Source organism: Elaeis guineensis, chromosome 1 (genome assembly GCF_000442705.2).
Source record: "Elaeis guineensis isolate ETL-2024a chromosome 1, EG11, whole genome shotgun sequence".
Taxonomy (NCBI): Eukaryota; Viridiplantae; Streptophyta; class Magnoliopsida; order Arecales; family Arecaceae; genus Elaeis; species Elaeis guineensis.
This window is the reverse complement of record NC_025993.2, coordinates 182,133,144-182,205,232: the sequence shown is the minus strand read 5'-3', so window position 1 is coordinate 182,205,232 and position 72,089 is coordinate 182,133,144. Positions and strand designations below refer to the sequence as shown.

Here is a 72,089-nt window from a genome sequence, read left to right as displayed (position 1 = left end):
CCCGGCCCCGTATTATTGGGCCCACCATTAGATTAGCGTTTTAAGCTTCGACAGTAATGTAGGTAGGGATGGCAAAATTGATCCGATCCGATGGGTATACATCCTACCCGAACTCGATCAAACCCGAAAAATAGGATTTGATCGGATTTGGGTTCGGATTTGGGTAAAACCCGAAAACTATAGTACGGGTATGGGTAGGATATGGGTAGTGCTATTTTCTATCCGAACCTGAACCCGATCCAAACCTATGGGTATGGGTAATACCCGAACTCATATCCGAATATATATATATATATATATATATATATATATATATATACATACATACATACATATATACACACACACATATATATGATCTCTCTCTCTTTCTCTCTCTCTCTCTATATATATATATATAATTATATGTATGTATGTATGTATATGTATGCATGCATATATGTATGCATGTATGTATGTGTGTGTGTGTTAGAAGTGTGTATGTGCGTATGTATGTATATATATATAATTGGTAATTCTATTTTTGATTGATAATATACATAAAATTATTTTACTTTTTTTTTGGGTATAGAATGCACGGGTATGGGTTGAGTATGGGACAGATATGGATTGGATATGGAAAAATGGGTTACCCACGGGTATCCCCGAACCCGTTGGGTATGGGGATGGGTATCTCTTTTCTTACCCGATTGGGTATCGGGTAGGATTTGGATATAAGATATTAAGTTTGAGTTTGGGGATGGGTAGTATACAATCCGATCCAAACCCTATCCATTGCCATCCCTAAATGTAGGGCCACTCAGTTAAGCCCTTCAAATGGCAGACAGCTATACGTACGATGTTATGATGTCCCTAAGAAAATGTGAGACGCCTCCTTATCTGCACAATATTGACGTAAGCATCAAATGAAATTCCCTATAGACCACGGGCATACCACAATTATTTATTATGATAATATACGGGCAATATTATTAAGGCAACAGTGAACACAACATTCCTCCAAAGATAAAATAATCCGAAGCACCTCTAGAATAAGCTGCTAACTAGAGGATAAGGTGGATCGAGGAGGAGAATATAAGATAACCCAATCCCCACTTCACCCTTAATTATTCCAACCAAAGATAAACTAGAGAAAATACCAAACCGAGCCAAACTCTTATTCGAAGCGTACCGTGCATACCTAGGCATGTAAGACTGACTCTTTAAAGTTCATCGTGGTCACGGTGTGAGCGAGCATCAGGAATAGTGTGATCATGAACGTCAAGACCACGATTTTTGCGAGGCAAGATGCTACGCAAAGAGGGCCAATGGGAACTGATTTTCTTCACGCCACCAATGATGTAGTCATCTGTGGTGGCGGGAGCAAAGTTGATGAGGGCGTAGGAATCTCCTTTGAATAGGTACGCCTCATTATACCTGTGCGAAGCAAACGCTGCATCGATTCCACTTTCAAAGATGGTGTTTTTCAAACTAGGAAAGCCTTGAGTGATGAGACGGATGGCGATGAGGTGGGAATCAGAACCGTAGTTTATGAGAGCATACTGGTTGCCTTTGAAGAGGTAAGCTTCATAACTTGTCGTTGACTCAAACGCGGCGTCTACGCCGCTTTCGAACACCGTCCTTTTGAAGAAGGGGAACATCGCAGCGATGGTCATCGGGCCTTTGCTTATCTTGTCATTGGTGGTGCCCGGTGTGTAGCTTATCTGTGCACAGAGATTCATAGAGAAGACGAACGCTTCAGACCCATCATGTGACCCAAAAGCACAGTCTATTCCATATTCTGCAAATGCTGCGTCCGTGAGGGTTGGAAACCCATTGCAGATAAGAAGCGGTCCATTCACCACCCAGTCGCCTGTCGTACCTGGAGCATAGTTCACTCGCACGTACTCGTTCTTCATGAATAGATAGGCTTCACTTTGACGAGACGAACGGAATGCAGCATTGATGTAGCTCTTAAAGTCAGCCACTTTGCCAGCGTACCACTCGGCGGAGTTAGGGTCGGTGGACGCCTCTCGTTTGTCTCGCTGAGGTCGGTAGACGTTAATGACTAGATTCGCCGCCGTACCATTTTCAGCCCGGTAATCAAACACTGGCCTCCGAATGTTGAGCAACCTCGATGGATGCGATTGTGGATTGAAGCGCCCATTTACTTTTATTGTGTTATCCACTCTCGCCGCTCTTGTAAACCTGCATGCATGCATCGCACAGGAAGCCCAGTCTCAATTTTGATCACTTTGCTTGTCTCACCAATATATTAAACTTATCTAAATTAAGAAAACAATTTGTACGTAGTCAATTAAAATGGATACGAAGAAATAATATTATCGCATGCGTGGGGTCACGACCTCCCGTCAACTGTAAGCCTGAAGAGTTGGGCAGAGCGAATGTACTGAGGGGCGATGCCAGCAACAAAGCAGACCTCGTCTTGGGAAGGGTATCGGTAACGATCACCAAGAGTCTCGGCCACCCAAATGCCGCCGGGAGCAAATATCTCATATCGATATACTTCTCTCGGTGGATCCCCGGGCTGGAGGCTGGGATGCCAAGCGCTGCTAAGCGTGGTGCTAACGAAGGCATAGTTTGCGGGCCGCGTGGAATCAAGAGGCCTACCGCCATGATGGACGTAGCGATCCAGATCGTAATAGACCTCGTCGGGAGTGCCTTGTTGACGCCTTGCTTGGAATCCATTCTCAAAGACCTGCTGATAGGGGGTAACATCCCAGCGAAAGACATGGCGGACGATGTCTTCTTCTCCGCTGCTGCTTCTGTACTCGATGTCAGGCAGAGGGGGATACGCAATACGGCAGTTAAAGTAGTAAACAGTTTCTACCAAAAATTGAGCTGCACGCTCGTCGGTTTCATTGACAGGTTGAGGGAAGTTTGCTGCACATCCTCTCCATAGTGAATTTGGCGTGATCGACATTTTCTTCTCTCACCTGTAAATTGATCTAAACGTGATATATATCATTGCCGACATCAATCCTTTTCAGTTGAATCAATGAAAATGCGCTCATTATTCATGCATGCATGGCAACAAACATCGATCCTCAAAAATACCCGAGTGTTATTATACGGATCATGCATGGCAAAACTCATACAAGGTGATCAGTTTAATTAAGACACAAATAGCTATATAGGTACCTGCACTGCATATTTTTTTCTAGGAATTAATCATTCAAATTACTAGGATAACACGAAAGCAAAAACAAACATAATGGCAAATCCATCTAGAGGTTAAGAGATCATCAGAAATTACTAGCCAGCACAACGAAAACCTTAACACAGGCTGAGCGCATGTTCCCAGAAAGCCCCTATTAATAAATCAGAACATAAACTAATTAAGACCAGAATCTCAGAAACGTTAGCAGGCTCCAACCCCCCCCCTTTTTCTTTACAGAATCTCTCAGAATCATGCAAATTTTCAAAATGTGCTTACCTTCCATTGAGAGAGAAAAACCGAAAATGAAAATTGTCCGACCTATTAATGCGATCTTGATCTATTGGCAATTGATGTGTACGGCCTTGGCCGGTCATTGAATTGCAACTTGACTAACAACAATGTAATGTGCCTTTTTTGCAGGAGTGGTGGGTGCCATGGGGAGTACCAATGCAGCGGGCTAGGTGCTAATTCGACGGGGAGGATCCATTGGACTCGTCCGTTAACCGTTGAGGAGGCCCAACCTTTTCGGGGCACCTACTACATCTACATGAATTCCTGGTTATTGGGCCCACCATTAGATTAGCGTTTTGAGCTTCAACAGTGATGTTGGGCCACTCAGTTAAGCCATTCAAATAGCAGAGAGCAATACGTACGATGTTATGATTCCCTAAGAAAATGTAAGAGGCTTCCTTATGTGCACAATATTGATGTAAGCATCAAATGAAATTCTCCATAGACCACAGGCATACCACAATTATTTATTATGATAATATACGAACAATAATAGTATGGCAACAGTGAACACAACATTCATCCAAAGATAAAATAATCCGAAGCACCTCTAGCATAAGCTACTAACTATAGGATAAGGTGGTTCGAGGAGGAGAACATAAGATAACCCAATCCCCACTACACCCTTAATTATTCCAACCAAAGACTGAAAGACAAACTAGAGAAAATACCAAACCGAGCCAAACTCTTATTCGAAGCGTACCATGCATATATACTTGGGCATGTAAGGTTCACTCTTTAAAGTTCATCGTGGTCACGGTCGGGATCAGGTTTAGTGTGATGATGAACATCAAGACCACGATTTTTGCGAGGCAAGATGCTACGTAAAGAGGGCCAATTGGGAAGGATTTTCTTCACGCCACCAATGATGTAGTCATCTGTGGTGCCGGGAGCAAAGTTGATGAGTGCATAGGAATCTCCTTTGAATAGATACGCCTCATCAGTCCTGTGCGAAGCAAACGCTGCTTCGATTCCACTTTCAAAGATGGTGCCTTTCAAACTAGCAAACCCTTGAGTGATGAGACGGATGGCGATGAGATGGGGATCAGAACCGTAGTTTATAAGAGCATACTGGTTGCCTTTGAAGAGGTAAGCTTCATATCTTGTCGTTGCCTCAAACGCGGCGTCTACGCCGCTTTCAAACACCGTCCCTTTGAAGAAGGGAAACATCGCAGCGATGGTCATCGGGCCTTTGATTATCTTGTCATCTGTGGTGCCCGGTGCGTAGTTTATCTGCGCACAGAGATTCGCAGAGAAGATGAACGCTTCATCCCCATAATGAGACCCAAAGGCACAGTCTATTCCATGTTCTCCAAAGGCTGTGTCTGTGAGGGATGGATACCCATCGCAGATAAGAAGCGGTCCATTCACCACCCTGTCGTCTGTCGTGCCCGGAGCATAGTTCATTAGCACATACTCGTTCTTCATGAATATATAGGCTTCATTTTTATGAGACGAACGGAATGCAGCATTTATGTAGCTCTCAAAGTCAGCCACGTCGCCAGCATACCAATCGGTGGGGCCATCAGAGTCGATGGACACCTCTCGTTTCTCTCGCGGAGCCTGAGGTCGGTAAATGCTGATGATTAGATTCGCCCTCGTACCATTTTCAGCCTGGTAATCAAATATTGGCCTCCGAATGTTGAGCAACCTTGATGGATGCGATTGCGGATTGAAGTACCCATTTACTCTAATTCTGTTATCTACTCTCGCCGCTCTTGTAAACCTGCATGCATCGCACAAACCAGTGTCGTAACGCAAGGTCTCAATTTTCACTTAGCAATATATATATATATATATATATATATATATATATATATATATATATATATATATTTAAACTTATCTAAACAAAAAAAAAGAAAAAAATCCTGTAGTCAATTAAATTAGATTGGATACACGAAGAAATATTGAAGTTCGATCTGATGTGTGGGGTCACCTCCCGTCACGTGTAAGCCTGAAGAGTTGGGCAGACCGAATGTATTGGGGGGCGATGCCAGCAACAAAGGTGACCTCCTCTTGGGAACTGAATCCATAACGATCACCAAGAGTCTCCGCAACCCAAATGCCACCGGGAGCATATATCTCATATCGATATACTTCTCTCGGTGGATCCCCGGGCTGGAGGCTAGGATGCCAAGTGCTGCTAAGCGTGGTGCTAACGAAGGCATGGGTGGCGGGCCGCCTGGAATCAAGAGGCCTACCGCCATGATGGATGTAGTGATCCAGATTGTAATAGACCTCGTCCGGAGTGTCTTCTTGACGCCTTGCTTGGAATCCATTCTGAAAGACCTCCTGATAGGGGGTAAGATCCCAGCGAAAGACATGGCGGACGATGTCTTCTTCTCTGCTGCTGCTTCTGTACTCGATGTCAGGCAGAGGGGGAGTTGCAAGACGGCAATTGAAGTCGTAAACAGTTTCTACCAAAAATTGAGCTGCACGCTCGTCGTCTTCATCGACAGGTTGGGGGAAGTTTGCTGCACATCCTCTCCATGGTGAATTCGGCGGGATCGACATTTTCTTTTCTCCCCTATAAATTAATTTAAACGTGCTATTATTGCCAACATTTCTTTTCAGTTTAATCAATGGAAATGCGCTCATTATTCATGCATGGCAGCAAACATCGATCACCAAAAATCCGAGTGTTATTACTGATCATGGCAAACTCATACAAGGTCAGTTTAAGACACAAATAGCTATAGGTACGTACCTGCGCTGCATATTTTTTCTTGGAATTAATCATTCATATTGCTGGGATAACACGAAAGCAAAACAAACATAATTGCAAATCCATCTAGAGATTAAGAGATTTTTAGAACTTACTATCCAGCACAACGAAAACCTAAACACAGGCTGAGCGCATGTTCCCAGAAAGCCCTTATTGATAATTAAGGACATAAATTAACTAATACCAGAACAGACTCTTGCACTAGAATTGCATATCACCATATATAAGATATTGCACCTAGTGTTGGGCCAAACATCATACTAAAACCATGCTATGATCTTGCATATCCAATTATGTAACATGATAAAACTTCAACCCAGAGTCAACACAGGAGCTTAAAACTAACATCAACACGAGACAAAAACATAAAACTACACCACCTTAATCCGAATAAAACCCAACAAACTTTGATGATCAATGAAAGGAGGGGCCTCTAGGATAGAATCGGTAGACTGAGACTTGTCTTGACAAGATGAGGGAACCTGAGGGACGAGGGGGGTATATATAGTGGTTAAGCCTTATCCACACAAACCACATGGACGTCGCGAGACAAGATTTTCGAGGGTCGGCATATCAGCAAGCATACAGAGGGAAATGTGCAAAACGTGTGGAGGAGGAGACAGATCGAGAAAGTGGTCCTCTGCGGTGGAATAAATGTGTGAAATAAATGAGATATTCGAAAGGTACAGAAAAATCCACAAAAAAATGTCTACAAATTGGGCCCCCTCGAAAAGGACTTCTTGTATTCCTCCTCACGTATAAACGGATTTTTTTTTAATATTTTTTTATTTCATATTTTCAAAACTATCCCCTCCCTCAATTTTTTTTCAAAACTACCACCCATCTCGAAATCACCGATTCACGAACACCTTAACACTGGGATGCCCGAAGGAGAAAAAATCACCGGCTGCACCAACGATTTCAGAGACTGCTGGCTCAATCGAGGATTTCTTTTCATTTTTTTTTTTTGGTAGGGGCAGACGAAGGGGGAGGAGGTGGGGTTTGGGGGTCGGCAGGGGGTGGCACGAGCAGAAGAGATGGGGGTGGCAGGGGTTGTGGGGGGTGAGGATACACGATCGGAGACGGCATGGATAGCACAGAGTATCGGGGAGGGGGATGTGCGGCCTGAGGAAGGCGGAGGGGGTTGCGCAGGATGGGGGTGTGCAACCAGAGGCGACACGAGCGGCATGGGGGGCCGGGCGTAGAGGCGGGTCGGTCGGGGGTTTAGGAGGGAAGGAAGGGAGGAACGAAAGGAAAAAAAAAAGAAAAAAAATTAATTTTAAAAATAAAAAATATTAATTTTAAAATAAAATTTAAAATTCTAAGAAAATTTCAATTAAAAAAATAATTTTAATCTTTTTAATAATAAAAAAATAATATTAATTTTTAAAATAAATTTTTAAATAATAAGAAGATATTAATGTTTAAAAATAAGAAAATATTAATTTTAAAATAAATTTTAAATATTAACAAAATTTTAATTTTAAAAAATAATCTGAATTACATTAGATTGGATAATTAGTAATTAAATATTATTATTTTATTAATAAAAAATATTATTGTATGATTAATAAAAATATTAATTTTATTTAGTGATAAATTTGCAATGAGTCGACCTTTCAAATGACGACTTTTTGAAAAAATATTTTTTTATATTTTATTTATTTATTTATATTTTTATTAATAAATAATTTTTTTAAAAATAATTTAAAAAATAATCTTTAAATAATAATTTAAAAAATATTTTATTTATTTATATTCTTTATTTTATTCTTTTCGATTTCTTTCTTCTCCTCCCGCAGCTCCACGCCGAGCACACACCGTCACCCTCTTGACGTAAATTAGAAAGTTGATTCAGAACCATGGTTGCCATTGTACCTTGATGACGTCAAATTATTATTAATCAAATTATAATAACTTATTATTAATCAAATTGCTGGTTTGATACTGCTTCAATATTATTTTTTGGTTCTATACCAATGCCCCTCTTAGTTGCAGCTAAAGCAAACATTTTTCTGATAAAAGGTGAGATAATTGGATCAGATTATAAGTTTCTCTTGTTGGTATAGCCGTCGAGGCATCTCCGACTTTTTCTTAAAGTATCTGAACCAATGGCAACCATTTTTTCTGTTGGTAGCTTGAGAAAAAAAAATGTAAGACCTGAAAATCTGATACTTTGAATGGAAATATTGTATTCACATTATATCCATTTTAAAAATATTATATTCACAACAAATACTTTATATTTTTATTTTTTTTTAGATTTTAAAGATACGACATAGCTTTTATAATTAAGTTACTGTCGTATTTTTTTTTCATGCATCAAAATCTGTAAGCAGGTACCCTGCGTAGTCTTCAAAAAAATTATGATTTCTATTTTCAAAAACTTCAAAATATTCTTAATTTTTTTGTGTAGGTTCTTGATTTGACTGGTAAGTGAGATTTTAAATTTTATAGGAATTTGAAACCATTTGACTCCCACAAACTCATCTGGAAGACATTACACGTCTTGACTATCTGCATCAAAATTTATAAATAGGTACCTTGCACAGTCCTCATAAAAACTACGATTTCTATTTTTAAAGACTTTAAAAAATTTTTAAATTTTTTGTATAGATTTTTTGCTTTCCTTGTAAGTGGGGTTTTAAATTTCATAGAAATCTGAAACCATTTGACTCCCGAACATCCATCTAAAAAAATCTTACACATCTTGACTTCTATATCTGAAAATAGAACGGTATCAAACCATCAATTTGATTAATAATAGATTATTATTATTTGATTAATAATAATTTGACGTCGTCAAAATAAAGCGACAACCATGGTTCTAAGTCAATTTTTTAATATGCGCCAAGGGGATGGCAGTGCGTGCTCGAAGGAGAAGAAAAAAATTAAAAAAATAAAATAAAAAATAAATATAAATAAATAACTAAAATATATTTTTTAAAAAATATTTTTTACAATTATTTTTTTAAAAATTATTTATTAATAAAAAAATATAAATAAATAAATAAAATATAAAAAATATTTTTTTTTCAAAAAGCCATCCGACTCACTACAAATATTTTAAAAATATAAATAAATAAATATTTATTATTTTTATTTAAATTTATTATTATTTAAATATTTTATTATAAATATATATATATATATATATTTCTTCTTTTTCTTTTTCTTTTTTCCCCTTGTTTACTCCCTTCCCTTCCTCTCACCCTCTCGACCGACCCGCCTCACCCCCCCGACCCTCGGCCCCTGCGTCGCCCCCGATCAGGCACGCCCACTCCTCGCAACCCCTCCTGCCCTCCCCCGACTGCGCTCCACCCTCCAACACCTCCCACCACCCATGTCGTCTCAGACCGTATACCCCCACCTCCCGCAACCTCCGCCGCCCCCCATCTCCCCCACCCATCCCACCCCACCATCGGCCCCGAGCTATCGCCCGCCAACCCTTAAATCCTCCCCCCTCCCTCTCGAAGAGAAATCATCGGTTGATTTTTGAAATCGTCGGTGCAATCGATGGTTTCTCCTCCCTCAGCTATCTCAGCGCCAAAATGAACCGGCGATTTCGTGGTAGATGATGGTTTTGGAAATAAGTTGGAGGAGAGAGTGATTTTAGAAATATGAAATAAAAAAAATATTAAAAAAACCCTGAACGGGTGGTGGATGCGGCTTTTGGGCAGAGAGACGAGGGGAGATCAGGGGAGACAGCGGAGAGAGAAGAGACAGACACGAGAGTTATGTGGCGCGTTATCTACCGTGGGATTTGGCGTTGTCGCTTGGTCCTGGCCCCAGTAATTTTTACACCAGTCTTCGAGCTCTGTGGAGGCCTCCGAATTATATGCACCATATGAAATTGGACCATATTAAATCTCACAGTAGATAACACGTCACGCTATCTCTTGTGTTTCATCAATTTTCGATTGCGTTCTATTCACCGTACATATATTTCAGCATTTGCCCTGATTCACTTGCACTCGGACATGCAATAATTTCTCCCGAGGGAGCTATGGCACAGATACGCGTACGCATGCCAAAAAAGTCCTGTCCTCCTAAAATTTTCCCATTAGAATTTTGAATCCAACCTCCATCGTGTATCATGACAGATAGAGACCGACTTGACGAGCATTGAATCCAACCTCCATCGTGTATCATGACAGATAGAGACCGACTTGACGAGCATTGAATCCAACCTCCATCGTGTATCACGACAGATAAAGACCGACTTGACGAGCATTGACCGCACCAACAATACTAACGTAAGTGCACATATGCGTGTGCTAACAGTATTCCTTTTTTTGGTAAAAGCAACAGCATTCTTTTCGATGGGAAGAAGGCAGAGATCTAATTGTAGAAATTTATATGCTCCTTGAGATTTCTGTTGAGAAGGATACGGACACAGAAATCACACCCCTATTATTGGGATTCCTTTTGAATTTCTAGAGACGTCCGCACGGCATCAAAAAACATAAACAGTTTTCTAAAAATATAAAAAAGTTATTAGATAAAATTAGGCTACAATAAATATGATAAATTTATAAAAATTTGTATAGATGCATATCTAATTTTACATTAATTATTTATTAAAAATATTTTATATATTTATATAGAATCAAAAAATTTAAATAATATTTTAAACTAATTTTATTTAGATAAAATTATAAATTGTGATGAATAATTTTTGAATCAATTTAGTTTATAATCTATATAGATTAGGAGGTATTACAGTATAAATTTTTAATTAAATTATATCTATGCTTTAGAATTTTGAATCCAACCTCCGTCGAGTGTCACGACAGATAAAGGTCGTCTTGACGGGCATTGATTGCACCAAGAATCTGAAAGTAGGGGCTTGTACGTGCTAACGGTATTCTCTTTGGTGGGAAGAAGGTGAAGATGTGGCATTAAATGTTTATAAAAAACCACACCAACATTATTGAGATTTCTACGGGAAAGGAGACGAAGATGTGACACAGAAACTACACCCCCATTCTTAAGATTCCTTTTGGATTTCTAGAGGTGTCCGCATAGCATCAATAACCATGTATAGTTTTATAAAATAATAAAAAAATTATTAGATGGAATTAGCAACAACAAATACATTGAATTTACAGGGACTCACATAGATGTATATCTAATTTTAAATTAGTTATTCATTAAAATACCTTATATATTTATATAGAATCAAAAAATTTAAATAATATTTTTTATTAATTTTTTAAAATAAAATTATAAATTATAACAAATGATACCAAAATCGATCTATCTCATAATCTATATATATTAAAAAAAATTATAACATATATTCTTAATTAAATTATTCTTATATATTAAAATTGTGAGTCCATCCTTCACCAGGTGTCGCGACAGATAAATGATATCTTAGACGAGCATTGCACCAAGAATGCGAACGTAGGAGCAGTATTCTCTGTGATGGGAAGAAGATGGCAAAGATGTGGCATTAAATGTTTGTAGAAAACTACACCCTCACCGTTGAGATTTCTATTGGGGAGAAGGAGGCGAAGACGTGACATAGACACCACACCCCCATTATCTAGATTCCTCTTGGATATCCAGAGGCATCGAGAAGGAGACGAAGATGTGACATAGACACCACACCCCCATTATTTGAGATTCCTCTTGGATATGGAGGGGCATCAGCACAGCATCAAGAAACACGTGCAGTTTTATAAAAAAAAAAAAGGAAAAAAAAAGAAAAAAAAAAGAAAAAAAAGAAGAAGATAAAATTAACCTACAATAAATATAGTTGATTTATAAGTACCATATATATATATATCTGTGTGTGTGCGCGCGCGCATGTGCATCATTAATTATTTGTTAGAAATATCTTATATATTTATATAGAATTAAAAAATTTAAATAATATTTTTTAGTTGAGATCATAGATTATGACAAATGATATCAGAGCCGATCCAATCCATAGTCTATATAAACTACGAAATATCGTAGCATGAGTTAATTAGGCTTAGCTACCAACCGATCATGGCATTTACCATTAGATTAGCATAGATTTGGACCCTCAGCGTGGCAGAGATGTCAAGACTTAAACTAAGGAGTATATGAGGATTTGTATAGATGTGTATTTAGTCTTTTATCAGTTATTAATTGAAAATATTTTGAATATTTATCAGAATCAAGAAATTCAAATAATATCTTCTAGCTAGTCTTTTAAATAAGATCCTATGTTGTGATATGACTAAATCAATGAAATAATGGTTAAGCATATATATTGAGATAATTGCAGCTATCGTGATATTTTTCATTAGCCTAACAAAAAAATTCTTATTAAAAACTTGACTTCTATAATGTCATATCTTTGATTCTGCTATCAAGTGGGCTCCCATTATATTTTATCTCTTTTTCTTTTTTGTGTACATATTTTACTCTTTTTTGATGAACTCTTTCTCCATGTAACTTCTTTTTATTAACTCAATGAAATCTAAATGTGCCCCATCATCTTTTCTTTTTTCTAGATAAATTATAGAAATACTTTCTTAATTTTAGCCTAATTTTATCTATATCTTCTTAACTTTTAAAAATATCAAACTAGTCCTTCAAATTTTAAAGATATTCTAAAATGATCCTACCATTTATCGCTGTTAAAGAAATGATATCATATGGCCATCACATGATATCGTTATTTTATAAAAGTAACTAAACTATTATTATTTCCATCTCCTTCCACGTTTTCGACTACTCCTCCGTCACCGACGTTTCTCCTTCCTCCTCCTTCCCCATCAACTCCTTTCTCTTCACTCCTTTCTCCTCCTTATTATTCTCCTCCTACATGCTCATCTATGAGCCCTCCCCTCGATAGTAGCTTCCTTCACCTCCACCCATTTCTCATCAACAACTCTTTCTTCGTCCTCATTTACTTCTCCTCCTCTCCATCCTTCAAGTTTGCCTGTGAGCCCTCTGCCACCACGATGGTTCCCTCTATCTCCTCCCAGTCCTTGCTGATAACTACCTCTCCTTTCTTCCTCATCTATTTTTCCTCCTCATCCTCCTCCAAGCTCACTCATGAGCTCTCTCCCTCCATGCATCTCCACCCCTTCTCACTAGCAACACCTCCTCCCCCTTCCCTTCTTTTCCATCCCCTTCTCCTCCCACTACAAGAAAAAAAGTTATTAGCAACGGCTCTGTTGCCATCGCTAATAATATTACAGCCATCGCTAATAAGCCGTTGAGAAAAACTCTGGCCCTTAAGAAGCTTATTGGCGATGGCAACAGAGCCATCGCTAATTAGGTTATTAGAGATGGGATTTAGTGACAGTAGTCTATTGCTAAAAATTTTTTCGAGATTCAAAATTAAGAAATTATACCTTTAGTGATGGTATTTTTCATTGCTAAAGTTATCGTAATAATCGTATATTTTTTAAAAAAATATTTTTAGCGATTATATTTATTAAAATATATTATAATTTAATTAACAAGTAATTATATTTACAGATATTATACTAACTAACAATTAACTATGACCATCATAAATAAAAAATTAATATTATATATTAAATTAAAATTAAATTTTACCAATAATACTGCTCAAATTTCAAATATAATATATCAAAACTAAAAAAAATCAATAGAGATCGTCCTCTTCCTCCTACTCCTGCTTCGGTGCGTCCTCTACAGCAACAGATGGATGAGAGTCAAATATTTCAATATTCTGTAATAAAAAAAATAAAATATTATTAATAACTTTAAAACTAAATTAATTGAAACTATAAAACTATTATAATTAATACGTCTCAAGTCTAATCCTTTATAGAAGGATATATTTTAATATATTACTCTAATTTTTAAATAGATTATTCTTACATATTTCATACAATGATACGGAGCTATAGACACCTCCAGCCTGTACTCCATCGGATGATTAAGTTGAATTTTGACCCTCTAGATACTTTCTTCCTCTTGTTTGAAGCTTAAACTGGCATTCATGGATATATTTCGATATACTCCTTCAATTCTCGAATAAATTATTTCTACATATTTTATTCGATGATACAAAGCTATAGACATCTTTGACCCATCCATCAAATAGTTAGATTGAAGTTCGACCCCCTAGTACCCCTTCCTCCCGCCTCAAACCTAAATCGATATGGAGGGATATATTTTGATATACTCCTTCGATTCTCGAATGGATTGTTCCTATATGTCTCATTCGATGATGCGGATGTATCTATATCTTCATCCCATCCATCGGATTGGAAGATTGACTTTTGACCCCCATATCTCCTTCCTCCGACTTAAGCCTAACTATGTGAAGCTTCTAAATATAAAAAATTAAAGCAAGTAAAAAAATTTATTAATACTACTTGACTTATCTGCTATGATAGCTATGACAACAAGCTCAACTGATCACGTAGATATGGATCTCGGAGAATCTCAACCACCATATTACGGACGGCATCTTGGAAGCTTTGAGGTCGCTGGCAAAGAAGCCTCTGCACGACCTCTTCGACATGTGCATCGCCCTACGTCTAGGTCATAGAGGTATGAAAGAAGGACATCAAAGATCAGCAAGCTGCTGGAGGATCGAAGCTATGTCCGAATCCTATGACCCGATTTCTAGTAATCGCTTCGATCGTCCTGAGCCATCCCTCGAGGTCAAGGAGGGACTCAGAGGATGGGTCCTCACTATGCTGTGCTACAACTTATTCCACGTAATTCTCCTACACAATTTAGAAATTCATTAGTGTTATTATATATATCAGTATATATAAAAATTTAATAAATAATATTTTATTTTATTGTGATCCATCTAGACTTAGAATTTAAATAATCATCAGTCCTCCTAGATCAGTGCGTGGCCTCCCAAACTGCAGCTACCATAGTACATGACCCAACTGTTGTGTCTACAATAAATAAAAAATTTAAATTAATAAAAACTAATATATAATCAACTAAAAATGAGATTAATATAAGTTTAGAATTTTTACCAATCTATTTGCAATGACGTGTGCCAACAAAGCCGTCGGTTGCTTGATCGGATCCTGCTGGATGGAATAATTCTATCGGGCTCGCTGTCGTCTGTCAGAGTAGTCCTCACTGCTACACTGGTCACAGAGGGCCTCCCAAACATCCCCCCGTATCTAGTGATCCGTGAAAGACTTTCAGTTTGATAGTAACTCAGAACTGAAGAACTCAATGGTGGACTGTCTGAGGTGGTGTAGCCCATCACAGAGCCGACATGTGGTGATCTTCTCGAAGGTCCGATAGCTGGCCTTCTCATTGATATTATGCGATATTGTCATAGGATACCGTGATTATCAGTTCAAATCTAACTTTTTAAAAAAATTATAAATACATAAAAAGCAATAAGTCGGATCAATTCCACAGAGAAGATAGTGCTTTTGAGGATTTGAAAACTACAGATTCTCCAGAGAAACCTGAAGCAGTGATTGGTGCAACTGTCCAGCAGAAGAGTCTACAGAAAGAAGATTGTGAAGGAACCAGATCTAGGGTTTCAGGGTTAGATCTTGAAATTTTTTCAAGATCATGCAGCGGAAGATTAAAATAAATCAAAATTTATTTTCTAAAATCAGAGAATCCCTAGATCTAAAATCCTATTACATGATTATTACATAGCATTAAATCAGAAATTAAAATATATAGAGCATGAACTACATGTTGATCATATCAACATGTTTCTATACTACATCTAATGTATGTATTAAACAATAGATCAGATCTATTACCTTGCAAGTTAGATGTTCTAACCTCGCTGATCCGGGTTTAAGGATGATGTTGCAAGCCGCACACGCATCCGGCCTCTAGGAGTCATCCACACGAGCCCACGAATCTCGATCAGAAGTTCTGCTTCAGGAAATCAGCACAGTATGCTAGTACTGCACTGATCCTTCTTTGATGGTTGATCAGGTGCCTCCTTCTTCTTGATTTAGGCTCTTCCAAAGATGAGAAGTAGGAGGAGGAGTTTCAGATCTGAGATGCTCTCAGAAAACTCAAGATGGAGGAAGGAAAGAGATGAAAACAAACAACCATAGAAGAAGACCCTCTTCTTCTTCTCGTTTCTCTCTCTAAACACCCTATCTTGTGTCTATTATATCTCCATGACCCAAAGGTCTTTCTCTCTGATTTTTGGATGACCCAAAGGTATCTCAAATCTCTATCTCCTCCAAAAGTTTCATTAAGAAACTCATTTTATAGAGAAAGATATGATAGAGTCCTTGTCTAGGTCAAATACCTAGTCAAGGCTTATCCAAACATGGCAAGATAAGGGGTGCCCAACTCTTGAACACTTCCTCCTTATATTCATGCATGGATCACTAGAAAAGGGTGCACAATATATACCCTAAAAGCCATAAAAATTCTAAAAAAAAATTGGATAAATTTGGTGCAAAATTGAAAGAGTTTTGGATTTCTAAAACTCTATCTCATAGAATTCGAAATCCAAACTTATTCCTCTTTGATTTGATCCAAACCACCTTCCATGTAAGAAAAAAGAGAGAAAACCTTTTGTGGACATGAGAGAGATCTGAGAGAGGGATTTTGTCACACAAAATAAGAGAGGATTGGCGTGGAATAAGAGAGAGGACGTGGGGGGCTTATGTGGCGTAAGGTGGAATCTTAGTCTTATTGGGATTCTAACTCATGACTTATTTTAATTTGATTTCTCAAATCAAATCAAACCAAAATTAGATCAATCCAATTAAAATAGGTCATAACCCAATTAAGAACCTAATTTAATCAGATTAAATTAGATTTAAATCTGATTTAATTTTCTAATCAAATTAAAAATTAGGTTGATCCAATCTTAATTGAACTAGGACTAGTTTTTTCTTGCAATTGGCTTATCCAATAAACTAATTGGACTTGATCCAATCAAGCCCAAATCAAATCTAATTAAATCATATTTAATTAGATTTAATCTCAACCCATTGGCTTAATCAAATTAAGCCAATTAGCAATCAAATTACTAATCGATTCTCCTGTAACACTTGTACTAGGTTAAATGTCAATCGTATTGATCATTTAATCCTAGAACGATTCTTAATCATTGATCAACCATCCGATCGGATCATGAACTCTAATGTGTTTGACCTTATAGGTTCAAACCTAAGCCGGTAGCATAGAAATAAATTTTTGTACCAATCGAAGTAACCATCTAGCAATGATACCCGACGACCGGATAGGTCGAATGTGTAGAACAACATCCTTAGAACCCATGCAGATATAGTTTCTATATAATTCATCTTCTTGACCAAAATGATCATAAGACATCTCAGAGTTCAGCTATCAACTCTGATCAGGTTGTCCACATTGTATTTCAAAATATCAAATCCATCTGATGGATTACCCTGGCCAAGGTTTTGCTAAATTGAAATACAGCGACTCATTCTTCTCCAACTCTTGGAGTGGTCAATCCCATCTCGATCACACTCTGACTTCGCAAGTACTTGACTGTGCCCAAAAGCCTTCCGTCTCTGAATTAAAAATTCAGTTAGTCCAGTATCAAAGCACAGTGAGTTGCTTGTAAGTCACTGAGGCGATCTCAGGTCTAAGGAACACTTATACTTATATCCCATCAGAGACATTCTCGACGGCAGAATATTCTGGAGTTGGTCATGTTCAATGATGATGTATCTTTATATCTCACCTATATGCCATACTAGTGTCTCCACATTCTTTGGTTAAGAGGACAACCAACCCATATGGCCTACAGCGACCTATGCTCGATAGAAGCTGTCGTCCTTATTAACAGCTTATCATTTGGTCGTGAACAGTTTTAAGGACTAATCGATAAATCTTCTCTTTATCGAACTTAAATAGCCCTAAGGACTTCATCATAACAACGGAGTTCATTAGAAGATGAAGACTTATGATGAAAATACCAAAAATATATTTTATTTATTAACAAGTCAATCACAATACTTGGTTGCTCAACCGTCAACAGCTTGACGATTGGCTTTTGGGACACATTTCCCAACAACTCCCACTTGTCCTAAAGTCACTCGGCATAGTATCTAAGACCCATCTTCGACTTGTGGTTGTCAAACTCCTTTATCGCCAGGGCTTTAGTGAAGGGGTCGGCCAGGTTCTCCTTTCCGTCGATCTTCTGAAGGTCGACGTCACCTCGATCCATGATCTTCCAGACCAGATGGAAGCGGCGCAAGATGTGCTTCATCCGCTGGTGTGCTTTGGATTCCTTCGCCTGAGCTATGGCACCAGTGCTGTCACAGTAGAGCAGGACTGGACCATCGAGGGAGGGTGCTACTCCGAGCTCGTTGATGAATTTTCTCAGCCACACAGCTTCTTTTGCGGCATCCGATGCTGCGATATACTCCGCTTCACAAACAGAGTCTGCCACAGTATGCTGCTGGAACTCTTCTAGCAGATAGCTCCACCATTCAGAGTAAAGATATAACCCGACACACTTCTGCTGTCATCATGGTTAGATTGAAAGCTGAAGTCTGTGAACCCCACAAGTTTCAGATCTGACTCGCCATAAACCAATCATTGGTCCTTAGTATTTCTCAAATACTTAAAGATGGCTTTAACCACTTTTCAGTGGTTTTCTCCAGGATCAGATTGGTATCTACTCACTACTCCTAGTGAGTATGCCATATTTGATCTTGTACATGTCATGGCATACATGATAGATCCCACGATCGAAGCATATGAAACTCTACTCATACACTCTCTCTCTTCAGGATTTGTCAGCCAATCCTTCTTAGAGAGAGAAATTCCATGGCCAATCGGTAGATAGTCCTTCTTAGAATTCTCTATGCTAAATCTCTTCAGCACAGTATCTATGTATGTAGACTGGGATAACCCAAGTATTTTTTTAGATCTATCCCTATAGATCTTCATCCCTAGGATGTAGGATGCTTCATCCAAGTCTTTCATGGAGAACTGTGATGACAACCAAACTTTTATTCCCTGTAGTGCAGGGATGTCATTCCCGATTAAGAGAATATCATCCACATACAAGATAAAGAATACTACAACTGGATCATTTGCTCATTTATAGATGCAGAGCTCTTCTCCATTCTTAATGAAGCCATACGTTTTGATCACCTTATCAAAATGCATGTTCCAACTCCGAAAAGCTTGCTTCAATCCATAAATGGATCTCTGAAGCTTGCACACCTTGGACTCATCTGTAGATGTAAACCCCTTAGGTTGTATCATATACACCTCTTCGATCAGCTCTCCATTCAGGAAGGCTGTCTTTACATCCATCTGTCAGATCTCATAATCCAGATGGACAGCTGTTGCAAGCATTATCCGAATGGATTTGAGCATTGCCACAGGAGAAAATATCTCGTCATAGTCAAAACCATAATATTAGCGATATCTCTTAGCAACCAGACGGGCTTTATAGATCTCCACCTTTCCGTCGGTGCCCCTCTTCCTTTTGAAGACCCATTTACACCCAATGGGTTTAACCCCTTCATGTGGGTCAACCAATGTCCATACATCATTGACCTTCATGGACTCCATTTCGAATTTCATGGCTTCAAGCCATTTCTCAGAATCAAATCTCTGCATTGCATACATATAGGTAATCAGATCCTCATCATTCTCATCGAGTTCGATGGGATCACCATTCCGGACCAAGAAATCGTAGTATCTGTCCGGATGATGCGGTACTCTACCGGATCGCCTTAATGGTGCAAGTACATTGAGCTCCAGATCTGATCCAATCAAATCTGACTCAGGTTCAGCTATTGGTGTCGGTCCTTCTACCTGTTGAACTTCATCAAGTTCAACCTTAGAGGCAATGGTTCCTTCACCAAGGAACTCCTTTTCTAAAAAGATTGCCTTAAGGCTGACAAACACCTTTTGTTCATCAGCACGGTAGAAAAAAATATCCTTTCATCTCTTTGGGGTACCTAATGAATGTGCATTTGTCAGACCTAGGTCCAAGTTTGTCTGTGACTAATCGTTTGACATAGGCCGGGCACCCCCAGATCCTAAGGTGTGAAAGTGCTGGCTTACGCCCTATCCATATCTCATATGGAGTCTTAATTACAGACTTACTTGGAACCCTATTTAATAGATAACAGACCGATTCGAGTGCATATCTCCAGAAGGATATGGGCAAGCTAGCAAAATCCATCATGGATCGGACCATGTCTAACAGAGTCCGATTCCTCCTTTCAGACACACCATTATGCTGCGGTGTTTCTGGAGAAGTCCATTGGGAGAGAATCTCATTCTCTCCTAGATATGTGAGAAACTCACTAGAAAGATATTCTCCTCCTCGGTCAGATCAAAGAGTTTTAATACTCTTTTCAGTTTATTTTTCTACTTTACTTCAGAATCGTTTGAACATTTCAAATGAATCCGACTTATGTTTCATCAGATAGACATATCCATATCTGGATAGGTCATCCGTGAAAGTTATGAAGTAGAAATATCCACCTCTAGCACTTGTGCTCATGGGCCCGCATACATCAGTATGTACTAGGCTCAAGAGCTCAGTAGCTCTCTCACCTTTTCCAGTAAAAGGTGACTTGGTCATTTTATCAACAAGACAGGACTCACAGGTTGGAAGTGATTCACAATCACTGACTTCGAAGATTCTCTCTTGAGTCAACTTGTTTATTCTGTTCTTGTTTATATGACCTAGCCTACAGTGCCATAAGTAGATATCTGACACACTATCTAATCTAGGGTGCTTGCCAGTTGAATAGACTACATTAACAGGTTGTGATAACATATACACACCATTGTTCAACTGTCCACAAAAAATAGTAACATCATTCTCAATGACATTACAAATTTGTTTCTTTATTGAAATTTCATAATCATTTTTGGCCAGAAGGCCTATAGAAATGATATTTAAAAAGAAATTGAAACAGAAATGACAATCATTAAGAACAACGATATGGGATTCAAATACAAGTTTCAAGATTCCTAATGCTAGAACTGGAACTGGTCTTCCATCTCCAGCATTCAGAAATCTTTCACCTTGCTCGAATCTCCTACTAACCTGCAACCCCTGTAACGAATTACAAATATGGTAAGGGCTATCGGTATCAAATACCCAGTCAGTTATATCACAAATAGAGAAATTGCAAGGAGTTATCATATAAATATCTTGTCCAGCAACAACTTGCTGCTTTCTCTGCCTGTTCGGATCCAGGGAGGCAATGTACTGGGGACAGTTCCTCTTTCAGTGCCCCCACTTCTTGCAAAAGAAGCATTCAACTTGACTCTTATCGGGTTTGATCTTTTTAGTCTGGCCCTGCACAAATGTCCCAGCCTGAACTTGTACCTTCTTCACTTTCTTCTTCTTGTTCTTCTTTTCTTTCTTAAAGGATCGAGAACCAGAAGACGAACCTCCCACTAAGTTCACCGACTCCTTGTGGAGTTGGTGATCCTTCTCAAAGTTCTGAAGCAACCCCAGTAACCCATGGTAGTTTACTTCAGGCTTTGTCATTCTATAATGAGTGAGGAACGGAAGATAAGACTTGGACAGCGAGTTCAGTATTGCATCTTTCTCAAGCTGCTCATGCAAGAAAAAGCCGAGCTTGCTCAATCGTTCCATCAGCTCGATCATGTACAATACATGATCAGTGATAGAGGCACCATCCCGTATTTTGGTGTTGAAGATGGCACAACTAGTCTTGTGCCTATCCACATCATCAGGTGTGCCAAAAGCATCCTCCAACACTTGAAGCATGTCCTTTGGCTGAGCCATCTCGAATCTGCGACTAAACTCGTCACTTATGGCAGCCAGCATGATACAGCGCACCGTGGTCCGGTCACTGAGCCACTTCTGGTAAGTATCTCTGACTGTTCCACGTGCATTGGCAGCTGGTTTCTCAGGTGCAGAATCCATTATCACATATAGGATCCATTCATGCTCCAGGACTATCTTCAACTTTCGGTACCAGCTACTAAAGTTGGATCCCACCAACTTATTATTGTCCAACAATGATCGGAGCGATAGGAAAGTGGCCATATCTGCACAAAAGAAAACATAACCTAATTAGTAATTGATTCATTAAACCTAAAGATTTGGACTTTAATCAAAAGGTTTCTTCCACTATTTTATTCGAATTGGTAGCTTCTATCTCCAATTCGAGAAATTATCCTAATTCCTTAGTGGGTACTAGAATCTACTTAGACTACACACAAGCCCAACTTTGGTTGGCCAATCCATGTACATCTAAAGGTAGGTTCATAACTAATTATTTCTCTAAATAATTTTTAGTAATTTTAATTTTGCCCCAGAAACCTAATCAGTAGGCTTTGGCCTCCACTGTAAGGATCCGGTTAGGTCCAACCATTAACATGACCATACTTGGTGCATCTAACCAACGAATGATTAAGTCCAACTTTGGTTGGCTCACCTAACCACCATTAAAGAGAGCCTTCCAAATCGTCATATGATGAGTGATAATTCCATTAGTCAACAATCACCAGGCCTTTGGGTCTGCAATGATTATTGAGTTAATGGACTCATTATCAAACACCTTAATGGGAGGCTATGACTCAGTTATCTCCATAACTTTATCATTTTAAGAACCTAATAATTTTAGAAGATTTAAATGATTTAGAGGATGAGGTCAGATGAACCAGCGTATCATGATCCTCCCACTGGTTTCACCAAGTCAGTTTAAGGGAGACCATTAAAAGGGCTGATCTAGGAGCACCTAAATCAGTCACACTGATTTACCTAGCTGACATGGGTCAGCTCGAATAGTCAAGTGATCTGATCAAAACTTAATTTCACCAAGAGGTCAGGTAAGTTCGATCAGTGGGAGGATCGGCCAAAGCTTGCCTTAGACACCATCAGAAATGGACAGGTAAGCGAGCTCCCAATTAAAAACCATCAGTCTGGTTTACCTTAGATACCAACTGGTTTAATTAGTTTCGATTAGATCAACCTAACAGTTCGTGCTAGACCGCTTAGCCAAGAATCAAGTCCATTTGGTTCTTATTAAAGATATGGACTTGATCAACTACAACTATTGTAATTGATCTAGAAAATCCTTGACCTAATCTAAGACAACAATTGATTAGATTTAGTCAATTCTCCAATTAAGTCCATCTTTAATCTAACCATAGGTCTAACCCAATTAATGGACCTAATTTTCACTAACCCATTAACCCAATGTGTTATGGTTTGTGTCTTAGGTTCTTCAATACACAATCCTAGAACCTAATTAAAATAACTTCTTAATTCTTAATTAAGTTTTGGGCTGAGGGTTGGATTCGGCTTTTCAAAAAATAATTTTCATATTTATAAAATAATTTTACAATATGATTCTACCAACCATATTGCATGTTTGATTCATAATCAAGATGCAAGTGAAATAAACATGAAACTACTTTAGATCTAATCTAAACAGGTTCATGTAATTGAAATAATTTTAACTTTAAACAATTTTTTTGCACAAAAATTATTAATAAAGAGATTTTATTTCAGATTTAAACATTTTTTAAATCTAATAAATCATAAATTTAATCTAGATCATATCTAACAAATTTATGATTAAAGACAGATCTACATGAACTAGGACAATCTTTGCACTGTAAGGGGTAAGCCTTACAGCAGGACAACCTTGCAGTTCGTGATTGATCTAAAATTTTAATTTTAGATTTAATAATCATATTATAAATTAGATCTAATCTAAAAAATAATCTAAGCATGTATAAATAATCATATAATGAAGAACCTAGGCTCTGATACTAATTGAAGGAACTAGATCTAGAGTTTCAGGGTTAGATCTTGAAACTTTTTCAAGATCATGCAGTGAAAGATTAAAATAAATCAAAATTTACTTTCTAAAACTAGAGAATTTCTAGATCTAAGATTCTATTACATGATTATTACATAGCATGAAATCAGAAATTAAAATATATAGAGCATGAACTACATATTGATCATATCAACATGTTTCTATACTACATCTAATGTATGTATTAAACAATAGATCAGATCTATTACCTTGCAAGTTAGACGTTCTAACCTCGCTGATCCAGACTTAAGGATGATATTGCAAGCCGCACACACGTTCGATCTCTAGGTGTCGTCCACACGAGCCCACGAATCTCGATCAGAAGTCCTACTTCAGGAAATCAGCACAGTATGCTAGTACTATGCTGATCTTTCTTTGATGGTTGATCAGGTGCCTCCTTCATCTTAATTTAGGCTCTTCCAAAGATAAGAAGTAAGAGGAGAAATTTCAGATCTGAGATGCTATCAGAAAACTCAAGATGGAGGAAGGAAAGAGATGAAAACAAACAACCTTAGAAGAAGATCCTCTTCTTCTTCTCGTTTCTTTCTCTAAACATCTTATCTTGTATCTATTATATCTCCATGACCCAAAGATCTTTCTCTCTGATTTTTGGATGGCCCAAAGGTATCTCAAATCTCTATCTTCTTCAAAAATTTTATGAAGAAACTCATTTTATAGAGAGAGATATGATAGAGTCCTTGTCTAGGTCAAATACCTAATCAAGGCTTATCCAAACATGGCAAGATAAGGGGCGCCCAACTCTTGAGCACCTCCTCCTTATTTTTGTGCATGGATCATCAGAAAAAGGTACACAATGTGTACCCTAAATGTCACAAAAATTTCAAAAAAAATTTGGATAAATTTGGTACAAAATTGAAAGAGTTTTGAATTTTTAAAACTCTATCTCATAAAATTCGAAATCCAAACTTATTCCTCTTTGATTTGATCCAAACCACCTTTCATGTAAGAAAGAAGAGAGGAAACATTTTGTGGACGTGGGAGAGGGCTTTTGTCACACAAAATAAGAGGGAATTGACATGGAATAAGAGAGAGGGTGTGGGGGGACTTATGTGGCGCAAGGTGGAATCCTAGTCTTACTAGGATTCTAACTCATGACTTGTTTTCATTTGGTTTCTCAAACCAAATCAAACCAAAATTAGATCAACCCAATTAAAATAGGTCTTAACCCAATTAAAAATCTAATTTAATCAGATTAAATTAGATTTAAATCTTATTTAATTTTTTAATCAAATTAGAAATTAGGTTGATCCAATCCTAATTGAACTAGGACTAGTTTTTTCTTGCAATTGGCTTATCCAATAAACCAATTGGACTTGATCCAATCAAGCCCAAACTAAATCTAATTAAATTATATTTAATTAGACTTAATCTTAACCCATTGGCTTAATCAAATTAAGCCAATTAGCAATCAAATTGCTAATCGATCCTCCTGCAACACTTGTACTAGGTTAAATGTCAATCGTATTGATCATTTAACCCTAGAACGATTCTTAATCATTGAACAACCATCCGATCGGATCATGAACTCTAATGTGTATGACCTTATAGGTCCAAACCTAAATCGGTAGCATAGAAATAAATTTTTATACCAATCGAAATGATCATCTAGCAATGGTACCCGACGACCGGATAGGTCGAATGTGTAGAACAACATCCTTAGAACCCATGCGGATATAGTTTCTATATAATTCATCCCCTTGACCAAAATGATCATAGGACATCTCAGAGTTCAACTGTCAACTCTAATCAGGTTGTCCACATTGTATTTCAAAATATCAAATCCATCTGATGGATTATCCTGGCCAAGATTTTGCTAAATTGAAATATAGCGACTCATTCTTCTCCAACTCTTGGAGTGGTCAATCCCATCTCGATCATACTCTGACTTCGCAAGTACTTGACTTTACCCAGAAGCCTTCCGTCCCTGAATTAAAAATTCAGTTAGTCCAATATCAAAGCACAGTGAGTTGCTTGCAAGTCACTGAGGCGATCTCATGTCTAAGGGACATTTATACCTATATCCCATCAGAGATATTCTCGACAGTAGAATATTCTGGAGTTGGTCACATTCAATGATGATGTACCTTTACATCTTACTTGTATGCCATACCAGTATCTCCACACTCCTTGGTTAAGAGGACAACCAATCCATATGGCCTACAGCGACCTATGCTCGATAGAAGCTGTCATCCTTATTAACAGCTTATCATTTGGTCGTGAACAGTTTTAAGGATTAATCGATAAATTCTCTCTTTATCAAACTTAAATAGCCCTAAGGACTTCATCATAACAACGGAGTTCATTAGAAGATGAAGATTTATGATGAAAATACCAAAAATATATTTTATTTATTAACAAATCAATCACAATACTTGGTGTCGTGTATCAATATCTCTAAATACAAATATATCATGAATTTAAAAATTAAACACCTTTGACTTAGTAGGAACATCTCTCACGCAGCGTCACGAGCCCCCGATAGCCAACTAGATAACTCATTCACCAACTCCGACATCAATCATTAGATGCGGTGACGACACGAGACCCCCCAGGCAAGGGGAGGGGCAGGTGGAGAAGGAGGAGGTGGCGGGGGGTCTGATTGGGCAAGGAGAGGGGCGAGGGGAGAAGGTGGAGGTGGCGGTGGGTTCGATCCAGCAAGAAAAGGGGTGGAGGGAGAACAGGAAGGTGGTGGAGGGTCCGATCCGACAAGAGTAGCGACAGGGGGAGAAGGGGGAGGCGACGGGGGTACGATCCAGCAAGGGGAGAGGTGGAGAAGGAAAAGGGTATTGTGTATGTGTGGTGCTTCCAAGCCTTCGGAGGCCATAAGAGGAGTCACAATGATGACTTCGAGAGGTTAGGACCGGAGTTGGATCCTAGTGTGAAGATTTGCTTCAGCCAGCAGATAAGCCAACTCAAATCTGGGTGGAGTCAATTGAGATCAGGTTGAGCCGACTTAGGACCCTGAGACAGCCAACTCGAATGAGAAACAAAGAGCTAGCATGCAAGTGGCACGACAGTTGAGCCGACTCGAGAATAGATTGAGTCAGCTCGAGTTGCGAATAGAACCATATGTAGATTCTATTTCGGACTAGGATTAGATTTGATCCTAGGTGTCTTAAGGCTTTGTTTGGGAGGTCTTAAAGGGGCTAACTCAAGGGATTGGACTGGGATTAAATCTAAGAGATGAGAGCATATGAGACATGGATGAGATTTGGTTCGATGAATGCTTTCATGTATTGAGTTTAGCCAAGAAAAGTTTTTGATTGGGCCTAATGATTATGTATAAATATACATAAATTGTATTAGAATTTTCATAATGCAAGTCGTGGAATACAAGACCTTTTCTCTCTAACTTTCTCTCCCTCTCTAGTTCCACCACCAAACCTTAGCTTTCTTCTTTCTTCTTTTTTGTTGTTTGCTGGAGTAATGTCCAGGTTCCACACGAGGTGATCCTGATCAAGTATAAGGGTTGTATCGGAGGTTCTCAATAAGTGGTATCAAAGCTCGGTTACATAGAGGAAAGAAGAAGATGCTAAGATTAAGTTCAACCTTATTTTTTGCAGCACCCAAGTTTTCCCTTATATTCTTTTCTGTTGCTTCTTTGGTTGTAGTGATCTCCCTGTTAGGTGGAGGCATGGTATTGCAGAAGGTTTAGGGCTGGTTGTTTGCTTGAAGGGCACAATGGCTTCAAGCAATCTGAAGGTGGAGTTTGAAAAGTTTGATAGTATAGAAAACTTTATCTTGTGGTAGCAGCGGATGAAGGATTTGTTAGTGCAGTAGTGGATCTATAAGGTCTTGATAAGAGAGAGATCGAAAAAGATCAACGCTAAGTATTGGGAGGAGCTGGAGGAGATTGCCTTTAGTATGATTAGGATGTACTTGGCGGATCAGATTCTACTAGAGGTCAGTATGGAGACCACGGCAAGAGGTCTTTGGAAGAAGCTAGATAAGATGTACATGGGTAAAAACATGACGAACAAACTCTAGCTGAAAAAATAGTTATACAAATTGCGGATGTTCGAGGGAGATGATCTGATTGGTCATATCCAGAGATTCAATCAGGTGTGTTCTGATTTGTTGAATATGGATGTGAAGATCGAGAAAGAAGATTGGACGTTGTTGCTGTTGTGCTCACTCCTATTGGCGTATGATGGTTTGATCACAACTTTGGTACATGACAAAGAGTCCTTGGAGTATGAGAAGATTGTGGGTGTCATGTGATCGAATGAACAGCAGGAGAAGATCTATAGGAGAGACTACTTCGGAGATGTTCGCTGTTCATGAGAGGTAAGGACTTGGGAAGAGAGGTAAATTCAAGGGCAGATCGAAGAAGGTTTTGAAGTGTTACAGGTGCCACAAGACTAGACACTTCAAGAAAGATTGTCTACTTCGAAAGAAAAGAGGCGGCTTCAGAGAAGTCCGTATAGAGCAGAGAATCCGAATGAACAGCGACGGAGTGTGAGGCATAGCTGGGACACAAGCAGTTGCGAGACGTGATAGAGACATGATCGGAGATAGGCGGTTGTGAAGTCATGGCAGGGATATAGCTAGGGCACAGGTGGTTGCATGGAGTGGTGTTGACATAGTTGGGACACAAATAATTGCGGGTCGGAGGAGCGACATAAAGATAGCTGGGAGATAGATAGTTGTGAACCGCAGGATAGATGCAATCGAGACATAGACGGTTGCGGGCCGCAGCACAAGCACGATCGGAGATAGGCAGCTATAGAGCTGCAACATAGGTACGATTGTGGAGATAGATGGCTGTGGACCGTAGCATAGGCGCAGCAGGAGAGATAGGTAGCTGCAGAGCTGTGATAGGGGCACAGTCGGATACAGGCGATTGGGGGACAGATGAGCAACTGGACTATAGGCAGATGTGAGATTCTGAGATCCAGGAGGAGGCTGTGTAGTACCGAAACTAAGGAGAATATTTTGAAGGATGCAGGCTTCAAGCTCTTTGATGGAGGAGACATGCAGGGTGCTGGGTCGATGCATAGGACGTGATGCGTAGGATATCCACTATAGTGACAATGGATAGGGATGCATCGATGCGTGAGCATGAAATACTGAAGGACAACAGGACATTGGAGGGTGCTAAGAGATTTGCCATGACTTGAGACACTAAGGTGGAGATTGTTGTGCATGTGTGGTGCTCCCAAGCTTTGGGAGGCCACGAGAGAAGTCATAATGACGACTTCGAGAGGCAAGGACAGGGTTGGATCCTAAGATTAAGATAAGAGAGATTCTAGTATGAAGATCTACTTCGGCCAGCAGAGGAGCCAACTCAAATCTAGGTAGAGTCGACTCGGATCAGATCGAGCCGACTCGAGATCCTAAAGGAGTCAGCTCAGATGAGAAATAGAGAGCTGGCATGCGGGTGGCACGACAGTCAAGCTGACTCGAGGTCTGATCGAGCTAGCTCGAGTTTCGAACAAGACCGTGCGTGGATTTTGTTTTGGACTAGAATTGGATTTGATCCTAGGTGTCTTGGGGTCTTGTTTGGAAGGTCTTAAAAGAGCTAACTCAAGGGCTTGGATTGAAATTAAGTCTAAGAGATGAGAGCATGTGAGATATGATTCGATGAGTACTTTCATATATTAGATTTAGCCAAAGAGAGTTTTTGATTAGGCCTAATGGCTGTGTATAAATATACATAAGTTATATTAAGATTTTTATAATGCAAGTAGTGGAATACAAGATCTTTTCTCCTTAACTTTCTCTCCCTCTCTGGTTCCAACACCAAATCCTAGCCTTTTTATTTCTTCTTCTTTGTTGTTTGCTGGAGTAACATCCAGGTTCCACGCGAGATAATCCTGTTCAGGCACAAGGGTTGTATTGGAGGTTCTCAATAAAGGGGGGTCGGACAGTGGGATGCCAGCTCCGAGAGGCAGACGAGAAGAAGGGGGAAGCTCAGGGATGTAGACTCAGGGATATGGCCTCGGGACCATGTGATCCTGGGGGGATGCCAGATCCGAGGTGGCTCCGATGGCGTGGGGACTAGGGGGAGGAGTTTTGGGGCTCGATGAGGTCGGGGGCTCGAGGAAGCCAGACGATGGGAGGTCGGGGGAAAGAGGGGGATCGAAGGTGGGGAAAAGAGGGGGGCAACGGTAGAAATCTGAAAATCTAATCGAATATTTAGAGTTCAGTATTAGTGACAGCTAAATCCCATCACTAAAACTATCGCTAATAGTTATAGTGACAACTTAAAACCATCGCTAATAATTTTTACATTTTACCACTGTAAAAAAGGTTATAAATGACGGCTATATTGTTGTCGCTAAAGCCATCACTAATACTGTGTTATATAATGACTTGACTGTTGCTAATTAAGAAAATACCATCGTTAATAATTTTTAATGTTTAAGATCGACTGGAGTCAGACGGCGACTGCAGATCGACGATGGTAGGATGGCGGCGACAGGATCTGCAAGAAAAGTTTTCTATCAAAGTTGACTCCGACGGAAACATTCTGATGCTTAAATCAGATTTCTGTTCAACAGAAAGAGCAAGCATTTTGAGAGAGAAGAAATCGCATACCTTGAAGGTCTCCTGTGAAATTTTATTTATAGATGGAGGCTGAAGAGCCGTGAGAGAAAGAAGGATCAAATGTTTAGTCTTATCTTGTTGGGCGACATATGTCCATTATCCTTCTCTTCTTAAGAGAGATTTATTTATTATTTATTCTTTATCAACTTCCCTATGATCATGGGATTTGAAGTTCTACTGAAGATTAATCGTTCCTATTTTGTTGAATAAGATTAGCTCCTTATTGGGTTGGTTTCATGTCTTCGTATGCCTCACATCTTTAGTTAGTATGAAATTATCTTCAACAAATACTATTAAAGTTGAAAAGATATAAGTAAAATTAAATTATAGTTGAATAGATATTTTTATAATTTATATATTTTTTTATTTAATAGACAAAACTGGGTTTTATATTAGGGACTTGCGCTGTAGGTTCCATCCCCCTTTCAAGTTCTCATATTGGTTTAGTTTCCACTTCATTAAAATAAAAATAATACATTCTATTAGCATAAAAAATTTTAATTGCTACCGGAACAAAAAAGAAAAAAATGAAACAATCTATCGGGCTCATGCACTAAGAATCAAGCATTCCTCCCTTCTATAGCAAAAATATTTAAAAATAGAAAGAATGAACTGATGTAGGATTATTCTTCAAATAATTCAGCCATTCTTATTTGAATTAAAAAATTCAAAGGATGCATGCAGATGGACCATCTCCATATAAAGGTTCTTAGATTTTCATATTAGCGAAAAAAAGAAATATGCTCTATATGATTTTTTTCTTGAACATGTACCGAGAATTTTTGTTCGGTTGGCATCCGTTTCTATACGTGAAAGGCTGAGCCCGTTAGCTTATGATGGCTTACTTTAATCCTGATTTCCATCTCAGCCCTGTCGATACGATTATACCACATTACAGACATCATGACGGCCCTACTTTTTTAGTTGGACCCAACCTTTGTCCTTCCATGTGACAGCGTCAACAACGAGATAGGCAGCACCGTCTATTACCAATGCACATATTGGTTTCCTTCGCTTTAGTCTTAGTTTGGCACCATATCATTATCAATAGGATGAACAGGGATACCCTTTACGCCAACCAAAAATAAAAAAAAATGGAAGTGCCACCCGCTTGCTCATCAATGCAGCTCCTGTGACTTATGGACGATAATTGAGAAAATTTTCTATGCCACCGGTCCGTCGAAGGGCGAGCCCAACAATGTGCGGTCTTCTGCGCTCAACCAGTCTTTTCTAATCTGCACGCACATGCGGGGCCCAGTCAAACATTCCTTCGCCTCTATAGCTGTAACATTAAAAAAAAAAAAAAAAAAAAAAAATCTTATTAAAAACTTTACTTCTATAATCTTACGCCTTTGTTTTTGTTATCATGTGGGTTCGAGCTATATTTTAATCTTCCTTGATGCAACTCTTGCCATGCGTCCTCCTCTCATTAACTCAATCAAATCTGGATAGTTCTCCCCTCCCTATTTCTCCGCAAAATAAAGTATGAAATTACTAACGTGTTTCGACCTGTTGTCTAACTCATCCTTTTTTTTTTTTTCCTTGACCTGACGGAGTTCTGATGTTGGACTTCTTCTCGGCGAGAAATTTAAAATTAGAAAACTCAAAATTTTTAAAATATTTTTTCTTTCAAATTTTGCTTTTTCATTGTTTGACATCCTTTTAGTTTCCATTAGGAGTGGAAAATTTTCTTAAGCCTTTTACACAAGAAAAGGATTTGGCTATGTCCTTAGGAATATTTGAGGAGATTTGAAAAAAAAAAATTAATATACTCATATGAATCGAACTGGATCGAAACGTTAAGCTTTAATATTTTAAACATTGATTTCCTAATGTTGGACTTTTAATCATCGAAACGTTGGAGGGCTTTAATTTGGGCTATTTATTTTCTGGACATTGGGCTGGCCCAACATTCAGAATTTGGTGGCTATAAAAAAACTTTCTGGGATCCAAACTGGATAAGCCATCAACCAGTCATTTTTCTTTCCAACTTTCTTACTATTTAATTTTCTTTCTCTTAAACTTTTCATTCTTCTAAGCTTCCCAAGTGTTTTTTTTGTTTTTGCTTTCTCTAGATGCTAAAAGAAACTTCACCAACCTCTTCCACAATCATGCTCGGAGGTAGAGGTGTAGAGTTCTGACACTTTGAATTCGACCTACAGCAGCGAAGATCAAATCAGAAAAGCCCAAGATGGAGCAACTCATGTAAAAGGACAGACCAGGCCCCCCTTGCAACCCGCATGTGAGACCCACAGGTATGCAAGCCTGCAGGCTTGGCCCAGGCGGACGCATGGGCCAATAAGGGCGTGCAGTCCACCCAGGCACAAGTGCGGCCCAACACTCAAGCAGGCCCAGCATGCAGGCACATGTGAGTGCAGCCCAATATGGATGCGGCCCACTATCAGAAATCAACCTTTCAGCGAGAGACAATCTCTTGATGAAAGTCAAAAGTGCCTTGATAAAAAGATTCACCAAGAGATTTCTAAGGAAAATCCATCCCTTGGAATACTTGATGTTGGTGAAAGTCTCTCTCAAAAATCCATCGATATTTAATGAGGGATCAAAAACTTTCAACAAGAAAATTTTTCTTGATGAAACTAAAGGATATTTACCAAGAATCGATCATTTTTCAAAGGATTTACCGACCAAAATACTCTTGAAAATTCTTGGGTAATTAGCAAGGGATTTATCAAGAGAATATTCCTCGCTAAAAATTGACAAGCTGAATAATTTGTAAGGAACTTATCCCTTGCAAATCCCTCAATAATAACCCTCAACAGTCCCTTAGTGATGAGATTTGTTAAAAAATCCTATGGTGATCTCTTGGTAAAATTTCCATCTAACATTCTTTTTTACTTGCAAATCCTTTAGTAAAGCTTCCACTTGAAAAATTATTTTACAAATATAATAGCAGGCTTGTATATATCCTAATTCTCAATATATTAATCATAACCCAATATTTTATAACACAAAACAACATAACAACATATTTAAGCAAACATTAAAAGTCTAATTAAATCTACTATTAAATAAATTTAGCATCCATCAAAATTTGAATCTATAAGCAAATATAACACATCAAAACATTACATAATTTAACTCCAGTTGATACCCGACATCAAACATAAAACTACACCTAATAAGTTTATGATCAAACATCAATCACACGGAGGATTGGTTGAAAGGTTATTTGACTCCATTCCTTCTTGTGGCGAATGTAACGACTACTTAGAGGATGTCAAACTAAAACTAAAAATAAGAGATCGTAGTATCTTCATATGTTGAGAGTTTATCAAAACTGCTATAATATGCTTCTGCATAATCTCTATAGCTCCTTAAATAATAAAGTAAACGATGGATGTACTTCCTGAAGGATCGTCTAGTTGAGAAATAAAGTATGATGTAGATGTTAGATATATGTCGTAGAAGTCAATTATTGACTGACGTATTTTTTATTTTATGACACAAATTTATACTTAAACTATTGATTTAATCAATAAAGAACAAATTTTATTTTTTCATTCAAGTGTTATATATCCTTGAATCGTCTTTGAAATTGAAGTTATGATACATATTCTTAAATATTGAAAAATAAAGATATATATAATCGATTCTTAAATTACTCCAAGTTATAGGATAGTCATAGGGACAGTGATTTGTTCAAATGGACTAGCGCACGGTTCACTTCTTTTGGGGTAGATAAATCTCCAATCGATGGTATAAAAACACTAAGCAGAAAGTATAAATAATTATTAGAGAACTAGTACTGAGCATGACCATATGAAAAATCATATGAATTTCTATTCGATCGTTAGTGATTATCTCGATACTGTAGTTGTGTGATTGGTCATTTGACCTACGATGTCACAATTGCTCACAGTAAGACTGCTATAATTTGATTAACATAAATATTAACTCGATTATAAATTTTGGTAGTGGATATTGACTTCAGTTGATTGAACTGTGCAAGCGATGTATACATTTAAATGGGATTTATCGATCTTGATAGAAAGAAATAGTCTTATGAAATTTGAAAAGCTGAATCCACAAGTCTATGGCCATAGAAGTATGATTGATAAAAAAAAATTTTCATTTAAAATTACTATTGAACTTAAGCTGATCGAATTTATCATATGATTGATGATGAGATTTGATGATTTATCCATTACCTATGGTTTAGTCGAAACTCATGATAGAGGAACTGTATCATACATTAACTATATTTAGAGATTCTATTTCGATTTTGCTGAGTTGTTACTACATATTGCTAGATATCACTAGTGAATTGTGAGAGCTCAATAAGATCATTTTGGATCAATGGTCTTTGTCGAATTGGAGTGGAACTGTTCTAACCCACTAAAAAAGATTTCAATGATATCTATAATAAAAATCATGATATTTCTCACTATCAGATATAATTAAACCTATAAGGTCATACATAAAAAAAGAAGATATGAATTGATTATAATTAGGTTTATGAAGCATCAATTTATATAGATTTAGAAAAATCCTATTGGATTTATGTTAACCTTGTTAGCACCTAGATGAACCCAACTTCTCTTGTGGTTGGTTTACTTATATGATAAATTTTTATCAATTTCTATGTTTAATTTGAACCTAATTGAATTTGATTCAATGAGATCCAATTGTTGGATAATTAATTTATGACTTGAATTAAATTAAAAAAGAATTTCTTGATTAAGAACTCTTGAAGAGAATTTATAAAACCATATGGGCTGATTTGTGTATTCAAATAGAGTCTCATATGATGGGACGTGTAAAGTAGAATGTGGCTTTGGGTGTGTAATGGATGGCACCTCATTTATTTAGTCCAACTATATTATGATTAAAAATTCTAATATGATTAGAATGAAGGATCTTAATTTGATAAAGATATCCTTAAGTTGTCTATATAAAGAACCCTTGCCCTTTAGTTGTAAATTAATCTCTCCTCTTCCCACCTTATCGCCACGTTTCACTAGGCCCACACCTCCCCTTCTCTTCCTCTCTCCAACCCATGCTTCTCTTGGCATCCTCCCTTGAAGCCAAAAAGAGGATGGGCGGCACATCAAGGAAGTGAGTTAATTATTGGTGCCACTTGCTTTGGTTCTTGTTCCCTTTGCTCTCAAATTTGTTGAGAGTTAGTTACAATCAATTATTGGTGGTTGTTCTTCTTGATTAGTTGAAAGATTAAGAAAGGTTCTCATTTTCTTTAAAAATCAAGAAAAAAAGATCAAAAGGGTTCAAAAATAAAAGCCTCTCCAGTTTGATTCAAGCCTATTTAAACTTTGGTTCCAGCAAGCAGGATCCAAAAGAAAGTAATTGAGCTTAGCCTTATGAATACCTATAGAAGCAAGATGCTTATATTGCTAATTTAGAATCTATTCAGACTCCAGATCCAAAGATTGAATCGGATTCAACCTCAGTTACAGATTTAAAGCAAAAGGAAAGCAATTCAGATATGTGAATTGATTACAGGCTTTCGTTTATTATTCCTAAAATTAATTTATATTAATTTGAGCATATGAACTATATCCATAAATGATTTCATATGATGAATGAATGTTTAGATTAAATATATTTTAATCTAATTTTTTTGCTGCATTTTAGATTTAGAAAATTTTGAAATTCACGTGCACTGGTACCTATAGAAAATCCAACAGTAGAAATCTTCACAAATACATTGAACGAATATGCACGTGGTCCAAACTCGTACACCTTATTTTTAAAAACACCTCCAGGTCTGCAAGAACAGCCTTATATGCCTCCTATAATCCTATATTGAAAAGATTCGGATCTTTAAAAAAAAATAAATTTACTTATCTCTATTTCATGGACGATATGTATAAAAATAAAACAAACAAAATAACAATAATTTATCTATTAATATAACACCTCAACTTTACTAAGGAGAAATAATAAAATTATGAGAAAGTATGTTTAAATAAATAAATAATTGAATAATAAATATTCTAAAGCAAAGAAAGGGAAAGAACAATAATGAACAATATTGGAGAGTGATCACAGAGGAAAGTGAGGCATGTGGCCCGATATGCATAAATCCAGCCACGCTGGCATTTGCCTTATACATAGTATGGATTATGGGTTGAATTCAAAATATAGACCACATGCATACCTCTCTAAAGCTCCTTCAAGAATGGCATTGAAACTCTCCAATATTTTATGGCATCAACAACTTTGACAGTGTACGCCTTGTCCTCAGGGTAATAAGCAATAGGGCCTGATAGTAGAGGAGCTGGAAGTTTAAGAACACCTCTAAAGTTGGATGGAGACAGTAAGCTGATTATGTTACATGATACCCTCCTTCCTGAACAATTAGGATGCATCCATTGGTATATGTACAAGCCAATCTGCATACAATTTGCCCAATCTTCCTGTAATCTTCCATTGTCTGGCATTTCATTCCATTTGGATCAAACTAAAGCAACAGAGAAGTCAACAGTAAGATAAGGAAAGATCAAAGGGAACCTCTATTTAGATGAACAAATTAAAAAAAGCATATTCAGATATCCATATTGACACAGAGAATTGACACTTAAATACAATAACAGAACAAACAATTTGTGAAAGGACAGACAAGTCTTCATACTGAAATGCAAAAGGGTCCATGCTTACAATAGTGAAAGCTTATGTAACTTGATGACCTCAAGAAGACAAGAAACAGCAATCAGTCTACCGCATATACTACATATACAAAAGAAAGGTAATCGGATGCATTAGCATTATAAATGGTTAATGTCATATAGCCAGATATAAAACCTTAAACTTTAGAACAAAATCCTTCTTTGTAGCTTTAGGCGAAGAAATGGAGCAAAGCAACAGGCGATTTCAGCTAACAGTTAGAACAGCTTCGAAGAGTTTGCTCGATCAGCAGATTGAGAGAGGAAGCGTAACAAAGAGGTCTTCTGTTATGAAGCACCGCTATGTCCTCACTATGGAAGGGAGACCTCCTGTGCTTTGACATATAGACAACTCATTGATATGGGATCTCTTTCTAAATAAAATCCCATCATCTTCACTTCAATCTTCAAAGACCTTTGATTAAAAAAACTCCTTCATTAGTGAGTAGAACCTAACTACCGAAAAGTGACCGAAAGTAATCTTTTCGAACTAAAAAACTGCAAAGAAGCTGCAAAGGTTCACAGGACAAGAATCTGTCGGCAAACATAGGAACATGCCCGAACAAAATTCTATTTTTACCTTTTTGACGGTAACTCAGCATTATGACTGAAGCTTTTAGCACAAATTCTGATTTTGGCATGACTGCAAAAGTGAATGTAAACACTTCAAAAATGTGCATAAAAATATCAAGTGACATAGATATACGAAATCAAACTTAAATCTTCACAACCAAAACAATTAGCATGGGTTCGAATACTTGAACAGCTAGAGCAACCAATTCTTTCATTGCATATGCATATCCTTCATCCCCTGTTCCATTGGGCAAAGGTATTGCCTTCACCAACTTCATCAATGGAGCCACTCTGAGTATGTGATGGACCCCAGGAACTATGATTCATGCGAAGGAAAATAGTAAGAACATTATCTGAGCGATAAAATCTTTCAGCTATATCATTGTTCTTTCGAACTAAAATAAACGGATTACCTGGAGAGTTAAAGAGAGGGGCTCGGAGATGTCGGCGGAACGGCCTGAGTGCCACGAGACGAAAGGGGCAATGGGGCCTTTGCAGAGGATGGAGTCCATGCTCCTCACCCGGTCCACATTCTCTTAGTGCTTCTCCAAGACCTCGAGGAAACCAGGATCGATGCCAGTGTCGAAGATGCCGGTGCCGGCGTCATGAGCAAGCATGCCCTCGTGCTAGAAGATGTGGATGAGATTGAGAGGAGGAGGAGAGGATGGTGGAGGCGATGGATTGGGGGATCGGGGGGGTTATGGAAACGGAGATTTGGGTTTTCGGGTGACGGTTTGAGAGCGCTAAACGGCAGACTCCAAAGCCTTCAGATTTCTTAGCGCAAAAAGTTAGGTTTTTTACTAAGGCGCCTATTTTTAAATAATAGAAGAGAATACGAGGGAAATCCAAAAGGTGGAAATTCCAGCGAAGGCATGAAGGCGGCGTGGCGGGTTCTCCACTTGAAAAAAAGGAAAAAAAATGCGGACATCTATTTTAGACACCTGTGTTTGTGGTTAGGGGCATATTGGGGCTTAAGACACGGACCCAAGCGCAGCATTTTAGGATTCAAGTAAACTTTTGTGGTTGGATATATCCCCATAAATTTATTGCTGAAAGTCTTAAAAAATTTATATATTTTTTTATCACAAATTTATGATAAATTTGTGACGTATCAATTAGCGATGAATATTTCTATCACAATTCTATCATTGTTAGTGATGGATACTTCTATCATAATTTCATTATTGAAGATCTAAAAAAATTATTTTATTTTTTTATCATAAATCTGTCAAAAATTTGATCATAATTTGTGAGAGAATTTTTCTATCACAAATTTTTCATAATTGATGCCCTACTTTTTTGTAGTGAATCCAAATGAATTTTAGTTTTAAATTTCAAACTCTTTTCAAATATTATAGAATATTGCTAAATGAGTTAGGGATAGTATTGAGGGTGCTGTTTACTTATCGAATAGATCGAGCTATACGATCAAAGGCATCGGAATGGTCAGCGTGAAGGCACATGATAGAGCAATGAAAAAGTTGAGTGAGATTCAATATATATCCAATTTCAGAAGGAATCTGCTGAAGAAAATATCGCACGTTCGATCGACCAATTTAGAATGCGACAGAATTCAAAAATTTAATCCAAGATGCGATCCATTCTAGATCGCATCTTGATCTATGCCCGATCGTTCATGAGTCTAAGATTAAAAAAATTTAAGATAATTTTAAATCTGATTATTATGATGATTGCATCATCACCTTACATGGGTAGTAAACATCGCTATCCGATGATCGTGGAGTTGAGGTTCGCTATTGAACCACACACGTGTCCAATCTCTACAAATATCCACTCGAACTCGAACTATGATGCTTTCTCTGACTTTGATCCGTCTTCTCCAATATGGATCAGTAAGCTTTTGGATCAGTCTTCGATCAAATCTCCGACAAAACCTTGATTAACCTTTGATCGTAGCCTTCACCAGCACCCGATCCTTCGAGCACTCCAGGTGGATCAGCCCAATACCTTTGGGCACGGGAGAGGAGGAGAGGGTGAAGAGGAGAGGGACATGGCATGGAGAGTGTGAGGGCTCTTAGGAATGGAATGAATAAAACATATAGTAGGAGGGTCTATTTATAGAATTAGAAATCTAAAAGTTCTAGGGCTTTAAGTCATCAAATGACTTAAAATAGAATGACTCCTAGCATCTTGCGCCCCCTCCCTCTCATTTCCATGCCATTTCTTTGTAAAATCTTCATGGGAAAATAAGGTAGGCGTGCCATTCAAATTCAAGTAGGGCGCAAGCCCTTATCTAATCCACAAGTGATAAGGCTCCTTTGAATTTAAATGGACACTATCCCTTATCTTTATCCCTCCACCAATTCAAATTTGAACTCTTCAAATTCGAAATCAAATTCAAATGGGCTTTCATCCTTTCATCGCAAATCAAATTTAAACTCTTCAAATTCAAATAGGATGAAGCCCTTATATTCTCTTCCTTATCTATAAGTGTAGCACGCCTTGGATCTTATCCATCTGGGCATCCCACTTATTCTCTCCCGTAAACTCATGAAGAAAAATGTGGGGTGCCAACTATTGGCACCCCATTCCTTAATTCTTATAAGGGTGGCTTACGGGACTCCAACTCTTGGTGTCCAAATGAGCTAGCTTTGATTTGGTCAAGCTCTATCCAATAAGGAACCCAAATCAAGAAGACACTGGGTTTAATTATGTGTTAGCATGATTTTCTTAAATCTAAAATTAAAATTTAATTAATCTCAATCTAATTAGATTATATTAGCCCAATTGTGCAATTCTAGACTAATACCCTTATTTGTGTGATCCTATAGTTTCAAGTCTGTCTGATAGTGGGATATATCATGATCACCATCATAGATATCATTGAATACTTTTTCAATGAATTGAAACTCCTTCCAACTCATCCAATTCAAAATTATCGATCATCAAGATAATTCTAATTAGTCCCATGATCCATGAGTGACACCTAGCAGTATGTAGTGATAATCCATCAGAATCGAATGGTTGAACCTCTAGATGCAATTGCTGTGTGATTCGGTTCTTCTATCGTGAGTCTCGATAAGATAAAAGTTAAAAATACCTCGTCAAACTTGATTCTTGTCATATGCTAGAATTAATCAACTCAAATCTATTGTGAAATCTTATGAAAATACCTTTCCATCATTCACACTGCCATGACCATAAGCTTTAGGACTCAATGTCATGATCTACATAGGATCACTCCTCATCTATCGAGGTTGATAGATTCTTTCTGGTGCGCATCCTATTTCTACAATGAACCTACTGCAGCCAACATATATTTCAAGACTCTATATAGCTACAAGACCAAGTTATGATATAATCAAACTACAACAATCTCACTGTGAATGGCCGAAGCACCACCGATCTAAGAACTAGTCATACTATCATAGCATCGAGTTAGTCACTGATGAGAAGATAGGCATCCTAGTGACTACTCGTGTTTGGTCACCTTCAGTACCTTTATTTCTAACAGGCACTTGCACTCTCGCTTTGGTGTCTTCACATCGTAGATTCAAGATCTATCTACCTTAAAAAAATAATCGTGCACCAATTTTTTTGGATCAAGCATCGTTCCTATGATGATCTTGTGATTGAAAGTGATTTATAAATTAATTATTAACGACACATATCTCAAATTCTCAATTCTTGAGAATATGCGTCATTATATCCATTAACACAATGGACGATTCATAGACACTTAATAAATACAGATATGAATGAAAATAAATCTAATTTTATTAATTTATAAGTCAACATTACAAAACATATCCTAAAAATTTTTTTACAGATGTCGGTCAATCTGGCTTCTAGAACATACATCTAACAACCTCCTACTTGATCTAAAATCAATTGGCTATAAATTTAAGTCCCATCTTTTCAAAGTGGACTTCAGTCTTTTGTTGGCTTAATTGCTTCGTCAGTGAATAGCTATGTTGTCCGTAGTATCGACTCTCTTCATCTCGACGTATCCCTTTTCGAGGTAATCGTGGATCAGGTGGAATCGTCACTTGATGTGCTTAAATTTTTTATGAGACCTTGGCTTTTTAGCAAGAGCTGAAGCCAAAGGATAATAATGGAAGAATCTCTTTATATCCGAACCACTGGAGTGTGAAAGTAAGTAATAAGTTATTTGAGTCCTAACCAAATCCTAATAAGCTCCACAAAAGAAATGGATAAATGAGAAAGGAGCTTACCACCAACCATAAGCATAAAACCTTCATGATTCCGAATTTTAATTAAATCCAACTGTAGCAAGATTCGAATTAACCACTCCATCAAAATTAGCAGTGAGCATCCCAAAAGGAGGGGGTATCCAAGAGATTAAATTAGTAGATAAAGGGTTTTTCAAACATTGCTGAGGATTATCCCAATTACTTAACTGGGAAGACAGTGAGTATGAAGAATCAACACATGAAAAGAATTGATCATAACAGAAACAAGAGTGGATACGAATAAGATGCACCGGCTGAGTATGTTGGGTTTGAAAGATTCTTTGATTTCTTGCCTGCCAAATAAGCAATATCATATACACAGTAATTGCTTTACCCTTCCTTCCTACTCTGGAGTGTGCCAGATATACAAATAAGTCTAGCAAGGAGGAAGGTATTGGATAACCAAATTGCCTTGATAAAAAATATCAGCATTGCCGAGCAAATACACAAGTAATTATCACATGTTGATAGCCCTCGATAAAAGTAGAACACAAGTCACGTACAGAAAAATCATAACAACAATTCCTTCATAGGTAAATGCTGCCAAAAAAATTTCTAGCAAAAGTATTTCACATATTTAGCACACTCAACTTCCAAATCTAGCCAAAATGGTATGTAAACGCATAAGAAGAAGGCAAAAATAAAGCAGCAACAATATGTTTGGAGAAAATTAACAAAGATCTAGATGGAGCTCAATCCAATTGATCAGACCAATTAGCTTATGTAAGGGGCAAAGAAGGTGCAATTGCAGTCATCATATCAATATTAAAAAAAAGAAAGCCATCAGAGAAATGTTCTAAGTATTATCTAGTAAAATAAAATCAACCATTGTGAAAGCTTTCAAATCAATATTCGCATTACTAAAAAAGGACCAATGATATAATGGTACATTAGATAGCCAAAGGTCCCTCCACATATTTATTGAGGAGCCATTACCAACAATTGGATCTATGTTTATTACTCAATAGCTGTAATTTTTTGCCAAATGAAAAGAGCAATGAGCAGGTGGTCGATAAGAAATCCAAGAATGATGAAACCTATATTTAGAATACAGCAGTTGAGTCCACAAGGAGAAGGGTTGAAAGACCAACCTAGCAGCCAATTTTTCTAGTAGAATGGCTTGCCTTTGACGGAATGAAAAGAATCCTAAACCATCAGCCTCCTTGGAGGAGTAGATATTTTTCCAAGATATAAGATGAGCACCTCTATGTGTAGTGGAATATGGCCCCATGGAAACATCCAAATTCCCTTTCAATAGAGTCCAAAACAGAAGTAGGAACAATTAGGGAGGCCATCACATACGTAGGTATGGAGGCCAAAACCAATTGAATAAACGTAGCCTTGCCCTACAAAGAATTTTTGCACGTTGGCATCTATGTGAAAGGCTAATGATGACATCCCGTTAGATTATGATGGCTTGCTTTAACCCTGATTTTCCATCCAACTAAACCCTGCCGATCCAATTATATATACCACATTACCACCATCATGTTGGCCCTATTTTTTTTTTAGTTGGACCCAACCTTTGTCCTTCCATGTGAGGACGTCAACTATGAGACAGGCATCACCGTCTATTTCCAACGCACCTATTACTTCGCTTTAGTTTTAGTTTGGTACAATATGAATCATCATCAATAGGATAAATAAGAATACTCTACCCCACCAAGAAAACAAAAATAAAGAAAAGAAAATGCCACCCACTTGCTAATCGATGCTGCTCTTATAACTTTATTAACAGAAAAGGACAACATATGATTTTATTAATATATAATTTGTTTTAAAAAATTAATAAAATTTTGTTGCTCACGGATCATCTGCAAGAAATGATTTTATTAATAATTTTTTAAAAAAATTAATAAAATTTTCTAACACATAAATCTTCTGTTGTGCACTGCATGGTGCGATGCACAGTAGTACACCCATGATCCAATAGATTGTACGATGTGTGTCATATACAGCTGCGTGCATCATTCATCATGTGATAGATGGTATACTTATGATGTATTGCATGTATAACAAAGGATCCATGCCTAATTTTTTATGCTATATGGTGGGTGAGCTCTCCAATTGGTGGATGGGGAGGCCCCAATATGGTAGGTGATCTCTCCAGTTGGTGGAAAGAGGGCCACGATACGCCGTATTCCTATCTCGCCTCTATAATCTCCATCTTACGCATGTTAGCCAAAGATTCCTTCTCCATTGTAGGCAACATGAAAGAGAAAAATTTTATTAAATACTTTTATGATATTACGCCTTTATTTTTGTGATCATGTGGTCTCCCGTTATGTTTTAATCTTCCTTGATGCAACTCTTTCACAATGTAATTTTTTCTCGTCAATTCAATCAAGTGCGGATGGTTCTTCCCTCCTTATTTTTTTCACAAAATAAAATATGAAATTATAAACATGTTCGGACCCGATGTCTAACTCATCCTTTTTTTTTCTTTTTCTTTTTATTTTTTTCTAACCGTAGTTTTGACATCGGACTCCTAAGCTAGCTGTTGGTTTCATCTCCCTACCAAGTTCTCATATTAGTTTTAGCTTTCTACTTTATTGAAATAAAAATAATACATTCCAGTTGTATAAAAAATTGTTTGATAGTGGGAACGCTGTGCTGGTCTAGTTCCCACTAGAACAGAAAATTAAAAAAGAAGCCATCTATTAGGTTTATAGACAAAGAACTAATAAGTGTCCCGCCTGCTATGGCAAAAACCTTTGGTAATAGAAGGTATGAACTGATATATATATGTTGAATCACGCCTGCCATAGCACAAAAGCTTGCAAAAGAAGAGACATAACAACAAAGATAATAACAGATGTAGGATGGGTGGCTTCGATGTGTGGTTTAAATGGGCTTGAGAGTGCCGATATTCTGAACCGATGTGGGATGGATGTTGTTATTTTGTATTGGAACTCTCGGAACCAATCGAGCAGTTGTTATGGCAGGCCTTCTTGGGCTTCATGTTGTTCTTAGGTCTCGCACCCATGTCACCATTTCATTGTATCGGGGAAATGCGTCGTGGTATTTCCAGCATTTTGCTAAACAAGGAAAAACAGAACTCGTAAATCAATTTTCTGTGAATTTTCAATTGCAGGGAAATTTTAATTTGATGACTTAACGGCATAAAGAACCAAGTACATGTTTCTTCGACGAATTTTAACCAGTAGGCTCAGATGCAAAATCACTTCCTAAGAAGTAAGGTGCTTGCTCGCTGAAACACTCGGGCGGCTGGTGTTATTATAAATAACATACGGTATTCTATGAGGCTTTGCTGTAAGCAACTATTGTCCTATTTACGCATGAGGTTTTGATTAAGAATTAGTTACCTTTCAACTTGGAGCATCAGTATCTTCTTCCATCTGCCGGTGAAGAGCGACATTACGAGGGAAGTCGCAATGAAACCTAGGTTCACACCTAAAATTAGCAAATAGGCCTCATCAAACTACAAAGCCATGCAGGTAGGTAGAAGACCCATGCCCGCTGAAGTGACAAAGTACATGTAAAAAAGATAAGGAAATGGTGCATAGATTTTATCATGTTCTAGCACAGAGATAGAGTTATCATTTAGAAGTCACTATAAGGAGTTCTTCTGCATGTAATTTCAGTATTCAGTATAGATCAACTCGCCATTATATATTTGTAGCCAACAGATGACCCATGTGACATATTGTATTTATTATTCAAGCAAAGTCAAGGGAAAAAAGGGATAATATCTAGTATATATGATGATCATCCAACCACCTAGCTAAAAAAATGTTTTTATCTAATAAATGGGGTCCCGTTCAAACGTATACATTTGACATTGCAAAACTTCAACACTAAGATCTTTGGCATGGTGAAGAGTAGATCTTTGGCTGAAGCAGCCATGGATGCCAAGAAATTCTACAGAAGATTGCAGATAAAGCTCCACCAAGATAACATTCATTGCTATCTATCCATTTATCTATCTTTGACATTCACTATCTTTAAAATCAGAGATTTGGAAAACACATTCAATGCTAAGGGCGACAGAATTAATTGGTGGCGGTGCTGGAATTAATTGATGGTGGCGATGGCAATGACATTAGCATTGAGGGGGCTAGTATCTATGCAAACAAGAAGAAGAATGCAATGGTTTTGGAAGCAGAAATTTTTAAGAGTTGTTATTTTGGAAAATATCAACTTCTAAAAGGACACAGTTTATATGCGACCGCCATTGGTGCTGCTTTTATATTTTCAGAAATATATAGAGATAAAAATTGTATGGTTATTATCTGTCTGGATTCATTTTTGTATTTGAATCAATCCGAATGTGGATATTAATTCGAAAATTCAACTAATATCCACGTCCATATCCATATTCCTCAAATAAAAATAAATATAGATATGAATAGATAATTATCCGAATATCCGAATTTATATATGTAATACTATATAATTTTATATAGTACTTATTAATTTTTAAGAAAATATATAATCCTATAAATATGTTATTTGCTTGATTTATCATTTATTTAATAATATCTTTGATTCTATAGTCATAATTTTTAATTATCTAAATAATATCTGTAATTATTTTATATTTTTAATATCCAAATTGTATCTGTATCTATTTAAAATAAATACGAATATCAATTTTTATATCCGAATAATATTCGTATCTATATTTATATTCGTTACATAAAATAAATATGGATATGATGGTTTTCAATCCGTATCCGATTCGATTTTAGCCCTAGAAATAGGAATTAAAAAGGAAAATATAAAGGGTCCATAATATATTAAATCATTTGCCCATGTTCCATGAATAAGATTTAAAATAAATGATAAAATTCATTCAAACATCGAGCAAAAAAATCAGAGAAAATAAATCTAGCACGCATTGGTAGATACGAAGCATTTAGTTAGACGGTTTATTCTGGTTTCTAGTTGGATATGATCATGCATGTTATCATAGTCTCTAATGTCCAACAATTTAGCGCATGTGAGTTGGGATTAATCTAAATGGTCATAGCTTTTGATCCATTAATAGTTATAGATTGCGTGTTTAATTTTTGAATGATGTATCATCACATATTTAGATTGGTTTTCTTTAACAAGAATCTAATTGGATCAAGTTGGTCATACCAGAAGGGTGGAACAGCTGGTGCATGCGACGACAGACCATTGTATGGGACTTGCCGATCATGTGGAATGGACTTGCCGGTCTTTATGACGAGCAATATCAAAGAAAGGCATATTGGGCCAGCTTGTTAAGATGGCCTTCACCCCACCCCCCCCGCCCCCCCTCCGCCGCGAAAAAAAAAAAAAAATCGAGTGAAGGGGATACATTTTATATTTTTTTAAAAAACTATATATTCATATTTTTATCAGGGTGATTGTGAGATATTGGATATAGTATTTATTTAAAAATTTGTGATTTATTTATTTTGTTTTTCAGGCAATGCATTTTTAGTCCAAGCCTATGAAAAGGGTCTATTTACAAAATACGAACCACAAAATTAAATGGGTTCGGACAAAGTAAAATGAGTTAGTGGGTACGCTATACACACACACACACACACCACCAAAAGAGTTCTTTTCGGGTCATTTTACTCTGGCGTTAACCGGGGAATTGAACCTGGATCATTTGGGTGGAAGGAAAGATTCGTTTCACTATTATCAACATTCTTTGAATTACTGACTCACTAATTAGCCATTACTTGTGGCTTTTTTTTCTAGATATCAGTAATCAAAAAATAGCAATAGATTTGAGGCCTCATAGTCATCAATTAAGACTTTTTGGTTTCTTGAAAATTATTAATTTGTGCTTCATGTAAATTTTCAAAATGTGCTTACTTTCCATTGAGAGAGAAAAACCGAAATGAAAATGGTCCGACCTAGTAATGCGATCTTGATCTATTGGCAATTGGAGTGTATGGCCTTGGCCGGTCATTGAATTGCAACTTGACTAACAACAATGTAATGTACATTTTTTGCAGGAGTGGTGCGTGCCACAGGGAGTACCAATGCAGCGGGCCAGGTGCTATTCGACGGGGAGGATCCATTGGGCTCGTCTGTTAACCGGTGAGGAGGCTCAATCTTTTCGGGGCACTTTCTACATCTACATGAATGAGAAATTCTTTGTGCACCACATGTGGTGCGCGAACGTGCGCACTATATACGGTGAAATTTTTTTTTTTTTTTTTTTTTTTCATGCGCTGCCCCGCTCTGCATTATTGGGCCCACCATTAGATTAGCGTTTTGGGCTTCGACAGTAACGTAGGGCCACTCAGTTAAGCCATTCAAATGGCAGACAGCTATACGTACGATGTTATGATGTCCCTAAGAAAATGTGAGACGCTTCCTTATCTGCACAATATTGACGTAAGCATCAAATGAAATTCCCTATAGACCACAGGCATACCACAATTATTTATTATGATAATATACGGGCAATATTATTAAGGCAACAGTGAACACAACATTCCTCCAAAGATAAAATAATCCGAAGCACCTCTAGCGTAAGCTGCTAACTAGAGGATAAGGTGGATCGAGGAGGAGAATATAAGATAACCCAATCCCCACTACACCCTTAATTATTCCAACCAAAGACAAACTAGAGAAAATACCAAACCGAGCCAAACTCTTATTCGAAGCGTACCATGCATATATACTTGGGCATGTAAGGCTCACTCTTTAAAGTTCATCGTGGTCACGGTCGGGATCAGGTTTAGTGTGATGATGAACATCAAGACCACGATTTTTGCGAGGCAAGATGCTACGTAAAGAGGGCCAATTGGGAAGGATTTTCTTCACGCCACCAATGATGTAGTCATCTGTGGTGGCGGGAGCAAAGTTGATGAGGGCGTAGGAATCTCCTTTGAATAGGTACGCCTCATTATACCTGTGCGAAGCAAACGCTGCATCGATTCCACTCTCAAAGATGGTGTTTTTCAAACTAGGAAAGCCTTGAGTGATGAGACGGATGGCGATGAGGTGGGAATCAGAACCATAGTTTATGAGAGCATACTGGTTGCCTTTGAAGAGGTAAGCTTCATAACTTGTCGTTGACTCAAACGCGGCGTCTACGCCGCTTTCGAACACCGTCCTTTTGAAGAAGGGGAACATCGCGGCGATGGTCATCGGGCCTTTGATTATCTTGTCATCTGTGGTGCCCGGTGCGTAGTTTATGTGCGCACAGAGATTCGCAGAGAAGATGAACGCTTCATCCCCATAATGAGACCCAAAGGCACAGTCTATTCCATGTTCTCCAAAGGCTGTGTCTGTGAGGGATGGATACCCGTCGCAGATAAGAAGCGGTCCATTCACCACCCTGTCGTCTGTCGTGCCCGGAGCATAGTTCACCAGCACATACTCGTTCTTCATGAATAGATAGGCTTCATTTTTATGAGACGAACGGAATGCAGCATTTATGTAGCTCTCAAAGTCAGCCACGTCGCCAGCATACCAATCGGTGGGGCCATCAGAGTCGATGGACACCTCTCGTTTCTCTCGCGGAGCCTGAGGTCGGTAAATGCTGATGATTAGATTCGCCCTCGTACCATTTTCACCCTGGTAATCAAATATTGGCCTCCGAATGTTGAGCAACCTTGATGGATGCGATTGCGGATTGAAGTACCCATTTACTCTAATTCTGTTATCTACTCTCGCCGCTCTTGTAAACCTGCATGCATCGCACAAGCCAGTGTCGTAACGCAAGGTCTCAATTTTCACTTTGCAATATATATATATATATATATATATATATATATATATATTAAACTTATCTAAACAAACAAAAAAAAAATCCTGTAGTCAATTAAATTAGATTGGATACACGAAGAAATATTGAAGTTCGATCTGATGTGTGGGGTCACCTCCCGTCACGTGTAAGCCTGAAGAGTTGGGCAGACCGAATGTATTGGGGGGCGATGCCAGCAACAAAGGTGACCTCCTCTTGGGAACGGAATCCATAACGATCACCAAGAGTCTCCGCAACCCAAATGCCACCGGGAGCATATATCTCATATCGATATACTTCTCTCGGTGGATCCCCGGGCTGGAGGCTAGGATGCCAAGTGCTGCTAAGCGTGGTGCTAACGAAGGCATGGGTGGCGGGCCGCCTGGAATCAAGAGGCCTACCGCCATGATGGATGTAATGATCCAGATTGTAATAGACCTCGTCCGGAGTGTCTTCTTGACGCCTTGCTTGGAATCCATTCTGAAAGACCTCCTGATAGGGGGTAAGATCCCAGCGAAAGACATGGCGGACGATGTCTTCTTCTCTGCTGCTGCTTCTGTACTCGATGTCAGGCAGAGGGGGAGTTGCAAGACGGCAATTGAAGTAGTAAACAGTTTCTACCAAAAATTGAGCTGCACGCTCGTCGGTTTCATTGACAGGTTGAGGGAAGTTTGCTGCACATCCTCTCCATAGTGAATTTGGCGTGATCGACATTTTCTTCTCTCACCTGTAAATTGATCTAAACGTGATATATATCATTGCCGACATCAATCCTTTTCAGTTGAATCAATGAAATTGCGCTCATTATTCATGCATGCATGGCAACAAACATCGATCCTCAAAAAAACCCGAGTGTTATTATACGGATCATGCATGGCAAAACTCATACAAGGTGATCAGTTTAATTAAGACACAAATAGCTATATAGGTACCTGCACTGCATATTTTTTTCTAGGAATTAATCATTCAAATTACTAGGATAACACGAAAGCAAAAACAAACATAATGGCAAATCCATCTAGAGATTAAGAGATCATCAGAAATTACTAGCCAGCACAACGAAAACCTTAACACAGGCTGAGCGCATGTTCCCAGAAAGCCCCTATTAATAATTCAGAACATAAACTAATTAATACCAGAATCTCAGAAACGTTAGCAGGCTCCAACCCCCCCCCCCCCCCTTTTTCTCTACCACAAGAACAGAGACTCTTGTTCACCAGAACTGCATATCACCATTTATTAGATATTGTACCTACCTAGTGTTTGGTCAAACATCATGCGAAAACCATGCTATGATCTTGCATGCATATCCAATTAATTATCCACACGATAAAACTTCAACCCAAAGTCAACACAGGAGCTTAAAACTAACATCAACATGAGACAACACTATTATTTTTGACTTTAGGCAATGATTGCGTAAGCAATAGCTAAAAAATCATTATCAAAACTATTAGACAATAATTTTGGACCTTCAAGCAATATTTCTCGCCTGTTGCCTAAAATTATTTTTGTTACAGTATACAGAAATATAAAACTGCATCACCTTAATCGGAATAAAATCCAACAAACTAAACTGTGATGACCGATGAAAAGAGATCGCCTGTGGGATGGAATCGGAAAGATTGAGACTTGTCTTGACACGATGAGGAAACCTGAGGGACGAGGGGGGGTATATATAGTGGTTAAGCCTTAGCCACAAGCCACATGGATGTCGCAAGACAAAGTTATCGAGGACCAGGATATCAACATGCATGCAGAAACATGTGGAGAGGGAGAGAGAATGAGAAAGTGGAAACGGAAGAGACAAAGTGAGAAATGTGTGAAATAAATGAGAGATTTGATTTGGAGAGTGGAAGAAATAAAAAATTGAATTCTAATTTTGAATTCTTCGTTCATTGAACCACGAAAGTGAAGTATCACGAGGCCGAAGGTACCAAAAATGTCCCAAAAGAGGTCTACAAATTGGGTCCCTGGAATAGGATTGCAGTTTGTCGATTCTCATATTGCTCTTGTCGTCTATCTGAACGGGTTGGTGGATGGGCTGTTGGGCAGAGAGAGAGAGGTTGGAAGGTCAGGGAAGACAGCGCAGAGAGAAGATCAGAGAGACGAAAGTGGGGGATTCGGTGGAGGGGAAAATCGTGCAATCAGGAATTAGTGAAATACAAGGGATAATGTGGCGTGTAATCCACCATGGGATTTGGCGTGGTCCGTTGGATCTGGTCCAAGCAATAATCGGACTAGTCTTTCAAAAAATTCCAAAATATTGTCTATTTTTATGGTTTGTTTTACATATTATTGTTATTGTTGTCTATTTTTCTTGATTGAAGTAGTAGGGTTACTGATGTTGTTATTATTAGGATAAGCTTGATTTCTTTGCTTTGTGCAAGCTAAGGCATCAAGAATCTTGACACCTCCATTCATCAAAATTATTACGTTGTACTCCAGCAGAAACACCAGCATTATTTCTGTACTTATATTAGATTTTTTGAAAATAAGAAGATAATTATTGGTGGTACCAATGATACATAACAACACGAGGTGACCCAGATAGACTACAATCAATTGATATCCAAATCCACATGAACTAGGCGTCTGCCGAGAAGAAGCTGGTTTTATTTAAAATCATAAATTTTTGTAATCTTTGTAAACATATTATATGGGTGTGGGATGTGTGTAATGATGTTATAATTAGTTAGGCTAAATATTGTACGAGCTGAGCTATGATACCTTTGATCAGAAAAGGATCCGAAGAAACCAATGGAACCAACTAGATGCTGATTCCAAAGCAGACTAAGCTAGAAACACTTGATCTAGGGGTCGCAATTTGCTCCGACCCATTGAGTATCCGATCCAACCCAATTTGATTGGGATAGATTTTACCTGATCCAATTAAAAAACGGAATGGATATAGATTTTAGAAAAAATATTCGAAGTGAGTATAGATCAGGTACGAATAATAGTATGTCCCACCCCGAACCTAACCTAATATATATGTATGTATGTATATATGTATATATGTACGTATGTATGTATGATGTGTGTATGGATGTATATGCAACCCAAAACCCTAGCCATCTAAGCTTTCTTCTGTATTCGGCCGCTCTACCACCCTTAAGCTTCCATGTGACTACTTCAAGCCTCCCACCTGATTAGGACTATTGGAGGTGGAAAAAATAGAGAAAAATTGGATGAAAATACTCCCTCTAAGCTTCCCGATTCGGCTACTCCAAGCCTCCCATCCGATTGAGACTTCTGAAGATGAAAAAAATAGAAAAAAAACTGAGAAAAAACAAAGGAAATGTCAAGGAAAACTAAGAAAAAGTAGAAAAAATGGAGAGGTAAGACCTTTTCCCACGTAGATTATCATTTTTTTTTGCTTCTTTTTTTCTTTTCATTTCTTTGTCTAACTTTGGAGATCTGTGGGAAAGGAGAGCACCTATGGGATATGGAGAGATCGGAGGGGTTTCTTGAATCCCGATGGGATTTAATCCCTATTCGGCCACTCCAAGCCTCCCATCCGATTGGGATCATTAAAGATGGAAATATAGGAAAAACTCAAAGAAAATAAAAAAAAAATCAAGAAAAATAAAGGAAAAATAAAAAAAATTGAGAGATAAGTCCTAGATTGTCATTTTTTTTTCTTTTTACTTCCTTTTCTTTTCCTTTATCTTTTTCAAAGACCTATGGGAAAGGAGAGCACTTAGAGAGATTATTTAAAGGGGTTTTCGAGATTCCTATTAATTGGATTTTTTTTTCTTCAAGTATACGGGATTTTGTTTGAATTGTGGCAGTGTGAGCTGGGTTGCTTGAGGTTTTGGGAGCTTAATCTTGGTAGAAGTATAATATTTTGTAGGGTTGAGAATTTTTGATCAAAGGAATTTTTATTTAGTTACAAAATTTTTAGGCTCTGTTTCACTATAATTTTTTTAAAAAAACTATATAAAAATTTTAGATATATCCAATTTGATCCGACTCGATCCGTCCTTGGAGCCCTATCCGATCCGACCCGAGATGGGTATGGGTCAGGCATGGGTATAAATTTTTTTCGAATGTGGCGGGTATGGATATCAGTCGACCAAACCCATACTCGATCTGTTGCCACCTTTAACTTGACCTTTCTATATCCCTGGAGCATTGTAATGCAACTTCTCCCAAAAAAAAAAAAACCATGGAACAAATAAAAATAAAATGAAGCAAATGTTCACACCGAATCCAATCTCCATCAAGTGTCACGACATACAGAGGATGACTTGATGAGCATTGCAGCAAAAATGTGAACATAGAAGCTTGCATGTGCTAGTAGCAAGATAAATAACTTATCTGAAAATCTCTTTTTTTTAGATAAATATTTTTTAGACAATATTTAGAAAAAAATAATTTATCCATATTCTTTTATACATTGAAAAATAGCTCCAAAATCTATTATCCATATTTTTTTACATTACTACTTTTCTGAATAAGTTATTAAAATCTATTCATATTTCATATAATACTCTTTATTATATAAATATAGCTATTATATATATTATAATTTATATTTATCATACATAATTTAATATATCATAATATATTATATAATATAAACATATTTTTTATTTTAGTACAATTTTATATGTTATACTATACTATATAATATAATATATATTGTATTATCTGATATTATTATATATTATATAATAAAAAATTATCTTAAAATAATAGAATCATTATAATAAAATAATAATGTATTAAGTTAGTATGATAACATATTATTATATGATAATAAATATTATTTTATATTTTATTATATAATATATATGTATTAGATTATATTATATATAACATAATAGTATTAAATATAATATAATATTATCTTCAAATAATATATTATATTCTAGTATATATTATATCATTATTATATTATTATATGGTTAGAGATATTTTAAGAATAAAATAAGAAGCTTATTTTTTTATTGATGAAAAAATGACTTACCACCTCCTAAGTGAGTTAAAGTTTCTTCCATTGTATAGATAAATGCTATATGTAGAAAAATAGCTTATTTACCTAGAAAAGTATAAGAACATGAATAAGTTAGTTAATGAAATAGTTGACCAACTTTTTCATAATATTTTTCTATCAAAGAAAAGAACCTAAAGATTAGTAGAAAACCACGCCCCCATTATAGAGATTCCCTTTGGGAAGAAGGAGATGGAGATGTGACATCAAAGGTTTGTAGAAACCACACCCCCATTATTGAGATTGTATTTGAATTTCTGGAGACATGCGCACAGCAGCGAGAAATACGTATAGTTTTATAGAAATATAAAAAAAATTAGATAGAATTAGCCTATAATAAATTTAATGAATTTGTGAGGATCCATATAGATATGTATCTAATCTTAAATTAGTTATTCATTGAAAATATCTTACATATTTATATAAAATAAAAAAACTGAAATAATATTTTTTGACTAATTTTTGTAGATGAGATTATAGATTATGATAAATAGTATCAGAATCAATCTAGTTCATTATCTATATGAAATAAAGGATATTATGGCATGGGTTCTTAATTAGATTATCTCTTATGCATTAAAATTTTGAATCCAATCTCCATCAAAACGATCGATAGAGGATGACTTGACAAGTAGTGCACCAAGAATGTGAACATTGGAGCTTATGTGTGCTAGTAGTATCCTTTTTAGGGGGCATTTGGTATGAGGTGATCCACCCAACATCAAAGATGATGATAGAGGTGATGAGATCACTATATTTGGTTGCATCATGATGATCTTACGTGACAGTAATTTTAAATCATCCATACTCCTTAAATCATCATTAAATACGGTGATAGAAAATCTACTCTTAAGGATAGATATCTAACATCACTCCATCACAGTGATCTTATATTAAAATATATTAATCAAAATATCTTTGTAATCGAGAGATTTTTTAGAAGAGAAAATCTATTTTTTTTTTATGACGATATTTTTTTGTGTGCGTAAGTGATATTCTTTATGTACACTGGGGTGGGTAGTTGGGGTGCCATCTCCACGAAAGAAAAGAAAATCCATTCTTTTTCGCTATAATAATAAAAAAGAAAAAAAATCTATTTACTATTTTTGAAATTTTTTCTGCCTCAACCCTAACTCTCAAAGCTTTATTGAGAGGATGACTTGAAGCAGTGATTTCGATTCCTCAATCCAATAATAGTAATCTAAGACTTTCTTTTTTTTTTCCATCTCTCTTTTGTCATTTTTTTCTTTCTATCTGAGATATGTTAGGGGCATTTTTGGTATTATATGATCAGTAATATTAGATTCTTTAGCATACCAAATAAATTACTTGTACATATCCAAGGATCTTTATTTAATGCACTTTGGCCAATCAAATATAGTAATCTTAGATCACTAGGGATCAGACTATCTCAGGATTTAGATCACTAGTAATCTTAGATTACCATGCTCATTTCAATTGGATCACCAAATGCCCCCTTAGTGGAAAGAAAAAGACAAAGCTATCTCATTAAAGGTTTGTAGGAAACCATACCTTCATTATTGAGGTTCCTTTTGGAAAGAAGGAGATGAAGATGTGGCGCTAAATGTTTGTAGAAACCACATCCCTATTATTGAGGTAGTTTTTGTATTTCCAAAGGCAAGTGAGCAGCATTAAGAAACATGTACAGTTCTGTAAAAATAATAAAAAAATTATTGGATAGAATTAGTCAAAAATAAATAAAATAGATTTGTGAGTATCCATATAGATATGTGTCTAATCTTACATTAGTTATTCACTGAAAATAACTTATATATTTATATAAAGTTAAACAATTTAAATAGTATTCTTCGATTATTTTCTCTGAATGAGATCATATATTATGATAAATAATATCAGAGTTAATGCAACTCATAGCATATATGAATTAGAGTATACTGTAATATATATAGGTTCTTAATTAGATTATCTTTATGCATAAGAATTTTGGATCCAATTTCCATCAAGTGTCACGACAGATAGAGGAAGATTTGATGGGCATTTCATTGAGAACGTGAACATAGGAGCTAGCGTGTGCTAGAAGTACTCTCTTTTGTGGGCATAGAAGAAGACGAAGATGTGGCATTAATGGTTTGTAGAAAACCACACCTGAGGTTCCTTCTGGGAAGGAGACGAAGATGCCATACTAAAGGTTTGTAGAAATCACACCCCCATTATTGAGATTTCTTTTGGATTTCTAGAAGCGTGTGTGTAGCATCGAGAAACACGTGCGGTGTTGTAAAAATAAAAAAAATATTAGATAGAATTAGCCAACAATAAATATGATGAATTTGTGAGTATCCATATAGAAATGTATTTAATCTTACATTGATTATTTATTAAAAATATATTATATATTTATATAGAACTAAAAAATCTAAATAATAAATTTTAACTAGTTTTTTTAAATGAGATCATAGGTTGCGACAAATAATATCAGAGCCAATCCAATCTATAGTCTATATAGATTATGGGACACTATAACATGAGTTCATTAGAACTGATCACGGACTAATCATGGTATTTATAAATAGAATTACATAGATTTGGATTCTTAGTCTGGCAAAGATATCAATACTTAAATTGAAGAGTATACGAGGACTGTGCACATATATATTTAGTCTCCCCTTAGTTATTCATTGAAAATATTATGAATATTTATAGAGGGCCAAAGAATTCAAATAATATCTCTTAGCTAATCTTTTTGGATAAAATTTTAGATTGCGACAAGACTAAGTCCATAAAATAATGATTAAGTGTATTGAGATAGTTGTAGCTACTATGATAATTTTTTCATTAGCTTGATAAAAAAATCTTATTAAAAACTTGACTTATATATTGTCACATCTTTGTTTATGCTATCAAGTGGGCTCTCATTATATTTTATCTTTTTTTTTCATTTTTGTGTACATATTTTGCTCTTGGTTGATGAACTCTTCCTCCATGTAACATCTTTTCATTAACTCAATGAAACTAGATGTGCCCCATCACCCTTTTTTTTTAGATAAATTACATAAACATCTTCTCAATTTTAGTTCAACTTTATTTATACCTTTTTGATTTTAAAAAATATCAAACTAGACCTCCAAATTTTAAAGATATTCTAAAGCGGTCCTCTCATTTATCTTCAATAAAAATTGTGATATCATGTAACCATCACATGATATTACCATTTTATAAAATACCTAAACTATCTTGTAATCCCTATCTCCTCCCTCCTTTTTGATTACTCCCCTCCTCCTCCGTCACCAACATTCCTCCTTCCTCCTCCATCCTCTCCTTCCTCTTCAACCCCTTCTTCTCCTTGTTGTTCTCCTCCTTCATGCCCATCCATGAGCCCTCTCCTTCATGGTGGCTCTTTTCATCTCTATCCATTCTTTGTTGGCAATCTCTTCTTCTTTCTTCTTTTTTTCCTCATGCACTTCTCTATCTCATCCTCTTTCCCAAAGTCTGTCATAAGCCCTCAACCACCATAGTGATTTTCTCCATCTCTATCTATTTCTTACTAATGACTCTTCTTTCTCCCCCTCTCTTTCTTCCTTATCTGTTGCTTCTCCACATGCTCCTCCTACAAAGAATCTTTGTTCTTTGGCATCAGTTTGCATATGTGAGAGGCTGACGATGACATCCCCGTTAGCTTATGATGGCTTGCTTTAACCCTGATTTTCCATCCAACAAAACCCTGCCGATACGATTATGCCACATTACCACCATCATGATGGCCCTATTTTTTTTTTTTTTTCAGTTGGACCCTACCTTTGTCCTTCCATGTGAGGGCGGCAACAATGAGGTAGGCATCACTGTCTATTTCCAATGCACCTATTATTTTCCTTCGCTTCAGTTTTAGTTTGGTACAATATGAATCATTATCAACATGATAAACAAAAATACTCTACCCCACCAAAAAAAAAAAAAAATGCAGCTCTTATAACTTTATTAACAGAAAAGGACAAGATATGACTTTATTAACAAAATTTTCTATGCTTTATAGTAGGTGACACTCTCCAGTTGGTGGGCGGAGGGGCCACGATATGCGGTATTCCTGTCTCGCCTTTATAATCTCTATCCTACGCATGCCAGCCAAAGATTCCTTCTTCACTATAGCCAACATGAGAAAAAAAAATTCTTATTAAATACTTTGCTTCTCCAATATTACGCCTTTGTTTTTGTTATCATGTGGGCTCCCGTTATGTTTTAATCTCAACTCTTTCTCCATGTAACTTCTTCTCGTTAACTCAATCAACTGTGGATGGTTCTCCCCCTCCTTATTTTTTTCTCAAAATAAAGTATGAAATTACAAACATGTTGGGACCTGATGTCTAACTCATCCTTTTTTTTGTCCTTTTTTTTCTCTAAACGTAGTTTTGACATCGGACTCCTAAGCTGTTGGTCCCATCTCCCTACCAAGTTCTGATATTAGTTTTAGCTTTCTACTTTATTGAAATAAAAATAATACATTCCAGTTGTATAAAAAATTGTTTGATAGTGGGAAGGCTATGCTGGTCTAGTTCCCACTAGAACTGAAAATTAAAAAAGAAGCAGTCTATTGGGTTTAGACAAAAAAGTAATAAGTATCCCGCCTGCTATGACAAAAACCTTTAATAATAGAAGGTATGAATTGATATGTTGAATCACGCCTGCCGTAGCACAAAAACTCGCAAAAGAAGTGACATAAAAACAAAGATAATAATCGATGTAGGATGGGTGGCTTCGATTTGTGGTTTAAATGGGCTTGAGAGCGCTGATGTTCTAAACTGATGTAGGATCGATGTTGTCATTTTGTATTGGAATCCAGGGACCAGCAGTTGTAATGGGAGGCCTTATTGGGCTTCATGTTGTCCTTAGGTCTCGAACCCATGTCACCATTGCATTATATCGAGGAAATGCGTCGTGGTATTTCCACCATTTTGCTAAACAAGCAAAAACAGAATTCGTAGATCAATTTCGTGTGAATGAAATTTTAATTTGATGTCTTAGCGGCATAAAGAACCAAGTACATGCTTCTTCGACCAGCTTTAACCAATACGCTTAGATGCAAAATCACTTCCCAAAAGTAAGATGTTTGTTCGCTGAAACACTCAGGCTGCTGGTGTTCCAAATTAAATACAGTACTCTATGGGGCTTTGCTGTAACCAACTATTTTCCCTTTTGTGCATAAGGTTTTGATTAAGAATTAGTTACTTTTCAACTTGGAGCATCAGTATCTTCTTCCATCTGCCGGTGAAGAGCGACATTACGAGGAAAGTCGTAATGAAAGCTGGTTTGTTATACCCCGAATCCAACACCCGGGTCAGATATGTGATGGCCGCACACTCATTAGAGCAAGTCCTAAAGAATATACAAGGCCAAAATAAATCATTACAACCTTAACATCCATAACAATTAATTTCAACAATAATTCGTAAAACCTTACGTAATTACAAATTAAATTTTTTTAATCCTCTGATCAGATACTATGACACTCTATCTATACATCTGCTCATCCGTAATCCAAACCATAGCCAATCATGAGCATCCTGTATCTTTGAGAAGAAAAAGAAAGATGAAGAGGTGTGAGCTTTACAGCCCAGTAAGAATTTTCATATCACACTAATATAATAATATAACATGAAAATAAGAATAAACAATAAAACATAAAATTTCATGTTTAATATCTGAAATAATTCAAACATCTATAAATTATCTGTCTTGTTAAAAGAGATGCATCATCATATATTAATGGGTGAAATACTTTTGTTCAACTATTGTTTCATGTCTTATATTTCATTTCTCTTTTCATAATCACATGATTTTTAACTTTTTCTTTCTAGCTCTGGACTAACCAAGTCTATACCTCAATCATCATTCGAATCAATGTCCACTTAAAAGCCTTTCAAGGCTGTCCCAGGATGATCTCCTGACCGGCTGTCCCACGTACGAAAGTCCGTGAGAGGCTGTCTCAGGCATAAGCTCCTGATGGACTGTTTCAGGCATGAGCTCCTGACCGGCTGATCCACCAATAAACCAGTGGGGGCTGTTCCAGGCATAAGCTCCTGGCGGGCTGTCCTAGGCATAAATTCTTGGCTAGCTGTTCTACATGACAAGGCTAGTCCATACCATATATCTTTTTCTTTTCATTTAATCATTATGTGTTGATTTCATCAAATCAATTCCGACTTACATTATGATTAATTCAGATATGTCATATTCATATAATCATGCCATCAATCTCTGATACATATATATTGACATAACATACTCATGCTTAAAATCAAATAACAATATTTAAGACATAATAAATTCATCGATCTCAAATCTGACGATGCAAAATCAATAATACAAGACCAACAGTAAAATCGCATATATATAATGATGATTATGTACAGGGATTCTTACCTTTATCGGTGACTGATCCAAATATAGAAATCAATGTTCTTTTTTGATTTATAAATTTCTCTAACAAGATATTCCACTTGACATCTTACGATAATCATATCTCTTCATGACCCTGATCAAATATAAAAATTATATATGTAAAAATTATCCGATAATCGATCTTAATAACACAAATCTAGGATCTCTCCTAGAATTAACCAAAATTAAGATTCGTCTAAGTATCTGGACCTTCCATTGGTCCACAAGACTTTTAGAGAGAGAAAATTCATGAAGAGAGAGAAAATTCTAGAGAGAAAGTTTTAGAGAGAGAAAGTGGAGAGAGAATCTTCGTATCCTTCAAATGAGGTAGTCATGGTCGAGATCATTAGAGGTCCTATCAGGGTGACTTAAATACCACGATTTTTGCGAGGCAAGATGCTACGTAAAGAGGGCCAATTGGGAAGGATTTTCCTCACGCCACCAATGATCAGTCTTGTGCGAAGCAAACGCTGCTCCGATTCCACTTCCAAAGGTGGTGTTTTTCATTTTTATGAGACGAACGGAATGCGCGCAGCATTTATGTAGCTCTCAAAGTTCGCCGCATCGCCAGCATACCGATCAGTGGGGTCAGAGTCCGTGGACACTTGTCGTTTCTCTCGCTGAGGTTTGTAAATCCTCATCTCTAGAGGCGCCCTCCTACCTTTTTCATCCAAAGTAATCAAATACCAGCCTCCGAATGTTGAGAAACCTTGGTGGATGCGATTGTGGATTGTAGTACCCATTTACTCTTATTACGTTATTTACTCTCACCCGTCTCGTATGCCTGCATGCACCGCACAAATGTCGTAACGTAAGCCCTCAATTTTCACTTTGCAGCATATGAATCTATTATCTCACTAATGTATGAAACTTATCTAAACAAAACAATTTGTAGTCAATTAAATTGGATATACAAAGAAATATTGAAGTTCGATCTGATGTATGGGATCACCTCCCGTCACGTTAGGACTGGCAAAATATGACTCGGTCTGTCAATCCAATCTGTGTTCGATCCACCATAAATAGATTTGAGTTTAGGCTAAATGAAGTTGAGTCATAAACGGATCGATCCGTTTAATCCGTTTAATAATTAGATCAGATTTAAATTTTAGATATTTGATCCGTTGAATCCGTTTAATATTCAGATCGGGTTGAGTCAGATAATCCATTTAACTTGTTTAACCTATTTCTGACCCATTTAATCTGATTTGTTTAATCTGTTTAACCTATTTAAGATCCGTTTAACCTGCTTAAAACCTATTTAATCTGATTCTGACCTATTTAATCCTATCTATTTAACATGTTTAATCTATTTAATCAGTTTAATCTGTTTAATAAACGGGTTAAACGAATCAGATTGGATTATCTGTTTAATAAATAGGTCGAGTTCAAATTTAGATTTTTGATTCGTTTAATAAATAGATCGAATTTGGATTGATGACTTTCTGATTCGATCCGTTTATAATCCGATCCAATCCGAATGCCACCCATCCGTCACGTGTAAGCCTAAAGAGTTAGGCAGATCGAATGTATTGGGGCGATGCAGAGGTGACCTCGTCTTCGGAACGGTATCCGTAACGATCACCAAGAGTCTCAGCAACCCAAATGCCACCGGGAGCATATGTCTCGTATCGATATACTTCCCTATCTGGAGCCCCAGGGTGGAGGGTAGGATGCCAAGTGCTGCAAAGCGTGGTGCTAACGAAGGCATGGGTAGCCGGCCGCCTGGAATCAAGAGGCCTACCGCCATGATGGACGTCGGGATCCAGATTGAAATAGCCTCGTCGGGAGTGCCTTGTTGACGACTTGCTTGGAATCCATTCTGAAAGACCTGCTGATAGGGGGTAAGATCCCAGCGAAAGACATGGCGGACGATGTCTTCTTCTCCACTGCTGCTTCTGTACTGGACGTCAGGCAGAGGGTGATCTCCAATACGGCAATTAAAGTAGTAAACAGTTTCTACCATAGATTGAGCTGCAAGCTCGTCCTCTTCATTGACAGGTTGAGGGAAGTTTGCTGCGCACATCCTCTCCATGGTGAATTTGGCGGGATCGACATTTTAATCTCTCCCATTTGAATTAATTTAAACGTGATATCATTGCCAACGTTCATTTTCATTTGAAAGAATGAATGAATGGCAACAAACATCGATCACCAAAAACCCGAGTGTTTTTACTGATCATGGCAAAATCATACAAGGTCAGTTTAAGACACAAATAGCTAGATACCTGCACTGCATATTTTTTTTTGGAACTAATCATTCATATTACTGGGATAACACAAAAGCAAAGCAAACATATTTGCAAATCCAACTAGAGATAATTAAGAGATTTTTAGGAATCTCAAAAACATGAGCAGGCCCCAACACACACCCCCCCCCCCCCCCTTCCCCCCCCCCCCACCCCCACTCTTTTTTTAAGCACAATAACATGACTCTTGTTCACTCCAATTGCATATCACCATATGTATAAGATATTGCACCTAATGTTTGGTCGAACATCACACGAAATCCGTGCTATGATCTTCCATATCCAGTTTATTATCAACATGATAAAACTTCAACCCAGAGTCAAAACAGGAGCTTAAAACTAACATCAACACGAGACAAAAACATAACACTACATCACCTTAATCGGAATAAAACCCATCAATTAAACTTTGATAATCAATGAAAGGAGAGTCTTGTGGGACTAGAATCGGCAGATCAAGACTTTGTCTTGACACGATGAGGAAACCTGAGGGACGAGGGGGGCGGGTATAAACAGTGGTTAAGTCTTATCCACAAACCACGTACGTGGACGTCTCAAGATAAGGTTTTCGGGACCGGGATATCAACATGCATGCAGAAGGAAATGTGTAAAACGTGTGGCGAGGGAGAGAGAATGAGAAAGTGGAAATGGGAGACGCAAAATGAGAAATGTGTAAAATAAATGAGAGATTTGACGGGCTGAAGGTACAGAAAAGTCCACAAAAGATGTGTGCAAATTGGGTCCCTAGATCAGCACTTCTCATATTCCTCTAGACGTATATGATATCTCTGAACGGGGTGGTGGATGCCGCTGTTGGGCAGAGAGAGAGAGAGGCTTCGAGGTCAGGGAAGACGGCGGAGGGAGAAGAAAGAGACAAGAGAGAGTGTGGGATTGGGTGGAGGGGAAAAACCGGGCAATCGGGACTTTGCGACAAACAAGGGGGAATGTAGCGTGTTATCCACCGTGGGATTTGGCGTTATCCATTGGTTCTGGCCCGAGTGATAATTACGCCAGTCTTCAAGCCCTGGTGGCCGGGGACTTGTGGCGGCGATGCACGCACGCCAATAAAGCCTGGTCCTCCTAAAATTTTCCTAATCAGGTTATCTCCAAAATTAGAATTTTGAATCAACCTCCGTCAAGTGTCACGGCAGATGGAGGACCACTTGACGAGCATTGCACCAAGAATGCAATCGTAGGGGCTTGCGTGTGCTCAGTGTTTTTCCTTTCGGCGGAAAGAATAAGACGCATTAAATGTTTGTGGGGAACCATATCTCCATTATTGAGATTTTTTTTTTTTTGAAAGGAGGAGACGAGAATGTGACATTAAAAATCTCTGCCTTGATTATTGAGATTCCTTTTGGATTTCCAGAGACATCTGCACAGCATCCAAAAAACATATACAATTTTATAAAAATATAAAAAAATATTAAATAGAATTAGTCTGCTGTAGATACCGTGAGCATGTGAGCATCGCTGTGCATGTGTATCTAATCTTATATTAATTATTTATTAAAATATTTTATATATTTATATATAATTAAAAATTAAAATAATATTTTTTAACTAATTTTTTTGAATGAGATCATAGATTGTGATAAATGATATTAGAGTTGATACATCCCATAATTTATATAGACTAGAAGATATTACAGTATAGATTCACTAGGCCTAGTTACGGATTGATCATGATATAGTTATAAATAGATGTGCATGGATTTGAATTCTTAATCTAGTAAAAATGTTAAGATTTAAATTAGAAAGTATATGAAAATCTATGTAGATGTATATTTAGTCTCTTATCGATTATTCATTAAAAATATCTTAAATATTTGTATAGAAAAAAAATTTTATATAATATTTTTCGATTAGTATTTTTAAATAAGATTCTAGGATTTGACAACTAAGGGTCTGTTTGGTATCATTTTTGTTTTTTTTCTAAAAAACAATAAATGTGTTTGGTTGGGAGCATTATTTTCTAATTAATGTAGCATTAAAAAAATACGCTGGATGTTTCCCTAAATGCTAAAAAGTGATTTTAAATTTTAAAATTTTTTTTTCATGCTTAAGATGGGAGGACATCACTGTGGAAATGGCCACCAATCCGGCCAACATATGTATGTGCTGCCTTCACTCCCATATCGACATCATCGAGGGCCTCCCCCGCCACCCCACCGTCGTCTATTGCTCCGAGTGTCTCAGATATCTCCAACCCCCACGCACCTGGTCCCGTCGACCTTGAGTCCAAGGAACTCCTCATCTTCAGCCTCCGCCGCCTCAGCAAGCCTCTCACCCAAGCTCCTCGTCCGGACTGACCCCCACTCCAAGCGCCTCTACCTCAAGCCCCGCATCCGCCGTAAGGTCCTCCACACCGCCATCCTCGAGCAATCCTACCTCATCGACCACACCATCTACCACCATCTCTGCCCCTTGCTCCCGTACCGATCCTGACCTTGACCAATGGCTCACTGCCATCCAACTTCGCCAGCACGTCGCCCACTACTTGAGTGGATGAGTAAATGGAGAGGAGGAGGAGAACAGGGGGAGTAAGAGGAGGGCGGATTTTGTCATATTTTTGGGGAAGAAGATGGAAAGAGAAAAATTTTTTTAAATAGATTTTAAAAAATACAATACAAAAAAATAAAAATAATTTTTGATTTTCTAAAATAGAAAATTAAAAATAAAAAATGATACCAAATGTTACTTAAGTCAATCAAATAATAGTTGAGCAGGTGTATTGAGATAGTTGCAGCTACTGTGATATTTTATTTGTTAGCTTAATGAAAAAATCTTATTAAAAATTTGACTTATGTAATGCCACACCTTTGTTTCTGTTATCAAATGGGCTCCTATTATATTTTACCTCTTTTTTTTTTTGTATATATCTTTTACTCTTCCTTGACTTTTTTTATTAACTCAATAAAATCTAGATGTGCCCCATCGTCCTCCCTTTTTTCTAAATAAATTACAGAAATACCTACTCAACTTTAATCCAATGCTACTTATATCTTCTTAACTTTAAAAAATATCAAACTAATCCATCAAATTTTAAAGATATTTCAAAATGATCATACTGTTTATCTCCATTAAAAAAATTGATGTCATGTGATTATCACATGATATCATCACTTATAAAATATTTAAACTATTTTTGTCCCCATCTCTTTCCTCCTTTTTAATTGCTCTTATCCTTCTTCACTGACGTTTGTCCTCCCTCCTCCTCCTTCCCCATCCTCTCCTTCCTCATCACCCCCTCTCCGCCTTATTATCCTCCTCCTCCACACCCATGCATGAGCCCTTCTCTTTGTGGTGGCTCTCTTTACCTCCATTCATTCCTCGTCAGTAACCCCTTCTTAATTCTTTTCTTTCTAATCTATATCTTTCTGTGTTCCTCTAAGCTTGTTTATGGGCCCTTCGCTGTCATGATGGTTTCTACCATCTCTGTCCATACCTCACTGATGACTCCTTCCCCCTCCTCTCATTCCTCATCTACTTCTTTTCTTCATTCTCTCCCTCCATCAAGTCTACTCATGAGCCATCTCCCTCTATGGCGGTTCCCTCCACCTCCACCGCTTCTTACTGACAATTCCTCCTCTTTTTTTTTTTCCATCTTCTTTTTCTCATCATCATTCTCCTCCTGCAAGCGTATCTATGAGCTCTCTTTTTCCATAATAGCTTCCTCCACCTCCGTCCATTCCTCTCTGGCAATCCAATTTCTTTTCACTTCCTCCTTCTCCTCCTCCAAGTAGCCTATGAGCTCTCTCCTTCTATGGTAGCTCTCTCCATCACTACTCCTTCTTGCCAGCATCACCTCCTTTCCTCTTTCCTTCCTCCTGATCATCTCATTCTCTTTTTTATCACCTTCCTTCTTTACATCTGCCCATGAGTTCTCTCTCTTCGTGGCAGCTCCTTTCTTCTCCATCCCTTTTTTGTCAATGAACCCTCCTTTTCCTTCCTGCTCACCTCTTCACCTCTTCCTCCAATCCTATCCTCTCCTTCTATAGCAACTCCCTCCATCTCCATTCCATCCTTGTCAGCAATATCTTTTATATAAGTGGTGGCATTTTTATTCATTATAAGGATAAGCTATCACTGTTTGTTAGTAAGTGAACGATATGATTATTTTTAAATATTTTAAAATTTTGAAAAACTAGTTGGATACTTTCAAGATCAAAAAGATATAAGTAAAATTAAATTACAATATAGTGAAGGTTTTTATGATTTATTTATTTTTTTATCTGATAGACTGAACCTAATTTTATATCGGGTCCTGAGCTATTGGTTCCATCTTCCTTCTCAGTTCTAATATTTGTTTAGCTTTCCACTTCATTAAAATAAAAATAATACATTCTAGTAGCATAAAAAATTATTTGATTGTGAATACTCTATGCTAGTTTAATTATCACCGGAGCAGAAATAAAAAACTAAAACAATCTATTGGGCTCATGCGCAAAGAATCAAGTATCCCTCCTACCGTAACAAATTAATATTTAAAAAATAAAAAAAATGAACTGATGTAGGATTATTCTTGAAATTATTCTACCATTCTCATTTGAATTAAAAAAATCAAAGATGCATGCAGACGGACCGTCCTCATATGATTTTTAGATTTTTATATTTGCAAAAAAAAAAATACACTCCATATGATTTTTTCTTGAGCTTGTGCTGGAGGATTTTTGTCCGATTAGCATCCATTTCTACGGGGGTGTTTAGTTCGTAATCGAAATCAGAATGGCAATGAGAATCGAAATTATTTGGAATCAAAATCAGAATGATCAAATCCCTTGAATCATTTGGTTCATGATCGAAATCGAAATCGAAATCGAAATTGGAATAAAAAATTAAATCTATAGTGAAGAATTGAGATTAAGTTCTATATAGTTTGAGTTTTATATAGATTGAGCCATTCCTATTTCACTCTAAAATTGAAATCGAAATAAAATTCTTCTCAACTAAATGATTGAAATAAAAATCATCTATTTTGATTTTGATTTCAGATCCCACTTCTCCCAACCAAAACTCTTATATGTGAAAGACTGATCCCGTTGGTTGGCTTACGATGGCTTGCTTTAACCGTGACTTCCCATCTAACTAATCCCAGCCGATACGATTATACGACATCACAATCATCATGATGGCCCTATATTTTAGTTGCTTCTACGTGGGGGCGTGAACAATGAGATATGCATCACTGTCTATTTCCAATACACCTATCGGTTTCCTTCGCTTTAGTTTTAGTTTGATACAATATCGTTGTCAATATGATGAACAAGTATACTCTTATCAATGGGACAAATATTAAGAAAATAAAATTTTTTTTACATCACATCTGATATAAAAAAAAAATATCATTTTATCTGATTGAATTATATAATCATTATTTTTTGATACATATTTAATATTTATAATTTTTTTATTTAAAATTTTGAGTAACAAAAATATCATTCATCTTGTGCAAAAATTTAAACATCCTATGATCATGTTATGATATCCCGTGATCAAATTATTGCTTTCTATATAAGAAATCATAATTTAACCACAAAATATTATAAATAAAAAAATATTTTTTTATTAAAAAATTATAATATTTTTATATAATAAAAATACATCATCTTCTTTATGATTTTTAGAAGAAAAATTATGAGATCCTGTATAAGAATTTATAATTTGATCGAAGGATATCATAATATGGACATAAAATATTATTTTTAAATAAAAAATAATATTATAGATATTAAATATATATTAAAAAATAATAACTATATGATCTAGATGGATTGGTATATATTTTTTTTTATAGTGGATACGGTGTACAAAGAATTTTTCATTAAGAAAATTTCTATGCTACCGGTCGGTGTGCGGTCTTCTGCTCTCACCCAGTCTTCTCTGGTCTGTACGCACATGCGGGGCCCAATCAAATATTCCTTCGCTTTAATAGCTGTAACATGGAAAAAAAAGAAAATCTTATTAAAAACTTTACTTCTATAATCGGGCCTTTGTTTTTGTATCATGTGGACTCCCGCCATATGTTAATTTTCGTTCATGCAACTCTCTCTATGTAACCTCTTCTCGTTAATTCAATCAAATATGGATGGTTCTCCCCCTTCTTATTTCCTTTTTTTCTTCAGGGTAAGAATCCCCTTCTTATTTCTTCACCAAAAATAAAGTATGAAATTACCAACATGTTTGGACCTGATGCCTAACTCATCCTAATTTTTTTTTTCTGACCTGACGAACTATACCCAGTTTCCATATTGGACTTCTAAGCTGTTGGTCCCATCTCCCTTCCAAGTTCTCGTATTAGTTTTAGCTTACTAATTTTTTTAAAATAAAAATAATACATTCTAGTCGTAGAAAAAAATATTTGACTGTGGGAACGCTATGCTAGTCTAGTTACTACTAGAACAGGAAAAACAAAAAAAACAATCTATTGAATCACGCCGGACATTGCACAAAAAATTACAAAGATGATGATAGATGTAGGATGGGTGGTTTCCCTGTGTGGTTCGAATGGGCTTGAGAGTGCTGTTTCTTTTTTTGGAAATGATGTAGGATGGTTGATGTTATTTTTTATGAGACAATCACAGGTCCTCCCAGAACCAATTGAGTTTTTACTAAAGAAAAAAAAAACTGTTTCTCTTTGAATAGTCCTGATTATATTTAAATTTTTTTTATTAATCTATATGAATAAGGATCAAATCTTTATCTAATTAGTAATGAAACCAGAGATCAAATCTCTAAAAATCTGAAATAAATCTTCGCGGAGACTTGGAAGTACAGATCCTCTACTTCGCATACATGCCAGACAATACAAGAAAATGGGATGAACTCCAATCAGACAACCTTTGCAATCCAATAAAATGAGGGAAGAGAAGTGTTGGTGTGACACCTCACACCAGCAAGGAGGAAGCCCAAGATGGGTCCCACACCAAGGGAGGAGGGGCGGTAAAGATGGAGAGAAGACAAGAAAGGAGGGAAGGAGCTTCCTTTTCTCATGCCTCTCTCTCTTCTCTCAATCTGATTTGTTTGCTATACATTCATAGGTAGAGCCTCTATTTATTTATAGATAAATCTTATGATCCAATAAGTATAGGACTCCTAATTCAATTATGCTTTGAATCAGTCCAATACTCATGACAGAAGGACTCCTATATGAGATAGAATTGCCATCACATATGTCAACCATATTGCACCCATTCCCACACCCACATAGGACACCCATAACCAGCAAGATTTCAGGTGCTGGTCAGCCCATAAGAGAGGAGATTTTTAGTGCAAGTAGAATTTCTCATATCTCATCCAAAATGGGTCCGATTCGAATCCAATTCGAAGCTGGTTCGAAATAATTTTGAAACGTTATCAATCTCAAATTCTTTAGAACTTTTGTACCAAGTCTAACTTGAATTTTAGACCCAATTAAGTCTAATTAACTTAGATCTAATCTAAAATTAATTAGCACTTAAATCCAATCTTTCATATGCTCTATGGATCATAGATCAGAAACTGTTCATCCCCGAGATCGAACCTGAACTTCATGTGTAGTGCCAGCTAGGCATAGTCAACTCTTCAATCTTATTTGATCTATAATTTAATTTTCAATCAAGTTAGCTTATATATTCAATTAAGTCAAGTACTTCCAAATTGGAGACATAAACATAGGCTAATACTTTCCTACGGTGTCTGACTTGTGTGTGTGACTTCATAGATTTAAACACTAAGTCGATAGCACATGAATCGATTTCTTTACAAATCGAGATACTATCTAAAAATGATTTTTGACATCCAGAGAGATTGAATTATCATAAAAGAATATTTCAAAATCTATGCACATGGTTACCGCATAATTCATCCTTTTGATCCTGAATGCTCTAGGATGATCTTAGGTTAACTGTCAATCGAGATTGCTTCATCCACATTGTATTTCAACTTTTCAAATCTATCTCATGGATTATTCTAACCAAGGCTTTACTAAATTGAAATACAACGATACATCAGCTCCAATAATCTGGAGGGATCAATCTCATCTTGATCCACATACAGACTTCGTAAGTACTTGACTGTGCCCAATAGCTTTTCGTCACTGTAATAAAAATTCAGATAGTCCGATACTAAAGCACAGTGAGTTACTTGCAAATCACTATGGTGATCTCAGGTCTGAAAGATACTTATACCCATGTGCTTCGCGAGCAGCTCTTGACGGCAAAATGCTCAGCAATTGAGTCACTTGTTCAGTGACGATACACTCCTACATCTCACCTGTATGCCATATCAGTGTCATCACACTCCTTGGTTAAAAGGACAACCAACCCATATGGCACATAATGACCTCCACTTGATAAATATTATCGTCCTGTAATGATGTATGATTTTATCGTAAACATATTTGAGAACTATACGATAAATTTTCTCTTTATCGTACACTGACATAGTTCTAACGACTTTATCACAACATAAAAATTTAAGAAAGATGTAATTTTATAATAAAAAATATTAGAAATAACTTTTATTCATTAATCAATAATTTATATACAAAAAAAATTCAATCGTTACATAATTTATTTTAGAATATAATTTCCAACAACTTTCGCTTGGACTAAAGTCTATCGGAGCAGTATCTCATACCCATCTTTCATTTGAAGTTATCAAACTCTTTGATCCTGAGAGCTTTAATGAAGAGGTTGGCTAGGTTCTTCTTTCCGTCGATCTTCTGAAGCTTGACGTCATCTCGGTTCACGATCTCTTGTTGGGAATAGTGTCCCAAAGCCAATCGTCAGCCTGTTGACGGTTGTGCTCCTTTTTGTATTAGTACATGAATT

At 37.0% G+C, this 72,089-nt stretch overlaps 4 protein-coding genes, 1 long non-coding RNA gene and 1 pseudogene across 7 annotated transcripts; all 6 read right to left on the bottom strand.

The window, feature by feature from the left end:
- Window positions 1-1,202: 1,202 nt before the first annotated feature.
- Window positions 1,203-2,201, bottom strand: LOC140857560 (albumin-2-like). Its single transcript, XM_073256739.1, has one exon. The coding sequence runs from the start codon at window positions 2,199-2,201 to the stop codon at window positions 1,203-1,205; it is 999 nt and encodes a 332-aa protein (XP_073112840.1).
- A 137-nt stretch (window positions 2,202-2,338) lies between these two features.
- Window positions 2,339-2,923, bottom strand: LOC105037735 (uncharacterized). Its single transcript, XM_010913365.3, has one exon. It carries the CDS (start codon window positions 2,921-2,923, stop codon window positions 2,339-2,341), a length of 585 nt encoding a protein of 194 aa, XP_010911667.2.
- A 972-nt stretch (window positions 2,924-3,895) lies between these two features.
- Window positions 3,896-6,739, bottom strand: LOC140854676 (uncharacterized). The gene is made up of 3 exons (XM_073250652.1): window positions 6,560-6,739; window positions 5,391-5,981; window positions 3,896-5,177 (listed from the first exon to the last, which is right to left on the bottom strand). Exons 2-3 carry the CDS (start codon window positions 5,966-5,968, stop codon window positions 4,190-4,192), a joined length of 1,566 nt encoding a protein of 521 aa, XP_073106753.1. The 5' UTR covers window positions 5,969-5,981; window positions 6,560-6,739; the 3' UTR covers window positions 3,896-4,189.
- Window positions 6,740-31,137: 24,398 nt separating this feature from the next.
- On the bottom strand, window positions 31,138-43,081 carry LOC105040061 (uncharacterized). Of its 2 annotated transcripts, none has more exons than XR_012137820.1 (7): window positions 43,007-43,081; window positions 38,115-42,208; window positions 37,887-38,017; window positions 37,709-37,771; window positions 37,268-37,543; window positions 36,624-36,926; window positions 31,138-31,769 (listed from the first exon to the last, which is right to left on the bottom strand). It is a non-coding gene; the product is annotated as an uncharacterized lncRNA (long non-coding RNA). The 2 variants fall into 2 exon arrangements; XR_012137819.1 differs by having other exon boundaries at window positions 31,139-31,769; window positions 37,275-37,543.
- Window positions 43,082-48,297: 5,216 nt separating this feature from the next.
- LOC105040060 (uncharacterized) lies at window positions 48,298-51,313 on the bottom strand. Of its 2 annotated transcripts, none has more exons than XM_073250650.1 (3): window positions 51,164-51,313; window positions 49,754-50,344; window positions 48,298-49,560 (listed from the first exon to the last, which is right to left on the bottom strand). In XM_073250650.1, the coding sequence occupies exons 2-3, from the start codon at window positions 50,329-50,331 to the stop codon at window positions 48,573-48,575; spliced, it is 1,566 nt and encodes a 521-aa protein (XP_073106751.1). In that variant the 5' UTR covers window positions 50,332-50,344; window positions 51,164-51,313; the 3' UTR covers window positions 48,298-48,572. The 2 variants fall into 2 exon arrangements, with proteins under 2 accessions (XP_073106751.1, XP_073106752.1); XM_073250651.1 differs by having other exon boundaries at window positions 49,754-50,356; window positions 51,164-51,276.
- A 10,223-nt stretch (window positions 51,314-61,536) lies between these two features.
- On the bottom strand, window positions 61,537-63,085 carry LOC140857555 (uncharacterized; annotated as a pseudogene).
- Window positions 63,086-72,089: the final 9,004 nt, after the last annotated feature.

Bases quoted from the DNA above. Each gene is read 5' to 3' on its own strand.
- LOC105040060 (XM_073250650.1), bottom strand. From the start codon at position 50,331: ATGTCGATCACGCCAAATTCACTATGGAGAGGATGTGCAGCAAACTTC. The intron at 49,561-49,753 runs GTGACCCCACAC...CGATGCATGCAG, and splicing joins AGGCTTACACGTGACGGGAG to GTTTACAAGAGCGGCGAGAG.
- LOC105037735 (XM_010913365.3), bottom strand. From the start codon at position 2,923: ATGTCGATCACGCCAAATTCACTATGGAGAGGATGTGCAGCAAACTTC.
- LOC140854676 (XM_073250652.1), bottom strand. From the start codon at position 5,968: ATGTCGATCCCGCCGAATTCACCATGGAGAGGATGTGCAGCAAACTTC. The intron at 5,178-5,390 runs GTGACCCCACAC...CGATGCATGCAG, and splicing joins AGGCTTACACGTGACGGGAG to GTTTACAAGAGCGGCGAGAG.
- LOC140857560 (XM_073256739.1), bottom strand. From the start codon at position 2,201: ATGCATGCATGCAGGTTTACAAGAGCGGCGAGAGTGGATAACACAATA.